The sequence below is a fragment of the Trichomycterus rosablanca genome, chromosome 3, assembly GCF_030014385.1.
Source record: "Trichomycterus rosablanca isolate fTriRos1 chromosome 3, fTriRos1.hap1, whole genome shotgun sequence".
In the NCBI taxonomy this organism is placed as follows: domain Eukaryota; kingdom Metazoa; phylum Chordata; class Actinopteri; order Siluriformes; family Trichomycteridae; genus Trichomycterus; species Trichomycterus rosablanca.
This window is the reverse complement of record NC_085990.1, coordinates 1398899-1458806: the sequence shown is the minus strand read 5'-3', so window position 1 is coordinate 1458806 and position 59908 is coordinate 1398899. Positions and strand designations below refer to the sequence as shown.

The 59908-nt window shown below is 41.3% G+C and overlaps 1 protein-coding gene across 1 annotated transcript; it reads right to left on the bottom strand.

The window, feature by feature from the left end:
• Positions 1-19836: 19836 nt before the first annotated feature.
• skap2 (src kinase associated phosphoprotein 2) lies at positions 19837-52355 on the bottom strand. The gene is made up of 13 exons (XM_062991667.1): positions 52276-52355; positions 48909-49014; positions 48798-48823; positions 47134-47232; positions 41790-41870; positions 40659-40742; positions 39560-39684; positions 39368-39431; positions 39171-39281; positions 38230-38304; positions 32408-32523; positions 21061-21163; positions 19837-20089 (listed from the first exon to the last, which is right to left on the bottom strand). The coding sequence occupies exons 1-12, from the start codon at positions 52313-52315 to the stop codon at positions 21071-21073; spliced, it is 1020 nt and encodes a 339-aa protein (XP_062847737.1). The 5' UTR covers positions 52316-52355; the 3' UTR covers positions 19837-20089; positions 21061-21070.
• Between the last annotated feature and the right edge of the window lie 7553 nt (positions 52356-59908).

Here is a 59908-nt window from a genome sequence, read left to right as displayed (position 1 = left end):
TGGCAGCTGATGCCCCAACTCGAATAGCTCCGGTATCATCCGTCATCCTGGGCTACTCTTGGCACCCTGACAAGCTAACCCCGCGGGCATACAGGACCATCACTCATTGGCTAAAAAGGCCCAGGTTTGTACACTTGATAGCCGCTATACAGTCAGATTGGTGGACAGCGTAAGAGTAAACAGGATCGTAGCCCGGTAAATAATCACCGCATGATGAGGCAGCCAAGGACGTGGACGTGATGTTTATAGCAGCTGGATAAACGTCTGTCATACTTACAGCGCTGATTTATCCTGGGAGGAACTTCAGCGCATGTGTCTTCTCCATAAACGCCAAGCTAATTCCAAGCTAGCTCCTGGGGTCTGTCTGAAAATCTAGTGAGCTGCCGTGCTGCCTCAGTAGAGAGGATTCTAATAGGGCATCAAACTCATAAGGCATATTATTTAGACGCTGTACTTATACAGCGCTAACACAGTTAGTCTCATGTTATTTAAACCGACTGGCTTCTGTTACTCAAGGTATTCCCCAAGGCTCAGGTCTTGCCCCCCTACCTTTTATCATCTATATTCTGCCCATCAGAATAAAATTATTTCCACCACTTGCACTGACTTCCTGTACCTGTAACTCTAAATGAATACTAGATGTCTATGATATTCCAGTCAGCCCTTCCATCACGGCCCGAGACCTTGGAGTCCTCCTTGACCCTGGTCTTACCTTTGTACCTTTGAACTACACATTAAATCCATGACCAAGTCAGTATATTTCAGTCTGCACAACATCACCCGACTCCCAAAGATGCTGAGATCCTGGTGTACACATTCATCACATCAAGGTTAGATCACTGCAGCTCCTTGTTTTATTTTCTACCTTCAAAATTCAGCAGCCAGACTCCTGGTCCTCACCAAGAGACCAGCACACATCACCACGTCCTTCACCATCTACACCGACTAAACATGCCCATTATAACATTCTGCAGCCAGACTCCACTGCTGCCACTGCTCTAGAGTCCAGTGGTGGCGTGCTTTACCCCATGCTCTTGGTGATGTAAGACTTGGATGCAGCTGCTCGGCCATGGAAACCCGTTCCATGAAGCTCTACACACTGTTCTTGAGCTAATCTGAAGGCCACATGAAGTTTGGAGGTCTGTAGCGATCGACTCTGCAGAAAGTTGGTGACCTCTGTGCACTATGTTCCTCAGCATCCGCTGACCCGCTGTGTCATTTTACGTGGTACAACTTGGTGTCTGAGTCGCTGTCGTTCCCAATCGCTTCCACTTTGTTATAATAGCACTGACAGTCGACTGTGGAATATTTAGTAGCGAGGAAATTTCACAACTGAACTTGTTGCACAGGTGGCATCACGGTACCACGCTGGAATTTACTGAGCGCCTGAGAGCGACCCGTTCTTTCACTAATGTGTGTAGAAGCAGTCTGCATGCCCAGGTGCTCGGTTTTATACACCTGTGGCCATGGAAGTGATTGGAACACCTGAATTCAATCATTTGGATGGGTGAGTGAATACTTTTGGCAATATCAAAAGTCAATTTCTGATATTAAATGTACTTAAGTATTGAAAGTAGAAGTAAATTTAGCTGATCCTATACCTTCAGAAAAACGAGGTCTTCACAGCATAAGAATTACAGAACAAATACTTTTACTCAAGTAGTTGAATTTTACTCTATCAAAGTAAATTTCTAGTAAGATTCTTGTACTTTTAAAGCAACAAGACTATCAAACATTTATTAATCCTGCCAAATAGTTAAAATAATAATCACTGTAGAAAATACCATTAATTATAAATCATGTCCAAGTGAATGCTTTTATCTGAACTTGCTGTTCTTAGCATTTCTTGGACGCATCTCCTTTCACTCTTCCTTCACTTCTGCCAAGTCAAACATGTCATTTAATAGATGCCCGTTTTAATTACGTCTCAGTATTATTAAATGAATTTATCACACATCCATAAGATTTATCGGTCGATGCCGTCTATCTACGAAAGCTTATATTTTAGGATCAAATTGCAATAAAAGAGCCAGAGATGGAGCCATCTTGGGCTGGGCACGGGGCATGGTGCAGATCCATTAACAGCATCATTTATTAGCATCGTAAAACTAAGGAGCAATATTTTGCCAAACAGCCCTTGGCACCCCAGTGTAGTTCTCTCGGTATCGGGCTGAATTTCCTGTGGGACACACCGCCCCGTGTCTGCATAGCAAGGTAAAAGTCTTGTACACACTATTAAACGGGTCAAACAGATTTTACACAAACGGTGTGAAGAATATTTAACCAGATTTAAGGAAATTACCCAGCCAGAGTCGTTAAACCATCTGGTACAGATACACTCACATTCAGTCGCCCTTTTCATGCATGTAATCAGCATTTTACCCTGTAGCATCACCTGAAGTTGCATTATTGATCCAAATTCCCAATATACATCGATACACATCAGTCCTGTTAGTAGAATTAACCCCATAATCTAAATCCTGACCAAATTCAGCTCACAGATCAGCGTGTTTAATCAGGATCTCCCGAAATCCCTGATACACAGGCAACCCGAGACCCCCGATCCATGATGGTCTCGTCCCTGCAGCACACACCTCGTGCTTTTAATGGAATATCGCCTTTGACTAATTATGGTAATTCATTACACCTCCAATTAGACTGTGGGATTTATGGCCAACTGGTACCATAAAGATCAGGATTTATAGGGGCTTTGAATGTCACCCAGAGGACAGCGGGCCAGCTTTTCATCATTCAGCCCCCCAGCCTCCAGCTCCGTGTATCCGTATATCATTACAGAGACACACATCACGACGACACCCTATCCTGCTCCGCTCAGCGCCAACCTGTCCCGACCTCTGCGCCCAGAATTATAGAACTCAATTATGGAATCTACACAAGCACGAGACCAGCTATCAGATTCTTCATCGAGCTCATGTAACCAAGATCAGGGTATCTACTTCTGTACAGGCGACTCGGGCTACTAACCAGGGTCCCCGCCCACTTTTCAGTAGGTCTTTTCCCACCCAGCAGACTTTAGTGGCCAGTTTTTTCTGCCGACTGTGCCCACTAAGGGGGCACCCAGCTGACCAGTGCCAGAGATGAGATGCTACAAGAAAGTTCTGCAACTAATATACACCGATCAGCCATAACATTAAAACCACCTCCTTGTTTCTACACTCACTGTCCATTTTATCAGCTCCACTTACCATATAGAAGCACATTGTAGTTCTACAATTACTGACTGTAGTCCATCTGTTTCTCTGCATGCTTTGTTAGCTCCTTTCACCCTGTTCTTTAATGGTCAGGACCCCCACAGGACCACCACAGAGCAGGTATTATTTAGGTGGTGGATGATTCTCAGCACTGCAGTGACACTGACATGGTGGTGGTGTGTTAGTGTGTGTTGTGCTGGTATAAGTGGATCAGACACAGCAGCGCTGATGGAGTTTTTAAACACCTCACTGTCACTGCTGGACTGAGAATCGTCCACCAACCAAAAATATCCAGCCAACAGCGCCCCGTGGGCAGCGTCCCCTGACCACTGATGAAGGTCTAGAAGATGACCGACTCAAACAGCAGCAATAGATGAGCGATCGTCTCTGACTTTACATCTACAAGGTGGACCGACCAGGTAGGAGTGTCTAATAGAGTGGACAGTGAGTGGACACGGTATTTAAACACTTCAGCAGCGCTGCTGTGTCTGATCCACTCATACCAGCACAACACACACTAACACAGCACCACCATGTCAGTGTCAGTGCAGTGCTGAGAATCATCCACCACTTAAATAATACCTGCTCTGTGGGGGTCCTGACTATTAAAGAACAGCATGAAAGGGGGTAACAAAGCATGCAGAGAAACAGATGGACTACAGGCAGTAATTGTAGAACTACAAAGTGCTTCTATAGGTGGTTTTAATGTTATGGCTGATCAGTGTATGTTCTATCAATTATTAAAATCAAGGGTTCACATACTTATTACATCATAAACTGTAAATCATGGCTAAATTAGACTAATAAACATATTTTTATAGTGATCACCTCTCTTACTGCAAATCTGTCAAACTGAATGATCTCCAGTCATTAAAAACAACATTATTTTACGAAAACTACAAAGAAAGTATAAAAACACCACATTTTAAAAATATATTTGTATTAATTTAAGAGACCCACTTAATTAAATGGAACTGGTTCACTGGTTTAGCCAGCTGAACAAAGCCAGACTTGATCGCACAAAAATGTAACTAATTAAATTCATCTCAACATGCATCTCATCACTGGTGGTCAGTACTGCACACGAGTCAAAGTGGAGGCTGAAATACAGATTGAGTAATTAAATACGACTACATTGTTTACAGAAACACTTTGAGAAGTACAGTACACTGGTCTGGAAATAGTTCCACTGAACCACTGTGGGTCATAACCTCCAAATTAAGGAAATTGGAAACAGCACTGAAACTAACGTGTGACAGCCCTGATACAAGGATTAGCAACAACTCATCCAGGAAGTTACACAACAGCAAAATAAATAGAGAATAACAATCTGAGGAAGTGTGAAAGTCCCGAACTTCAGTTCAATATGATCGACCGTGGGTGAAAATGTGAGTCATGAGGAGGTGACGGAGATTGATTGATTAGTTTTTAACGCCATACCGACACACTGGGGTCATTTATACGGCGGTATTCAAGTTGTTTTTGAGGTGACAGAGAAAAAAACACTGCTAACCATGAGAAGCATCAGCGCTCGTTTTCTGAATCAGGATGAGAACTTCTGGGGAATCAAGGAACCGAAAAAGTGGTCAAAAAAAGTACAGCATTGTATAGTACAAATATTACAGTGAAGCGTGGTGGTGGTAGAGTAACGGTGTTGTGATGTTTTGCTGCATCAAAACCTGACAAAACTAAACTTCAGAAGGATTTAGAAAAATTATTAAAGATTCAAGATGAACTTTATTGTCATTTCACTGTACACTAAGGTGCATAAATAAACTAAATTACAGTAGACCCTTGACTTACGAATGTAATTGGTTCTGAAGGGCTGTTCTTAAGTCAAAATGTTCGTTAGTTAAACCTATTTTTCCCATAAGAAATAATGTAAACAGAATTAATCCGTGTCAGACCTCCCAAACCCCCCTTACCCCTAACCTCTCTAATGTATTAAATGCTCTTTTATGTTATAAATACACGTATATTTTCCCTTAATCTTAAATTATAGAATAGACAGTCCTGTAATAAACAATAATAAACAATACACAGTACTACTGTACATAAAACACACACCACATTTCAGTACAGTACGTGTGCTGCACCACACACCATAATACATTTCCTTCTTTATATATAAAATGTATCTACCAGAAACAACAATAACTCTCATATTTCTCTATTATTTCCTTCTTTATTTCAGTAGTGTGTATTTTGTAGGTGTAATTGCACGAAAGAAAGAATACTTTACTGAGCCGAATTCCTTCTTCTCTCTCACTCACTGTCCCCTCTGTATGATACACAGTGACACCTACTGGCAGGAGTAATTATACAACAACAAATGTAATAGATTTGTTCATTTTCTCACCACTGCACTCTCTCGGCACCTTCTTTAAGGCCATTTTAATATTGAATTTACAAAATATAAAGAAAACACCGGAAAAAAACACCGTCCGCTGTCCGAATGTTCGCTCACGGCATATATATATATATATATATATATATATATATATATATATATATATAGAGAGAGAGAGAGAGAGAGAGAGAGAGAGAGAGAGACGGTCAGAGTCAACTTGTTCGTGACATCATGTGTTTTGCGAATTTCTGTTCATAATCCGAAATTTGTTCGTACGTTAAGTTGACAAAGATCGTTCGTAACCCAAAATGTTCGTATGGTAAACCGTTTGTAACTCAAGGGTCTACTGTGCGTGCATTGGGTTCATCCTAAAAACACCACAGATTAAAAATAGAGAGCATAAAATAGGTACATCAATAGTTACATATACAGTTGTACCTTGTTGTAACTCAACTCAAAATCTTTAAAACTCAACGCCCTTCGGCGAGAAATTTGTACCCTTAAACTAAACGTTTTCCTTAAACTCAACCTGTGTGCGGCTGCCGCTTTGTTCGGCGCTCGATTTGAACGGTAACACATCATCAGCAATCTGCATCAGTGTGGAATAAGCGTCAGATCCAGGGTTACAGCTCCACATGTATCTGTGTTTATCTGGATTATCCTCCCTGTTTCACTTTTAAACTTGTGTTACAGCTCCAGCTTCTGAGAAACTGTGAGAATCAGAATCAGCTTCTCCCAGAGTCTAAAACTCTTACTGTTAAAAAAAGCTTAATGTAACTTAATTTATTAAAAGAACGACATAGAAACGCTGAACCTCTCTTAATTATTTACTGCTTTTAAGTTCTCTCCACGATTAAGAAGTGTCAGGAAACAATAAAAAAGTAGAGCTAAAGTGCAGCTTTTATTGTATTTTTATTGATTTTTAACAGTTTTTAATTGTATTTGTGTGTTTATATTATATTTGTGTTATTTTTAGTGTTTAAGTGTCAAAAACAACCTCATTATTTTACATGAGACTAAAATATCTGCAGCTCCACGGGACCATGGACGCATTAACAGGTTTCCCAAACATCCTCATGGGACAAAATACCTTGAAACTCAACGTCTTTTAAACTCAACACCACTCCCAGAACCGACTGACGTCGAGTTTCAAGGTCCCACTGTATTAATATTAATCTGCGAGATGAAGCTTACACATAATTGGACCTGACTGAGTTGCGCAACAGGTTCAGTGATTTAAAATACAAAATCAATTAGTAATTTTAATCTGAATTATGTTTTTGACAGAGAGGCACGGTGGCGACTAAAAGCAAAAAGGGCTTGTGTTCTATTCCCGGCAAGGGTCCTTCGTGTGCGGAGTTTGCATGTTCTTCCCGTGTCTGTGTGGGTTTCCTCTGGGTGCTCCGGTTTCCTCCCACAGTCCAAAAACATGCAAGTGTGAGTGAGTGTGTTAATTTTGTGTTAATGAATCAGACCCATGCAACCCTGACCAGGATGAAGCGGTGCTAAAACAGACACTGAATGAACAAATGAATGTAAGGGCGGTGGTAGCTCAGCAATTAAGGTACCAGACTAGTAATTATGAGGGCCCCTGAGCAAGGCCCTTAACTCTTGCTTGAATTGTATTCAGTGAATATTGTAAGTCACTTTGGATAAAAGTATAAACGTAATGTATAAATGTACTGGTTTTGTTTAATGATCTAACTGGCGATCAGAGCACATTTCATGCATCTGTTCCATCACTGCAGGTCCTAAATCACTCCCACAATCCTTTGCTGTGATGTATTCCATCCATGTCTTCACACGCCAACGGCACACGGAGGATCCAACGTTCACCAGACGCTTGGCCAACTCGCTTTGACAAACAGCAGGCACGTAAACTCTGTTGGAGGCGTGGGACGAGCAATAGCTCACCGCCCTTGGAAGGGTCCACTGTTCCTCCAGTCCAGCTGTGCGCAGCAGAGCCCCGGGGAATCTAATGAGGGTTTTTTTAGGCCGAAATGGTGCAGAATGAAGCTGGGGAGAGTGCTTACTGGTGTAAGTTAGCTCCAGCATTTCAATCAGGCGCACGGCAGACCAGTCCATCTGCTGGCTTGTCCCTCCCAGGTCCTATAAAACATGACTGCAGGAACCAGAGCAGAGAGAGAGGGTACGAGGACAGCGCTGGCAACCCAAAGACAGCTTATATCAGTCATTCTACTGATCTATTTAAAGCAAACACTTTGTTTGTGTGGGAGGAGGAGTAATCGGTCGTGTCTGAGAGACTTAGAGACGCTTATAGTCCGTATTTAGCTCCATCTGATTTCCACCTTTTTGGTCACTCAAGGAAGCTTTAAGGGGAAGAAGATTTTCATGTGATGATGCTGTGAAAGCACAGAGAGCCGAGCCGGATCGGCTAATTTACTTTCCTTCTGTTGGTCACATTACAGACCTGCATCCAAACGTCCTTCCCTCCACCATCATCTTTACGGAGCACAAATAAAAAAGATGCCAGACCCCCTTGCTAAATGGCTAGCTTCTTGGGGAAACGATCGGCTGTTGTAGTTCACCCTGAACCGCTCCCGCCCGAATTGTACCCGGCGCACCTTTAAACGTGGTCTGCACGCCTCATAACGCCGCCTGTAAGAGGACGTTTCATTGGGCTCGCCTGTTAGACCCCTCGCTTAATAGCGCCGTTCTGTCCTTTGTTTTAGTCCCTAATGTATAGTGCTGCAGACTGTGGGGGGGGCACGGATGATTCCCTCTCATCCCCCACATCGTTTAGTCTCAAGGATCTGGATGAACATGTAGAAAGAATACTAATGAAACCTCGGCGCCCACTACAGGTGCTTTATGTCCACTCTTCGTCACGGCTTTCCTTTACGTCGCGGTTGTCTGATTGCTTTCCGTGACTCAGTTGACTAGGCGCATTTTGACAAGCAAAATTAGCTTCAGCATTAACTTGGAGTTTACTCAAGTTCCTTTTTTATCAATACCATGTTTTATTTTATGATCTGAAATCATTCACACAGCACTATTAGTTCCTGAGGTCAGGGGCAGAATTTCGGGATGGGGGGGGGGGTTCCTTGTTTCTACACTCACTGTCCATTTTATCAGCTCCACTTACCATATAGAAGCACCTTGTAGTTCTACAATTACTGACTGTAGTCCATCTGTTTCTCTGCATACTTTGTTAGCCCCCTTTCACCCTGTTCTTCAATGGTCAGGACCCCCACAGGACCCCCACAGAGCAGGTATTATTTAGGTGGTGGATCATTCTCAGCACTGCACTGACACTGACATGGTGCTGGTATGAGTGGATCAGACACAGCAGTGCTGCTGGAGTTTTTAAATACCGTGTCCACTCACTGTCCACTCTATTAGACACTCCTACCTAGTTGGTCCACCTTGTAGATGTAAAGTCAGAGACGATCGCTCATCTATTGCTGCTGTTTGAGTCGGTCATCTTCTAGACCTTCATCAGTGGTCACAGGACGCTGCCCACGGGGCGCTGTTGGATAGATATTTTTGGTGGACAATTCGTAGTCCAGCAGTGACAGTGATGTGTTTAAAAACTCCATCAGCGCTGCTGTGTCTGATCCACTCATACCAGCACAACACACACTAACACACCACCACCATGTCAGTGTCACTGCAGTGCTGAGAATCATCCACCACCTAAATAATACCTGCTCTGTGGTGGTCCTGTGGGGGTCCTGACCATTGAAGAACAGCATGAAAGGGGGCTAACAAAGCATGCAGAGAAACAGATGGACTACGGTCAGTAATTGTAGAACTACAAAGTGCTTCTATATGGTAAGTGGAGCTGATAAAATGAACAGTGAGTGTAGAAACAAGGAGGTGGTTTTAATGTTATGGTTGATTAGTGTATAATATACTGCAGTGAAAGAAGGATTACATTCAGCCCTTCATATGCCTCACAGAGGTTTAATCCACTGCCCACCATCACCCAGTAGGTGTGTCAGTGCTGGCTGACCTTCAGTAGCCACCTGCAAAGGTTCAACATGTTACTGGTTTAACATGTAAAACCTGCAGCCTATTTAAAACAACAGTACTTAAAGTAGCACATTTGGCACACCCTGCATTGAAGTGAATTTCATGCCCTTGCTTGACGTTCTGGGTTCGAGCCTAGCTTTCCTTTGACCGTATACAGTCAATCATGAGAAGCAAAACTTCAACTCATGTGATCAGTCGCTGAATCCTTACATGAAGGAGACGTAAACAAGTGTCTATTCCAGTCAGTTCTGCTCCTAATATTTACGCAATGCAGTGTTCTTGTTTTATATGATCCTTTGTTTGATTCTAAGTTTGATGCAAAGGTTACCACCTTGTCCAAACCATAATACCACCTTGCACCCCCTGTTTTATGTCTTGGTCCATGCCTCGGACCGATCGTCACACAATGAAATGCAAGAGATTAATGATCAACCATTATTTAGTGTTTTCTCATAATCCTGGAAGTTTCATTTGGTACTCTGGTCTTCTTTCAACTCCCAAACCCAAGCAGAAGCTAAACTGGTTATGGTAATTTGCTGTAGCCAAAGTAATTTAAAATAAGTTAAGAATAAGTAAATGGATGTGTTACTGCCTCACGGTTTCAAGTGTTTCCAGTGGATTTATTACTATTTTTTTAACAAAAGCCCTCAGAAAGGGGGCGACTGCTTTTTTTTATTACACTAAATATGTTTTGCCCGTGCCTTCGTGTTTTGCGCCAGACTTTAGAGGCAGCCGTCATAAATCAAAATGAATATTTCATAACTGTAAAAGATTAAGGAAACCTGTTAAGCCATACATAACGACAACAATCCGGAGTGGGTTGTAAAATCAGTAATGGAGTGTTCCAACGAACGGAACAAAGCTGTAAGGAAATCGTGTTAATCAGCGCAGAGACGGTCGATACTCAGCTGGCGAAGGAATTCGCTGGCAGAATGATAATGACTGCACTGTAAGAAAGATGGAATACTAACGCTGAGGCCAAATTAGGGACAAACAAAAGAGGAAAATCAGCTTTAATTACATGAGGAAATTGAAAGACTGAAGTGTGGAAAAACCTGCAATCGGTTGCTATTCATATACTGTAGTATATAGAGAGCATTCGTAAAGCAACAAGGTACATTTCATCTCATTAAAACTGATAATGCAAGCATCATAAAAACATCCCTAAAAAACTCCCAGCCAACTTAAACTCAGATATACTGAACATATATTTGATACTGGATACATAAAACAAACAAAACAGATTAGAAGCATCACATGTACTAACTGTATCAAACTGCACATGGAGCACAGATCATTTATTTATTGTCTGTTTTACCATAAATTCATCTGATTCAGGGTCATGATGGGTACATCGTGTCCCAAATAACTTTCAATATACTAATTAGTACATTGTTTAAACATTGGATAATTAAAGATGCTTGTGCTTAAAATGCCACATGCATCCACAACCCAAATAAAGAGTTGTTTACAAAAATTCAAACAGCAACTTGATTGTGAAACACGAGGATCCAAAAGATGTTGTAACAGAATGCCAGAAAGTCCCAAACCTCGGAGGTTATTAAAAAATTACCAAAGAAAACAGAAGTGCCGTGAATAAGCCGATAAAAACCATAGGTTTAATATATGTTTAAAGCCTGTGCTTTAAAACATGTTGCTTAAAACTTTAGCAAAGTTTGTTGCACGTCACATTAAGTAAGAAAAAACAGTCCCATGTACTTTGTTATGACTGCATGCAAAATGTACTGACCCTAATTATATTGGCACAGAGAAGTCATCAGCTTAAATTTGACTTAAATTTGTAAGCTGTTGGATGTATTTCCAATCATTTAATCACAGAAGTCATTAAAGTTCCAAGACTGCCATGACATGTTCCTTACAAGTGTAAATAACAAGTGATTTTAATTCACATTATTAATTTGACATAAACTAGCAATAAACCTGCTTTATTTTTGTTATTAGGATAAGCCTACACCCCCAGATCACTGGCAGCAGACAGGAAAACACTTCTGACAGCACGGATGAATATAACTGCAAATTATAACCATCAGTTTACTCTTAATCATACATAATGACAAAGTAAAAATGTGTTTTTAAGTCATTTGAAGATCTCTTATTTGCAAATGCGTTCAGATCTTTTATTCTTAATTAATCATTTGTAGAAGCTTTTTAGCTGCAGTTACAGCTGGAAATCTTCTTGGATGCATTTCAACAAGCATCACACACCTGAATTTGGGCAGTTTATTCTATTTTTCATGGCTTTTATATTTTATTAGATCATCCTCCTCAGGTGTTTTTACAGCTAATCAATAGTCTGTATAGATAATAGATATCTGCCACACAGTGTTGTTCTTGCTTTGTGGAAGGAAGGAAGTGTGAGATGAATAATAGGAAAAATTATGATCTTTTATGTATTTTTCCTCTAATGATATTCACCCCCGCAGGGTTTGAATTAGTGATTGAGTGCTTGTGTCACTTTAAGTGCTTGTGTTAACCGATAAAATGAAAACTTTGCTATATCTACTGAGTTATAGTGAATGAAAAACAAAATCTTTTGTTAAACGTCCTGTTAAATATCCTGTAATCTTAAATAAGCAATTAGACTTCGACAAAACCCGACCACGCTAATCATACTCTATGAAACGCTCCTAAATCTAGGTGAACGTGAACACACCCCGATTCCCCTCAGCAACACTGCTCACGTTAGAAGCTCATTTTCAGACTCTTTATTCCTTTTTTTAAAAGACTTTCTTCTAACTTTTCTTTAGAAATCTTTAAAATATCTGACAGCATACCGGCTCAGTCAATGAGACTCAAAGACTGAGCGCTGCGTTCTTGTAAATCAGGCTAATATAGCGCTAAGTACAGGTGTTGCTAATAATCATTGACGAGCGCGGTGCTTCATGGGAAATGTAGTTTTTCGAACAACGCAGCGCCATTCACAGCTTTGGGTCACGTTTTTGTTACAAGCAACAACTCCATTATTTCCTCAAAGTTACTACAGTATTTTCTGGCTGTTGGAAGTGGGGTTGTTGGCCTGTTTTAGTAGCTTCTGCCTCGTTACTGTGCCATACAAAGGTCTAATTTATGGAGTGATGCATGGAGATGGTTGTTGTCAAACAGGTTCTTTCATCTCTGCACAAGATTTTTGGCGCTCTTGTATCATAACAGCCAACTTTAGTAAAATCCATGGTTGTGACAAACTTCTATTTCAAAATTATTGAAGCCACTTTGGTCCTGGAAGACTCAAAACCTTAATGTTCCTGCCCTGATTAATGCCTTGCCAAAATCTGATTGTGGAAAAGCACTGACAGTTTATTGGACTTGATAGTTTGGTTTCTGCACTTATAGACCCAGGTGTAAGCCTTTCTAAACGATGTCCAATCATTTCATATAGCGCAAGTTGTATTTCAATTGATTATTAGACGCCTAAGCAAAGTTTAAAGGCGAATATGATCTGTTTTTCATTACGATTATGGGGGATTTAGGGTAGCTTGATGGATAAAAATGCCACTTATATTCAATCAAAATCAAATCCACAGCACAAAGTGTGAAAACATCAATGTACAGTCACCAATCTTATATCTACCTTTTTCCTTGTACTCTTACTGTTCCATATTATACAGTGTATCACAAAAGTGAGTACACCCCTCACATTTCTGCAAATATTTCATTATATCTTTTCATGGGACAACACTATAGACATGAAACTTGGATATAACTTAGAGTAGTCAGTGTACAGCTTGTATAGCAGTGTAGATTTACTGTCTTCTGAAAATAACTCAACACACAGCCATTCATGTCTAAATAGCTGGCAACATAAGTGAGTACACCCCACAGTGAACATGTCCAAATTGTGCCCAAATGTGTCGTTGTCCCTCCCTGGTGTCATGTGTCAAGAACCCAGGTGTAAATGGGGAGCAGGGCTGTTTAATTTGGTGTTTTGGGTACAATTCTCTCATACTGGCCACTGGATATTCAACATGGCACCTCATGGCAAAGAACTCTCTGAGGATGTGAGAAATAGAATTGTTGCTCTCCACAAAGATGGCCTGGGCTATAAGAAGATTGCTAACACCCTGAAACTGAGCTACAGCATGGTGGCCAAGGTCATACAGCGGTTTTCCAGGACAGGTTCCACTCGGAACAGGCTTCGCCAGGGTCGACCAAAGAAGTTGAGTCCACGTGTTCGGCATCATATCCAGAGGTTGGCTTTAAAAAATAGACACATGAGTACTGCCAGCATTGCTGCAGAGGTTGAAGACGTGGGAGGTCAGCCTGTCAGTGCTCAGACCATACGCCGCACACTGCATCAACTCGGTCTGCATGGTCGTCATCCCAGAAGGAAGCTGATGCACAAGAAAGCCAGCAAACAGTTTGCTGAAAACAAGCAGTCCAAGAACATGGATTACTGGAATGCCCTGTGGTCTGACGAGACCAAGATAAACTTGTTTGGCTCAGATGGTGTCCAGCATGTGTGGCGGCGCCCTGGTGAGAAGTACCAAGACAACTGTATCTTGCCTACAGTCAAGCATGGTGGTGGTAGCATCATGGTCTTGGGCTGCATGAGTGTTGCTGGCACTGGGGAGCTGCAGTTCAGTGAGGGAAACATGAATTTCAACATGTACTGTGACATTCTGAAACAGAGCATGATCCCCTCCCTTCAAAAACTGGGCCTCATGGCAGTTTTCCAACAGGATAACGACCCCAAAAACAACCTCCAAGATGACAACTGCCTTGCTGAGGAAGCTGAAGGTAAAGGTGATGGACTAAACCCAATTGAGCACCTGTGGCGCATCCTCAAGTGGAAGGTGGAGGAGTTCAAGGTGTCTAACATCCACCAGCTCCGTGATGTCATCATGGAGGAGTGGAAGAGGATTCCAGTAGCAACCTGTGCAGCTCTGGTGAATTCCATGCCCAGGAGGGTAAAGGCAGTGCTGGATAATAATGGTGGTCACACAAAATATTGACACTTTGGGCACAATTTGGACATGTTCACTGTGGGGTGTACTCACTTATGTTGCCAGCCATTTAGACATTAATGGCTGTGTGTTGAGTTATTTTCAGAAGACAGTAAATCTACACTGCTATACAAGTTGTACACTGACTACTCTAAGTTATATCCAAGTTTCATGTCTATAGTGTTGTCCCATGAAAAGATATAATGAAATATTTGCAGAAATGTGAGGGGTGTACTCACTATTGTGATACACTGTATTTACCTTCTCAAATGTATTGTGAATTCCACATTTCCCAATTATGCCGAGTACTTGAGCGGAGCATAGCATTCCTCACCTGCAGTGATTATTTATTTATTCCTGTTTTGAACATTTTTACTGGTTTAAAACACATTACTAGAATACAAATGCGTGCACCGAGAGTAGTGAATCCTCTGTGTCTGTGTCTGCATGCGGAATGTGAATTATGTTAAATATTCAGACATAAAAAACAATCATTTCAAAAGAGAAAGGTATAAATGTATATTTAATTAGGGTTGTTAAACTCTTTTGTTGGACTTTTTTTAATTCCACTTCAACCCGTGCTGGCTGTTTTATAACCTGGGCCTGTTTATTTATTCATTCACTCATCTGGTGGGTCCAGTCGCCAGTCCATCTTAGGGCAAACACATAGATGGCTGGATGAATGGATGGATTCAACTTTATTGTCATTGCTCAGTACAGGTACAAGGCAACTAAATGCAGTTAGCATCTACCAGAAGTGCAAAAAGTAGCATTGTGCAAGAAAAACAGAGAATATCAGTAATTATATATCTATGATTAATATGAATATACTGTATAGTTATAACTACAGTATAGCTATTTACATATATGTAATTATGTCTATATACATAGTACTATATACAGTGTATCACAAAAGTGAGTACACCCCTCACATTTCTGCAAATATTTCATTATATCTTTTCATTAGACAACACTATAGACATGAAACTTGGATATAACTTAGAGTAGTCAGTGTACAGCTTGTATAGCAGTGTAGATTTACTGTCTTCTGAAAATAACTCAACACACAGCCATTAATGTCTAAATAGCTGGCAACATAAGTGAGTACACCCCACAGTGAACATGTCCAAATTGTGCCCAAATGTGTCGTTGTCCCTCCCTGGTGTCATGTGTCAAGGTCCCAGGTGTAAATGGGGAGCAGGGCTGTTTAATTTGGTGTTTTGGGTACAATTCTCTCATACTGGCCACTGGATATTCAACATGGCACCTCATGGCATAGAACTCTCTGAGGATGTGAGAAATAGAATTGTTGCTCTCCACAAAGATGGCCTGGGCTATAAGAAGATTGCTAACACCCTGAAACTGAGCTACAGCATGGTGGCCAAGGTCATACAGCGGTTTTCCAGGACAGGTTCCACTCGGAACAGGCTTCGCCAGGGTCGACCAAAGAAGTTGAGTCCACGTGTTCGGCGTCATATCCAGAGGTTGGCTTTAAAAAATAGACACATGAGTGCTGCCAGCATTGCTGCAGAGTTTGAAGACGTGGGAGGTCAGCCTGTCAGTGCTCAGACCATACGCCGCACACTGCATCAACTCGGTCTGCATGGTCGTCATCCCAGAAGGAAGCTGACGCACAAGAAAGCCCGCAAACAGTTTGCTGAAGACAAGCAGTCCAAGAACATGGATTACTGGAATGCCCTGTGATCTGACGAGACCAAGATAAACTTGTTTGGCTCAGATGGTGTCCAGCATGTGTGGCGGCGCCCTGGTGAGAAGTACCAAGACAACTGTATCTTGCCTACAGTCAAGCATGGTGGTGGTAGCATCATGGTCTTGGGCTGCATGAGTGTTGCTGGCACTGGGGAGCTGCAGTTCATTGAGGGAAACATGAATTCCAACATGTACTGTGACATTCTGAAACAGAGCATGATCCCCTCCCTTCGAAAACTGGGCCTCATGGCAGTTTTCCAACAGGATAACGACCCCAAACACAACCTCCAAGATGACAACTGCCTTGCTGAGGAAGCTGAAGGTAAAGGTGATGGACTAAACCCAATTGTGCACCTGTGGCGCATCCTCAAGTGGAAGGTGGAGGAGTTCAAGGTGTCTAACATCCACCAGCTCCGTGATGTCATCATGGAGGAGTGGAAGAGGATTCCAGTAGCAACCTGTGCAGCTCTGGTGAATTCCATGCCCAGGAGGGTTAAGGCAGTGCTGGATAATAATGGTGGTCACACAAAATATTGACACTTTGGGCACAATTTGGACATGTTCACTGTGGGGTGTACTCACTTATGTTGCCAGCCATTTAGACATTAATGGCTGTGTGTTGAGTTATTTTCAGAAGACAGTAAATCTACACTGCTATACAAGTTGTACACTGACTACTCTAACTTATATCCAAGTTTTATTTCTATGGTGTTGTCCCATGAAAAGATATAATAAAATATTTGCAGAAATGTGAGGGGTGTACTCACTTTTGTGATACACTGTACATAATAGCAATAATAACAATAAGCATATGAATAAAAATGGGTATATATTATAATAATAATGGTAATAATAAGAAAGATTAGTTAGGTATATGTTATAATAATAACAGTAATAATAATAAAAGGTGTGTAAATAATAACTATACAACTGTAACTATAACTATATATGGATGGTGCTAAATATCTATAACTATACATATATATGTAAAACAGGTGTGTAAAGTACATGCGCGCACACACACACACACACTTATACCTAGGGCGATGTTAGTATCTCCAGGTAACCTGACTGCATGTCTTTGTACTGTTGGAGGAAACCGGAGCACCCAGAGGAACACACACAGAAAGGACCCAGACCACACCACCTGGGGCTCAAACCCAGGACCTTCTTGGCCACTGTGCCACCATGGGGCCTGTTCACAAACCTTTAAATAAGTCATGTGCTGCAAGCTATCACATCAGTAGCAACAGGCCCTACATGAATCCCAGAGTAATGCATGGTTCAAACTGATGCCACCCCGTGTTGTGAAGTTAGAACAAAACGTCTGACAAGAGTGTCTGAGTATTCATTTTTAAATATCTTAGGATTTGGGGATTTTGCCAAGTAATCTTGCACTTAAGCGATTAAAATCTGAACACAATTTTGTGGTCTAGAGTCACAAATAAGAAATGATAAAGCATACTACTACTAAATAATAACCTCTGGTTGTTGCTGGCTATTTCTATGGCTGTACTGTACATTTACTTCTTTACTTACCTACATTTTCTTGGATGTGAGAACATGACGACACCTCTGTCGTCATCCGTGCATTTTACTTCTGTTTTTTGGGATTTTATTGTTGTGATAGATTGCTGATTTTCTCATGGCATCATTTGATGATTGTGATCAATTTGTAAATATTAATACTAATAATGATCCCGCTTTTTCTTTGTTAGTTAACTCAGGATTTCTGTTTTTGTAAACAATTGTGAAAATACATTATATAAACCTTATATAAATCTTTGTCGTCTTGAGTTACTTGGGATTTTTATAGCATGGCCTAATAGCATGTGATGTATTTCATGTTGATGTTTGACTTACACACTCCGGAGCAATTTAAACAGGTCGGTAAACCGGCATGATTTGGGAGCTGAAAGGAATCCAGAGTCCATAGAGGAAACCAACAAGGATGCAGGATGGACATACAAACATCCACACAGACTGTGTACAGAGTTAAAGACCAAACCCAAATCTGTAGGACTCTGGTGCTGTGTTGTTTAGAACCCAAAATCTTAGATTTATTTTATTGATTTGTTTATTAGGATTTTATTGTCATGTTTTACACACTTTGGTTACAATAATGTAGGTAGTTACTGGTTACACAAGATTCATCATTTCACAAGTTTAATGTCAAACACAGTCATGGACAATCTCACTTGCACGTTTTTGGACTGTGGGAGGAAACCGGAGCTCCTGAAGGAAACCCACGCAGACACGGGGAGAACATGCAAACTCCACACAGAAAGGACCCAGATCGCTCGACTTGGTGATCGAACCCAGGGCCTTCTTGCTGTGAGGCGACAGTGCTACCCACCGTGCCGCCCAGAATATCTGAGATAATTACAAAAAGTAAAATTCAACTAGGTTTTTTAATGAATTGTTTCAGTGAGCAGCTTGTAGTTTTAATATATGGTGGTAAACCGTGATGGTCAGGGAGGGTTAATTGCTATGCTAGCACACACCGCAGTGTTATGTAATCAGCTGAATGAAAATGTCTTGGCTGTTTATTGTGTGCAGCCCGCAGGAGTTAATATGCTAATAGAAAGAATTCATTTAGGTGCATTCGGGAGAGCTAATGGTGTGGCTCATGTTTTTAATTAAGTTTTTCACTTCAGTGCCCAGGAGCTGTGTGTGTGGTGGGTGCGAGTGAACCATGAAGATACAATCCAATATGCCAAACATGAGATGATCAATCCTGCAGCTAAATAACTGCTTTTTGATTTGTTTGTATGTTTTGGCATTTAAAGGTCAGATTTTTTAGATCTTAGGTGTTCGTTTTTACCGCATAATGGAAACAGAACTGCAGAACAACCGAATCTTTTTAATAAAAAATTCATTTCATGCGTCAGAGACCTGAACGGTGCGACAAATAAATCACTTGCGCCACCTGGTGGCTGAACTTCAACAAACCTGCAAAAAAGGCCTAGAAACGCATTAAGATAAATATCACATTTTACCAGCAGACCAGGGTGTGTGGTGCCTAAAAATGGCATTATATTCACTCTGTGGGGGGCAAATGGACCAGTGACATCTCCATTACCTTCCAAGAATCAATACGGCAGCATAAAAGGTGTCTGATATGAACAAAATGGGGCGGCACAGTGGCTAAGTGGGTAGCACTTTCGCCTCACAGCAAGGATGTGGGTCGGTCCGGGTCCTTTCTGTGTGGAGTTTGCATGTTCTCCCTTTGTCCATGTGGGTGTACTCCAGGAGCTCCGGTTTCCTCCCACATGAGTGTGTTTCGATATAACCTTGTGAACTGATGAATCTTGGGGCCACGTTGCTGGTTCAAGTCCCACCACTGCCAGGTTGCTGCTGTTGGGCCCTTGAGCAAGGCCCTTAACCCTCAATTGCTCAAACTGTATACTGTAACTGTAATGTACGTCGCTTTGGATAAAGGCGTCTGCTAAACGCTAAAAATGTGTAAAACATGACGTTAAAATCCTAATAAACAAACAAAATGACATGACGGGTCCAATTTGTTCCAGCTTTTGTGTCTTATACAAAAAAAGGTGTATTTTATCTATCTGGCATTTAAAAAACCCAAATTTAAGCACACAAAAGAAAGATCTTTATTTTATATAACACTGTGCCATCTTCATAACGTATTACATTACTGTATCAAAATATTCATAACACAATTTAACTTAGACACATATCAATCTATATTATCTATATTTTCTAATACAGCAAAGCCTGCATGCATGTATCACGTCATCTATGAAGCGAGACGACGTTAAGCATCAGATTTGTCACGTCTGAGCTGTTCTGTAATCTGTTGTCCGTTTACTTTGCGCTCCGCAGAAATAACAGCACTCCTGTGTTAGAGGAAAACAACAACAGGATCAGTACAAGATGCATAAATACTAATGAGAAATGAATAAACAATTGACATTAGAAAGAGTAAAAAGCTAAAAGTGCAAGACAAAATGTAAAGAGTTAGCGTTTTGTGCCTTGTGATGAATTGCACACACACCACAATACTGGCCCAAATAAAGCAGTTATTAAAAACAAATGAATAAATAAATGAACATAATTTGTCTTTAATGAGTTTAAAATTTGTTTGCATAATACGGTTACTAAATACGACTCTTTTTTTTGGCCCTGAGGTGATGGGTTTAATCCTTGTATCTGTTTACATTTATTTTATTTATTCATTCTTATTCTAATTCCACCCTCATTCTGGCCGGGTTGAGCCGCACACTCGTCCGTGCCCCCCTCCAACATGCGTGTAGTTGCTGGCCAGTTCCCACACAGAGCCGTATCACGGACAGAGAGTCACGTTTTGCTCCGATTGCTCATGTCGGCACCATGACAGGTCCTAGAGATTAAATCTCCCCATCAGGTCCACCCTCCCTCAGACACGGCCAATTGTAGGACACCCAAACTGGTCAAGGATGGTTCAAACACTCCGTGGTGAGCTGGCATATAAGTGCCCACATTTTTGCTCACTTTTCGTGAGGAGTTTTGCTCAGATTTTTCCGTAAGTTTCCCAAAAACATACAGAGGATGAACTGGCAACAATAAATGAGTGAATGTGTGGGTTTGTCTCACCCTGCGTTAGACTGGCACCCTAACCGATCTGTGTTTCTGCCCTGAGCCTAGTGTTTCCTGGTGACAGTGGACTCACCTCAACCCTGACTGGGATAAACCAGTCAAAGAAAAATAATAAACACTTTTACTGGTGTAAAAATGTATTTAAATTGAATGTATTTTCTCATTGTATTATTTGTGCTTTAAAAAAAAGGCAGTGTTATGATGACATCTAACCCTCTTGTTATGTACTTACCTTAATGCCCTTACAGAATGTACATCTCTGTCAGGTAGTTTTTGGGTACAATGCCAATGGCACCCTTAATCTCTCCAACCCACCAGCCAAAAGTATCGTACTCCTGAAAAGAGAGGAAGAAATTACACGTTAAGCGTTTATTACTCCAAGATTGGGCGACACGGTGGTTCGGTGGGTAGCACTGTCGCCTCACAGCAAGAAGGTCCTGGGTTCGATCCCCAGGTGGGGCGGTCCGGGTCCTTTCTGTGTGGAGTTTGCATGTTCTCCCTGTGTATGCGTGGGTTTCCTCCGGGAGCTCCGGTTTCCTCCCACAGTACAAAGACGTGCAAGTGAGGTGAATTGGAGACACTAAATTGTCCATGACTGTGTTACTGATGAATCTTGTGTAAGCAGTAACTACCTGTCCTGTCATGAATGGAACCCTAACCCTGGAATCTGTTTACATTGACTTTACAGACTTGTTCTTTGGGGTTGCATAGACCAAAGACCAGAGCCCAAACAGAAGTGTATAACTTGGGGTGGGGAGGGGGGCACAACATCAGTATCAATATAATAATATTCTTTATCTGCAGTTTCCATAAAATTTGGAAATGTCATGAAGTATCGAGCTGATTGAAGAAGGTTCAGGATATTTTGTGAGCTCTTAAACAGCCTCGGAGGTCTCAGGGACCACAAACGGGACACGAGGGTTAACCGAAACAGAAGTGAAATAGCAGCAGATTCAAGGTAAGAGAAATGGAGGAATGAATTCAGGAGTCTCCCAGCAGACACTTGGGGGAGCTGGTTCCATTCAGTAAAGAGTAAAGCAGGTTGGTCAATGCAGTGAAAAACCACAGAACCAATTTCTATAAAAGTTGGGACACTTATTAAAAATGCAACAGAAAGTAAAAACTGTAATTTATTGGCTTGTTTTCACTGACAAGATTTTGAGTGTTACAGGCATCACACATTCGATTGTTTTATGAGGGTTCTTCAAAGTTTCAACACTTGTTTTTAATCACTTTTCTACATCGCCGCCTTCCGCTGCATTTTTCCAGCGTTGTACCAACTTTTTAATGCCATCAGCAAAAATGTTTTGGTTGAGCTTGTAGCTACTGATGAGCCGCTGCTTTCTTTTCAAATCTTCTTCCCCTTAAAGCGTCTCTCAGCTACCATAAGCGTCTCTCAGTCTCTCAGACACGACCGATTACTCCTCCACCACCATCACCGCTTATAAATAAAATATAAAAAGCCTAACGGGAGCAGCCGAAAGAGATCATTCATATTCATATCCATTATCAAAATTTACCAATCAGATATTTCTAATTTTAGGCTGTGGAAATGTGACACAGATCATCCATGTAAACGTAGGACACAAGTACAGTAGTAAAACTGCTGTTAGCACACGTTTGAATTTTTGCATAACTGGCTTGCACAGAGTCGGAATCTGATCAGTATTGTTTTTTATAAAACAACACCAGGCCGTTCAGGTGGCGCAGCGCTAAAGTACGCTAGCGCACCAGAGTTGGGGTTTCAAATCTCAGCTCTGCCTTCCGACTGGGCTGGGCGGCTGCATAAACAACGATCGGCTGTTGTTCAGGGTTAGGAGTAAAAAAAAAAGTCGGATCATAGGTCCTCATAACTGGTACAACTGCGGCCCCTGCTGGCTGACTGATGGCGCCTGCACAGGGCTGAGGAATAATGCTGATGGGGGTGTGGCCCTCCGTACACAGTGCCCGTCGGTGTATGAACTCGACTCGTGCAGGTGAAAAATGCAGTCTGTACTGACTGTGGAGGGTGAAGGGGTGAAGGGTCGAATCAGTATAGAGGACGCAATCAGGGTAAACGGACACGACTAGACTGGGGGAGAAAATTGGGGGGGAAAAGTGGGAAAAATTATTTAAAAAATAATAATAAATAAAACACCACCAAAGCTGTCAAGGTTATAAAGGTAATCAAAGGTTATAAAAATGAAAAAGGGAAATAAGAAACCCCTACATGAAACTATACTATGTACTTTTTAACCCTGAATGTATTCCTTCTTTTTTTTTAGCTTCTGTATTTTTCTATGGTTCTGTGGTTCTAGACGTTTATAGCCTAGTTTTATAAATATTAGATGCTTATCGCATTGCAGAAGCAGAATCTGTCGAAAACTTTCCCCGAATCCCAACATGCTGCTGGGTTACATCAACCAAAATATGCTTTACATACATTTTCCAAGATGCGTGTGCATGTTTGACATCCTAAAATGTGACCTGCTATTTACAGAATGTCCAGGACCAGGTTTGAAGTACAAAACTCGTCCTGCAGGTTAAAACTGGTCTGGCTGACGAACGTCTTTATCTAGCGCACTTCATCCAGCAGCAGACGATCCCTCATAGAGCCGGCTGACTTTTATGGCCCTCTTTTTCCCTGAAACGCCAGGCTTTGATCTCTGCGTTGCAGACCAGATACCCTCCATGCATGCATCCGTCCTGTTCTGCCGGCTCGCTGCGAGAGGCGACGTCCCTCCGCACGGAATTAACCCGGGGATGTGGTTTACATCACAGCCTCAGAGAAGTTCAAGCCAAACTTTTTTTTTTTCAGCGTTCTCCACTTGACCCGAAGGAACTTAAGTGATTCCGGGTGTGCACCAGGGGCAGATGTAAAATTTGTTTCCAGCTCTAAGTGCTTCCCTGCACATATCAGCCTATAAAACACCAGGCTACTTAATGCTGCTGCTGACAGCTCCGACAGATATGAACTGTAATGCCGGGACAGACGTGAGCCCGGAATATTATTCTAGTTCTGTGTTCTCTTTTATGAGCAGAAAACAGTGGGACAGAAGAAGTAATAAAGAATAGAAAAGCTAGCAAACCTCTACTAGAGTTGTGTACAGCAGGGCCGCCGCAAAAGAACATAAACAGTTAGTACGATTGAAAATGGCATCAACTGTTTATAGTTTCTGGAATAAATGTACAACACAGTGCACACCCACAGCAAACTTCAGGCCAGCTGTAAAGCATGGTGGAGAGTGCATCGTGGGTTTGGCTTGCCTTGCAGGGACTTGACCATTTGCTATATTTAATCAAAATAATAATAATAAATGTCATATAGTGGCAATTATTTTACAAAAGAATGGCCATAGCATTCACACTGAAGATCAATAGACGTCGGATGATCCAGGACCGTATTAAGTCGTGTCAGTTGCAGGACTTTAACTCAACTAAGATGCATCATGACCTAAAATGGGCGGCTGATGCAAAAAATAGTCAAACATTCCATTTAATAAATATGAAAAGTACGTTTTTGTCATTAAATCTATAAGAAAAACACCACAGACGACCGTATACAGAACCAGCCAGCTGTCCGGGCTGCGTGGCTCAGGAAGTGAACGTGCACCGTGTGAAGGGAACACTTCCTGCAGCCGTGCTTTGAAACAGCCACACCTCATTGACAGGGGGCTATCGCCAGGTGCCGCGGGTCGCCTCGCTGATCAAGGCTCGCTCTGCGTCAAAGGGTGTCGGTGCGTGCAGGAGGGGCCAGACTCCTAGATTAACGGGCATGTGTGAGAAGGAATACAGAAACAGGAAAAGACCTCACAGGCTGCAGAAGGTAATTCAACCCAAACCTTGCAGGTGCAGATATTTTTTGACCTGCATCTATAGAAAATAAATGCACTGACCGAAGCTGCTGCCAGAGTTTCTTGGAACATGTATGTGTCCATACCACATGATTTGCTTACTGCATATGGGTATGCGACTGCTGCATTGTGCTAAGTGATTTAGGTAAGGATGCAAACTAATTAGCTAATGCATGGGCTTTGCATGCATAAATAAATAAAATTATTAAATTATTAAGACCTTTCATACACAAGACTCTATTTGCAACCAAATTCTGAAAGCAATAGTTATGCTGATTGCTTATAATAATGTTCAGGCCTTATTTAATAATTTCACAAATACAAAAACAGTCTTTACAAATTCCTAATATCCCTAATACAGAGTAGCATATCATGCAGCATTGCTGGTCCTCAGACTCCCCAAACCTACTGTTTTTTATTTTAAAAGAGGTGTGTATGTGTGATTTTGTCTATCTGTCGCAGTGATTTAGGGCCCTGACACCTCCCCCTGGTCTGATGGTCAATACCCTTTGAGGAAGAGGATGGAGGGGGGGGGGGGGGGGGGGGGGGGGGGGGTTCTGCAGCTGCTGCATGGCCAAGTGGAAAGAGCCTGGCCACTAATAGCCCCACTAGTCTGCTCTCCAGACTGCACTGAATTGGCCATAAGCTGCAACTGGACACTAAAGCCAGACCAGTTTTATGGTCAGCACGGCTGGAGCTGAGGGGGAAGGGCCTTCAGTACAAAGGCCTAAAGCAACAAGACTTTTACAGACAGATACTAAAATAACAACTGTAGTGATGAACCGAAGCCAGCAAACACAATGCGCGCCTGATAAAAGATGAAAACGAGAAAGAAAAGAGAAGAATACGTTAGAATTATTTAAGCTGAAGTAGTAACGTAATATTTCTGGGTCATTAATAATAATAAAGAGTCAATTCATACAAGAAGAATTTTAAAATGAAATAAATTTTCGGTATATGTGTTTTTATATCTGTAAAACTAAATGTACTCAAATTTATTTCATAGCTTTCACATTTGATACATTTTAAATAGAATTATTTTGTATACATTTATAATAAGCATTATATATGGGTGGTGCGGTGGCACAGTGGTCTATTACGCTAGCTCACCACCACTGAGATTCGGGTTAGATCCGGTTCCCCTGATTGGCTACGTCTAAGGGGGTATGGCTGAAGCCCTGCAACGGATTGGCGACCAGTCTACAGTATTTCTGCCTCGCAGATCTGCCCACCAGGATAAAGCAGTTGATGGAAATGGAAGAAATTGACATAAATTTCACACAACCAGCAAAGCATGTGGTCATGCCACCAGACATGGTAGACTGATCCAGCCTAACCAAGACATGTCGGTCTCGTCACTGCACCACAAATGTGTCCAGTAGATTAAAAAAACACTCTTGGCACCCTTTAAAACTAAAATCTTTGTAGTTTGTGAACATCTGAATTAACACACGTTTACAGATTATTGGAATATTTTGTTTCATGATTCCAAATGTTTTAGATCTTTATAAACGCCTTTATTCTAAATTAGGATTCTGCTGGGTCCTGGAACAAACACAGTCAGGACAGAGCACCAAAATCTTACTAAACCATTTCCCAACACCTACGTGTTTACTTAGTAAAATGAAACCCACATGGGCACTGGGAAAACATGCCAAACTCCACAGACAATAACTGGAAATAGGGTTGGAAAGGCTGTATGGCACCCAAATCTACTGCTGCGCCACCATGTCACCTGGGTATAAAATCATATAAAGTTATATATTTAATATCATATTCATAGTTATTTAATATCAATATGTGGATGGTTGCTTCATCTTAAAAATTTAGATATTTCTACGCAGAATTACTGGATTAGAATTATCTAATTAAAAAGGGTATAAGTACTATATAAGGGTATAAGTACTATAAAACAAATTATAAAACGGCCATGTGTGTATTAAACTACTGAAAGGGAAAAGAATTAAGAAATAATAAATGTTATTTTACAGAAACACGTACACAGAGTACAAAACCTCTAGTCCTAAGAACTTAATGCTAGCATTATAAATGTGATTGATGTATTGCTATCACAATTAGCACCACTATAAAGTTCTTCCTTCTTTATTACCTATTTTAAATTTGCCAGATTGATTAAAAAGCTTTTTGCTAATTATTGTTATTGTGTTTATTTGTGTGTAAAACTGTGTAAAATGAACACAGAAGACCAAAAGCATCACGCTAACACTTTTTAGCATAAAGCTAAAACTTGTTTGCACTGTGATGGATTAGCGATCAGTCCGGGGAGTTTCCTGCATTTCGCGTAATAAATCAGACACACCGCGACCAGGAACAGGATAAAGTGGTGGGAAAACAGACATTTAATGAATAAATGAATGCATGAATATTTTAAATGTAAACGTAAATATATCCTATATATATATATATATATTTATATTCGATAAAGCGCCGTTTGACCACCAGGTGGCAGACTTGCCCTTAAATACGGACCAAAGGCTCCAGCTTATTCACTGCAGTTCTGTGAGCGGAGACATTGAACCACCATCAGTAATGCAGAGATGCTTCTGCATGGCTTCTAGAGCATTAAAAAAAAGAATATTAGGTACTAAAGTATTAGTATTTATTTATTAATGGCTTTCCCTACGCTTTCCCCTTAAATATTCATTCAGAAATCAGTACATTAGTCGTGATTGGTTTTAGGCTCCAAAAACTTAAAGGTCAGTGCAGGAACAATCATTTAGAGAACTAAATCACACATCACAAGAAGCCTATTTCTAGAAGCTGAAAAGCCAAAACGTATGATTAGAAATGAAAATGCTTCTATCCAACACTTTTAGCCAGGAGCACAGTCCATTAGACATGTTACATAAAACAACCGTTACTAAATTATTATAAATTATTATTATTATTAGTTGTAGTAGTAGTAGTGATACACTAGGGTGACGCAATAATTTACGCAATCTCACTAACGCTGGGAATCCCCAGCGGTGCTATCAGCCAGTCAGGCATCAACCTACAGACAAAATTGGCTATGTTTGAGGAGGTGATGGCTGAGGCCCCACAATAAATTGGCGTCCTTCCGGGCGTGTTACTGCACTGCAGTCAGTAATTCTGGGAAAACTGGACCCACCATAAATCAGCAGACAGAAGGAGAGCATACCTGCGTCTGGCCAATTAGGTTACATTACTTAGTGGAACTGACATCTTGCTTTATATTATATTAATATTCCTAGTCTTCCAACCAAACACAACTTCTGCGTCTAAACCCCTACAGATGAGTAAAGTTCATCCAATAGAGCAAAAAAAAAAAAAACCTTCAAAAGGTCACAAAACATGCCAGAACCAAAACAAAGCATCTAAAGAACTGCAGACATGTCTAACCTCTGCTGATGTCAGCTTTCGTGACTCCACAAAACGAAACCGACTAGGCAAAAATGGTATTTATGAGAGGGTAGCATAAAGGAAACCACTGCTAACTCCTGTTAGTCATGATCGATTTTAGAGGCAGGAGAGAACACCATCTTCCCACACCTTAAAAACGTCTAAAGGCAGAAAAAAATGACTGTCTTAAATCAAGCTGAAGGTTTTTCTAGGTTATTCCATTAGCCAGGTACGAACTTTCGAGCTGGCTCGTCATGGCTGGCCTACACATCCCATCCGACAGTTCGGGGAACTTATTCTCCAGCACACCTGGTGCAAATCTGGGGCTGAATTCATCGCTTCCTGAGAACACAGCCTGGCATTAAAGATACACACAGTTACAGCCGGTGAAGGAGCCACGCTGACGGACGGCGGATGGCGACCCTAACCAAACATGGCATGGAGGCTCCCGGCAGGACCGCTAAAGAACACACTCACGGAGGAGGAAAAAGAGTGGAGGTGGCAGGACGCTGCCAGGCCACAATGCTTCAGGCCAAAAGCACTAAAACGGTTTCCGGAGTGACAAGACTAATCCCATCACGGCACACTGAGAAAAGCTTTATCTCCGTTCAGCGCTCAGCAGCCCAGAATGCACTGCTGTCACTGACAGTACACATTGTTAAACCTTAATGAGTTAGCACGATGCAACACACTCGCCATCGATTCATTGCCACATCTTTAAAAAAGTAACGACCCCCTTTTTTCCAATTACAGACCTTCCATTCATGGCTGAGCAACAGAGGACCGCTTCTTTTCACCTGCACCAGGATCTGTATCACGCACCGATCTCCGTTATCTCCAGTCTCTGTGCAGCACCATCGATCAGCCAGCAGAGGTCATAACTGCAGCAATTATAAGGAATCCCTCAGTCCTCCCTCCCTCTCTCAGACGAGCCAATCGTTGTCTGTGTAGGCACCCAGCTGACTGTCAAGCTCAAGAGTTAGACACACGTCACTGGTAGGCTAGCATTTCCTGAGTGCCCCCTACAGTTAATGATTAGGATACAACACAATCTGTTTGGAAAACATACTCGCGCGTAAGTCGCACACACAGCGACTTCAGACTCGACTCGGACTCGTTTCAAATGACTCGGACTCGACTCGTGACTCGCATAAAAAGACGTGGACAACAAAAGTCAGCAACATTAGTTACGTGTGATAATTATATATATACAGTGTATCACAAAAGTGAGTACACCCCTCACATTTCTGCAGATATTTAAGTATATCTTTTCATGGGACAACACTGACAAAATGACACTTTGACACAATGAAAAGTAGTCTGTGTGCAGCTTATATAACAGTGTAAATTTATTCTTCCCTCAAAATAACTCAATATACAGCCATTAATGTCTAAACCACCGGCAACAAAAGTGAGTACACCCCTTAGTGAAAGTTCCTGAAGTGTCAATATTTTGTGTGGCCACCATTATTTCCCAGAACTGCCTTAACTCTCCTGGGCATGGAGTTTACCAGAGCTTCACAGGTTGCCACTGGAATGCTTTTCCACTCCTCCATGACGACATCACGGAGCTGGCGGATATTCGAGACTTTGCGCTCCTCCACCTTCCGCTTGAGGATGCCCCAAAGATGTTCTATTGGGTTTAGGTCTGGAGACATGCTTGGCCAGTCCATCACCTTTACCCTCAGCCTCTTCAATAAAGCAGTGGTCGTCTTAGAGGTGTGTTTGGGGTCATTATCATGCTTGATCACTGCCCTGCGACCCAGTTTCCGGAGGGAGGAGATCATGCTCTGCTTCAGTATTTCACAGTACATATTGGAGTTCATGTGTCCCTCAATGAAATGTAACTCCCCAACACCTGCTGCACTCATGCAGCCCCAGACCATGGCATTCCCACCACCATGCTTGACTGTAGGCATGACACACTTATCTTTGTACTCCTCACCTGATTGCCGCCACACATGCTTGAGACCATCTGAACCAAACAAATTAATCTTGGTCTCATCAGACCATAGGACATGGTTCCAGTAATCCATGTCCTTTGTTGACATGTCTTCAGCAAACTGTTTGCGGGCTTTCTTGTGTAGAGACTTCAGAAGAGGCTTCCTTCTGAGGTGACAGCCATGCAGACCAATTTGATGTAGTGTGCGGCGTATGGTCTGAGCACTGACAGGCTGACCCCCCACCTTTTCAATCTCTGCAGCAATGCTGACAGCACTCCTGCGCCTATCTTTCAAAGACAGCAGTTGGATGTGACGCTGAGCACGTGCACTCAGCTTCTTTGGACGACCAACGCGAGGTCTGTTCTGAGTGGACCCTGCTCTTTTAAAACGCTGGATGATCTTGGCCACTGTGCTGCATCTCAGTTTCAGGGTGTTGGCAATCTTCTTGTAGCCTTGGCCATCTTCATGTAGCGCAACAATTCGTCTTTTAAGATCCTCAGAGAGTTCTTTGCCATGAGGTGCCATGTTGGAACTTTCAGTGACCAGTATGAGAGAGTGTGAGAGCTGTACTACTAAATTGAACACACCTGCTCCCTATGCACACCTGAGACCTAGTAACACTAACAAATCACATGACATTTTGGAGGGAAAATGACAAGCAGTGCTCAATTTGGACATTTAGGGGTGTAGTCTCTTAGGGGTGTACTCACTTTTGTTGCCGGTGGTTTAGACATTAATGGCTGTATATTGAGTTATTTTGAGGGAAGAATAAATTTACACTGTTATATAAGCTGCACACAGACTACTTTTCATTGTGTCAAAGTGTCATTTTGTCAGTGTTGTCCCATGAAAAGATATACTTAAATATCTGCAGAAATGTGAGGGGTGTACTCACTTTTGTGATACACTGTATATATATATGATCCGACATCATTCTGATCGTGTCATTTTCTGCTCTCTAATAATAATAATAATAATAATAATAACGCTCTGGCCGTCTTAACCCACAACACACACAATGTGTAAATGTTCCAGCCAGCTTCCGGTGTAGTGATGAAGCAACGCTCCCTACTTAAAATGGTGGAATACCCTACGTAGTGCACTTCACAGGAACAACCGGGGTGATTGGAACGCTCCTACAGAATCGGTGCTAATGATTTTAAGAACCGCTTTCTGAACCAATCAGAGCTTCTGATTGTAATTGTTAGTAAGAAATGCTGTTATTTGCATTTATTCAGTTTGCGTCACACAGATGACGCGGTAATGAAACGCTCGATCGGCTTTCTAACCACTTCCTGTTTTACTTCACGACCGGGAAAAGTTTGGAGGTTTTTAATTATAAGCACATTTACAAAATAACGGATTCTATTCCTAATGGGACGCACGCTTATAAATGTAATAGCATCTGGAAGAACAGAAGCTAAGGTAAGCAGCGGTTATGATTGTTTTTGCTGTGTTTGGGATTTTGGCCGCTGTGCCGTAATTTGCAATGAAAACAAAACTTCAGTTTAAGCTTTTAAGTGGTACCTAGGAAAGTAAAGGCACGAAGTAAAACGGCTAAATACACTCGCTAATCTGTTGTTGTTTTTTATCTGAACTTACAGATTATTTCTACGCTACATTTCCAATATATGTTTTGTGTAGATTATATTTACTCGTGACTTGACTGACTCGTATTTTGTGACTCATGAACATCTCTGGCTCAGACCTGCAAAATAGAAATCTCTCTTATACAAAACCATGCCATGAATCACCACTACCTTAAAGTTTCTACAGAAACACTATGCTATGATCATCATGTCTGAAGAGGGGTTTAAAGCTTAATGACATAACACAGCTAACAACGATCCAAAACACAACAGCAGAATACAAGTTCTTACCTAAACGGCCAAAAATAAATGTAATTTAATATTTATAATGATTCATTTACTTTTCTTTTTGCTTAGTGATTAGTATTGAAATAAGTTTGAGTATAAATCTGGAAAATCATAATAAAAGACATTTAATGGTGGCAGTAGAGACCTGAAACTAGTAGTTCATACCTAGAAACCTGGTAGCGTCTTTAATTCGATGCCAATTGGCAAGAAAGGTAGGCTAACTATATTCCAACACAGCGATATGAACAATTACTGTGTGAACAATGAACAAAAAACTAATAGAACACCTTTAGATAGAAGTACTGCTTTTGATGCGGTGCAGCCCGTTATCAGTTGGATAACGATGTTCTGATGCTTCCAAACACAGATAAAGTTCATTTTGTTTTGTTTAATGATCTGTAATGATCCAGAGCAGCACATACACAACAACAACGTCAGTCCCAAACGGACGATTACCTTTACCGTTAAATATTGAAATCCAGACGTTCTGTTTTGTTCAGGACTGTGAGTTTTATTGTGTGCAGCTGTTTTGTGGTGTTTTATACCTTGCTGAGGATGTAGATGGCGTCTCCTCGTTTAAACGACAGCTCGTCGGATTGGTCTCCGTTGCAGTCCCACAAACCCTGGAAGAAGTTCTGGTAGTCTGTGATCTTATTCACAGCTGTAAAAATAAAATGTTTACACAATTAACTAACTAACTAACTAACCATGGCTTTTCATTAACCTGTATGTGATTCATGTAATCAGACAAGCAACTTATTTTCCTTCGGCATCATTTTTACACCTTCCTGACCCAACCCTCCTATTTCTCCCCGGGCTTGGGACCTGCACTGAGTGCACACTGACAAGTGAACTTCACAATATCTAGGCTGGAACATTATCCAATCATCTCCTTGCAGATGCACGACCAGCCGATATCAGCCAATAGGGCCGTTGTAGCCTAGCGGTCAGGTACTGAATTTTTAAGCAGATTGTGCCAGGTTGCCACTGTTGGGCCCTTGAGCAAGACCCTTAACCCTCAATTGCTTTGGATAAAGGCGGCTGCTAAATGCCAAAAATGTCAACACAAATGTAAAATGATAGCACCACTGAGCACTGCAGACAAACAAAAACTTGATTTTTAAATACTTTTAAATACTAATTTACAAAAATAGCTATTATTATTACTATTATTAATATTATTACTATGACTATTATTATTATTACTATTATTATTGCTATTACTACTATTATTATTATTATTATTATTACTACTCTTATTATTATTACTACTACTACTACTACTATTATTATTATTACTATTATTATTACTATTGCTATTATTATTATTTTTTTTACTATTATTATTACTATTATTATTATTATAACTATTATTAATACTATTACTATTATTATTACTATTATCACTATTATTATTATTATTACTATTATTGTCACTATTATTACTATTATTATTATTATTATTACTATTCTATTATTATTATTACTATTATTGTCACTATTATTACTATTATTATTATTATTATTATTACTATTATCACTATTATTATTATTATTACTATTAATACTATTACTATTATTATTATATTACTATTATTATAAATATTCTTAATATTATTATTACTATTATTATTATGCAAACACTTTACACATGACAGAACAGCATAACCCCAGCAAATGTTTGATTATTTAAGCTATTGCACTAATGCCAATAATTAACTAACAGTGGTGTCTTAATTGTCAGAACACAGTCATTTTACACATTCAACTCTTACATTAAATCTTTACATTGTTCATCTCAGGTTGTTTTATTCAAAATTACAAAATAAATACAGTACAGTAACTACTACTACCTCAGTTTCCATTTCTATTTAATTTACCACTAAATGACCAGCAGTGGGCAGCAGAGAGCACAACGCGCCCCTTCCCCAAAAACGTGTAGTAATGTTCTCCAAACCCACAGAGCTGAATTTGTTTACACAAACAGCACACCTAAACCAACATATACAGAACTGGGTTAGCTGGATCACGTGTGTAGGAGTAAAATTACTGATGCCCACAGGAATCACGGTCTAAAAATATTCCAGTGACCTGAAAACCCTTGATGAAAACGGGTGGGATACAGAGTGTAACGGAACCAATTAATCATAAAGCATCACAGAATTACATATTCGCTTAATTCTACATCTATTCAGTATCAAAATGTGAAAATACAGTCAGTATGAACTCAGTGATGTCCATCGAGACAGTGGTTCTCAACCAGGGGGCCACGGTCACTAGGGGGCCTCAGTGAGCCCAAAGGGGGGTCCGTACAATTGTATTGAGGGACAAAATATCAATACACTATTAGCATACAGAAGATCTGTTGTGATTTCATATAAATCTATTTTATACAACCCAGAGCCAAAGTTGGGACACAAACAGGGTTTTCTACCCAGACACAATTGCCAGAGGGGATTCCTCATAACTGCTGAAAGTACGACCTCTGCTGGCTGGTCGAGGCACTGCACAGAGACGGGAAATAACGGAGAGCAGTGCGTGGAGGAGAGATAGAACCAGGGTACTTGAATGCGACTAGTTTGGTAGAAAACAAGAACCTTTGTCTGAAGGAGAGATTATTCATAACTGCCGCAATTACGACCTCTGGTGGCTGATTAACAGTACTGCACAGAGACAGGGAATAATGGAGAGCAGTGCCTGGATCTCCATACACAATCTTTGTGTGAACCCAGGTGAAAAGAAGCGGTCAGTACTGCACACATGTCGGAGGGGGCGTGTGTAAGGTACGGCCCTCCTCGGTCAGGAGTAGAGGAGAGATAAAACCAGGGTAATTAGATACGAGTGCTAACAGCCAGCTGGGCGCCTATATGGACAATGATTGACGCGTCTGAAGGAGGGATTCTTCATAACTGCTGCAGTTATGACCTCTGGTGGCTGATCGATGGTACTGCACACAGACAGGGGATAATAGAGAGCAGTGCCTGGCTTTTTATACACAATCCCTGTGTGAACCCGCCTTGTGAAGGTGAAAAGAAGCGGTCGGTACTGCACACGTCGGAGGGGCCGTGTGTTAGTCAGAAGTGAAGGTCCGCTGCAGTTTTAAATGTTTGAAACAACCACACAGACGTCCCGCTGCCAGTGCTTATGACTCTGATTTAATGGTATTTCAACACGCTGCAGCAGATAAACCATTACCGCCAGAGCCAGTCACTGCGCCGTCCAGTGAAATGGTTTCCAGCTCCCGTCTTTGTTCCACCCACGCCGCGCCCGTCTCTGTGACTGGCCTCTTTTCCTAAGCATCTGTCAGGAGATCCTGCCTGAGCCGTGGCTCTTGTCAGCAGGACTTCCTGTGCTGTGAGCCGAGAGCAGAGGGCCGGGGAGGGCCGGCGCTCCGCTGGCAGCCTGTCCACTCCACTTCCTGCCAGGGTCTACCAAATCCTGTCTGTCGGCCAACATTCACCAGGGCGCTCGCTGGACCCGGGCAGGGGCACAAACCCCCCCCTTCCCATGAGCCACGTATTAACCAATCAAATGCTGGAAGTGCTAAATCCCGCCCTGTCCTCTCACAGCTATCCGGTCCGTATTTTTTCCTCGATCTGTAGATTCACTTCATGACCAAAAGTATGTGGACACCTATTCCAAAACAGACTCCTCTCTGCAGTCTCCACTTATATGATTCTGGAATGCATGTGAGAGATTTGAGCCTATTTAATCTTAACAGCATTCGTAAGGTCAGGCACTAATGCTGGACAGAAAGGCCTGGCTCACGATCAGCATTCCAATTCATCCCCTTCGTTGCAGAGCACTGAAGTTTATCCACACGTTTACATTTACATTTTTGTCATTTAGTGGACACTTTTATCCTAAGTGACAGTATGTTGTCCGAGCAATTGAGGGTTAAGGGCCTTGCTCAAGGGCCCAACACTGGCAACTTGGCAGTGTTGGGGATTGAACCAGCGACCTTTCGATTACTAGTCCTGTACTGGGCTGTAACCACTGGGCTACAACTGCGCCTATCCAAATGACTTACAATTATTACTGTATACAGTTCAAGCAATTGAGGGTTAAGGGCCTTGCTCAGGGGCCCAACACTGGCAACTTGGCAGTGTTGGGGCTTGAACCAGCGACCTTCCGATTACTAGTCCTGTACTTTAACCACTGGGCTACAACTGCGCCTATCCAAACGACTTACAATTATTACTGAATACAATTCAATACAGTGGAATACAGTGGTGGGGCTTAAACCAGCGACCTTTCGATTACTAGCCCAAAACTGCCCATGTTGGGTTCTGAAAGGATTTTTTACAAACTTAACTTGTTTACTTGTTTTTATCTCTAGTAAACAACCTTAGAGACACTGACCACAGAAAACACAGAAAGGATCTCTGGATGGGGGTCAGTCATTGGGACATCACACATTTGTTGTATTATTCATACAGTTGAGGCCAAAAGTTTACATACACCTAAGCATGTAGATTTTTGAACCCAATCTTCCACACATTTCACTAAATCAGGGGTCATTTTAAAACAACTGATTTAAAGCATTTAAGCTTTAAATAAAAACATTTTAAGGCTTAAATCCAGAATATTCTGAGTCCTGTTTAGCTTCAGCAATGACGTGATGTGTCTCCATCACATCAGAGTGGGAAGTAACCTCACACCCTCCACCTCTTTACATCACACACACACACACACACACAGAGTGGAAACCAGCAAAAGATATTCTGTACACATTGTGTCGCAATATAAAGGAACGTAATGACCTGCTAAAACGCCAGTAAAAGTAGAAAATATAAAGCCGCCCGTCACCGCGGCCCATAAAGCAAGAAAAATAATAGAAGCTAAAACGTGAGACGGAAGTAAAAGGCCCGCTGGGGTTACCTGAACTTATTAATAGACTATCAGTAATAAATTGTGGATAATTAGATTTGCTCTTTTAAGACATTAACTTGTTTTCTATTCAGTATTTTGCTAAATGAGCTTTTCACCGAAACTGCCGCGGTTAATGGGATTCAGGGTATGAAACATTTTCCCATTACGGCCGCGGGCTACGAACGTCGGCTTCACTTCCGCTCCATCACTTCACCTCTCTGAGCTACACATTCTTTTATCTGTCCATTCCATTATCTATTTACCCACATGTCCCGCTTCGTCCTTCAGTGCCATCAAGTCACCAAAATGCTTATTTTTTTACTGTCCTTTCAATTATAGTAAAGAAGACAAATTATACAAATAGTAAAATGGGGATTTTCCGATAACACACCAGCGCCGAGATTCTGAACTCCTCAGTTCGAAACTCGGCGTTGCCACCGGTCAGCTGGGCGCCATCTAGTGGGCGTAATCATCAGTGCCTGCAGCACACACGTCTCTGCTAGGGTGGGATGACCAGACTATGTGGGTGGGGTCTTCAAACGCTGTGTAAGGACCCTGATTAGCAAATAGAGAGGCGCCTGTGCAGAATGCATGGGTAAAAAGGGTTCCGCTAAGGGCTGCGCGCGGGTCAGAGGAGGCGTGAGCAGCAATATACCCTCCTCGACTGCAATCAGGGATCCACCAGCAGCGGAAGACAGATTGACTACGATAAATTGGGAGAAAATGCAGAAATAAAATAGAACAACAAATAGCAGAATGGCAGAAGTACAGCAGGCACGCAGGGTTAAGGGCCTTGCTCAAGGGCCCAACAGTGGCTCCATGCCAGTGCTGGGATTCGAAACAACAAAAGTTTTCATAGCTTTAAATGTATCTTAAATCTCATCACATTCATTTAGAGGGCAGTTGTCACAGTACTGTAAGTCCTTTTGGATTAAAGCGTCCGCTAAATGCAGAAAATGTAAAATATAAATATAAATTCACACTTAATATGCGAACATTTTTGTCCAAAATTTGCAAATCAGATGTTTTTCAAATTACTTTTAATTGATACAAAAGCTTTCTCTTTGTGAAGTCTACTAGTATGCTAGAATGGAGAATTTCAGCCACAAACTTCAAAGCTGCAGCTCTTGATTTTTTTAATCCTAGTCGAGCAGAAATCAAATTCCAGTTTTTGACATTTAGAGTCATTAATGTATTAAAAAATAAATAAAGGTTTGAGGTTGAAGGCTTTTCTGCCGGCACTGTATCTCCTCATTCACAATCCTAACCCCTCCACTGAGGCCATTTCTCCCCCCTCCACCGGCTCACATCCATTTACCCGTCCTTATTGGCTCTCCGGCTTTAATGAAGCAGTGAATTAAAAAGCCCAGAAGCGCAGGAGGGAAGGCAAAGGCCAGGGCGTATCTCTGCTGGTCATCGTACACAGTCAGCACCCGAGCGAAGATTTGTGGGGCATAAAGAGTACAGAGAGGACCGGTGGCCTCGGTGCAATTACCTGTCACTGGAGGTGCTGCAGGGGGTTTGCTGACTGGCTCCGGCGCGGCTTTATTAGAATGAGAAAGCTCTTCCTCTGAGACAAAAAAGGACAGATAATGAAACACGAGTTAAACACAGAGATCTAATAAAACACACTTATTTTCCTTCAAAGCTCCTCCTTCTGGGCAATGGGAATTTACTAAGGGGTTACTGGGGGTGGAAGCTGGGAATTCTTACTGATCGTACCCACTAACACAAAGTAAGTGCACTTCAGGGACGGGAGTAGACGGAATCAGCTGGATTTCTGCAAATATAATCAATAAATCAATAGTACGTTTAAACACACTGAGTAATCATTTACAACCCAGGATGGAACAAAATGTCCAAAGAATTTCCAAGGACCTCGCCACATAGAGCTTTTCCACCAAAAGAACTCTGGTTCTGGTTCTTGAACCGGTTCTGTTCAGGTTTCTTCGAACCTTGGTGTTTTGTAGAGAACCGACCCGAGTTTCCACCAGTTTTTGGGAACCAAGCACGTCATCAACGGTGGGCGTTACACAACAAAAGTAAAGAGTAACATGATGGTGGAGCGTGTAGATTAACTGTGGGGATTTGAACCGGTTCAAAATCAAGTTCGCGAACCAGAACGGAGCCGGATCCGCGTCGGTGGAAATGGAGTAACCGTGGATCATTCCAGCACATGTTTGATTTGGCACATTAAACCACGTTAAGCTTTATTTTAAACCAGAAGCGTTTTAGACTCTGGGAGAAGCTGATTCTGATTATCACCATTTCTCAGAAGCTGGAGCTGTAACACAAGTTTAAAAGTGAAACAGGGAGGAGAATCCAGATAAACACAGATACATGTGGAGCTGTAACACTGGATCTGAACCTTATTCCACACTAATGCAGATTGAGTTTTAATTAAAACTCTTTTAGGGTTGGATTAAAACTATAAACCTGGTAGCTCCTCGTAGATGTCTTCGTCGATGGGTGCAGGAACAGACGCGGTGCTCGCTGGCAGGCAGTCATCGTAGGTTTCCTCCTCTAACGGAATGATCCCGTCCATATCTGTGCATAAGTGTAAACGTTGGTTCATGATGCGGCAATAGCGTTTTACTAATAATAATTAATTAATACAAAAAATTAACTTCCACCTTTTATGACAAAGCTGATCTGCTCCACCCAATCCTCCGCTTCCTTCTGCGAGGCGGCACAGAACTACAGAGAGAGAAAGAAAATTTAAGAATTATTTACTATTTATAATAACATCCAACATACACAGGTGAGTTACAGTACATACACAGGTGAGTTACATACACAGGTGAGCAGCATCAGCAGAAGCGTACCTGATAAACCCGTCTGTCCGGAGCAGAGATCTCGAAGCAGCAGTCTTTTCTGGAGTCCTTGCGTAGCCCTGGGTTCATTCTCACGCTGTACCCGTCAATGTTAAAATCGCCCTTCTGCTGCTTATCTGACCGGTTTATTTTCCAGATACATGAAAAACATGCGAGAACGTTTAACTGTGGATGTACAAACACCTCCAGAACGTCCGTGTACGTTTTCTGGGACGCTGGATTAGAATAACAGGACGTGCCGCACCGCTTCGGCAAACCAGAAAAACATGTAGGTGCTGAACCATGCAGGGTTTGTGTAGTGAACGGTAACAGGCAGCACATGTACACCAAAAACTTTGGGGTAAAATATTCGGCCACAGTAGCACATTTTAAGGAGACAACAAGACGCTGTAATAGTCAAATCTCATCATCATGTACAGATGTTATTAGCGTTGCAGTTTTACAGATGTTAGTTCTGTTTAATGTAAATGATAAACCACCATCATACTACACAATGAATTATTGTAATTATCAGTTTTGTGCCGCTCACTGGACGCTTTCGAGTACTGAACACCACATCACACCCCCTCCAGGACCTGCTCGTCAGACCACGGAGCACTTTCAGTAACGGACTCCGTTTAGGAAGCCTATATGCACACTTATTAATATTTCTGCACATGAAACGTTCATAATAGTTTATTATATTACATCTTTTTATTCTATTTATACACTTTACATGGTATTGTACAGTAATACTTACTTACCCTAATACTTATGTTTTACTTTAACATACCCTGAGCTCCTGGAATTCCCTTTGGAGAATAGATAGTGATCTGTCTGTCTGTCTGTATGTCTGTCTGTCTGTCTGTCTGTCTGTCTGTCTATCTGTCTATCTATCTATCTATCTATCTATCTATCTATCTATCTATCTATCTATCTATCTATCCTTAGACACTGTGTAGAAACCTGGATCTCAGCAGTGATAAACTAGCATAACATCCTGCTGTGCCACCCAAGCACCACTGTGTATCATCAATACTAATAAGATAAAAAGAGAGACAAGGGAACACCAAAGTGCATCCAAATCCATTCGGGGTGAAACCCACCGTACCTTTCTCACCGCCGTAATAATAGAAGGTGTGATTGCTGAGGGCGCACCATCTCTTCTGCCACTCCGTACCAAAGAAGCTGTGATCTACCAGAGGGCAAAGGTTACCAGTTACAGCAGGTCAACAAAACACACAATCAGTGTAAAATCATGGAATTCTTTTAAAAATACAGTAAACTCACAACTAAAACAGCTAACATGCTAACATCATGTCAGGTGTCTTGAATCGACACTTGAAGTTACTATGCCAGTGTAAATGGCGGCTAAACTAGATGGCCGAAAGTATTTATTTATTTTTTAAAAATTGTTCTATTTTATTTTTGCATTTTCTCCCGATTTAGTGTAGTCAATTTGTCTTCCGCTGCTGGTGGATCCCTGATTGCAGGTGAGGTGGATATATTTCTGCTCACGCCTCCTCCGACCCGCGTGCAGCCCTTAGCGGAACCCTTTTTCACCCATGCTTTCTGCACAGGCGCCTCTATCTGCTAATCAGGGTCCTTACACAACGCTTGAAGACCCCGCCCACATAGTCCGGACATCCCACCCTAGCAGAACCGTGTCTGCTGCAGGCACTGCCAATTATGCCCACTAGAAGGTCCTGGGTTTGATCCCCAGGTGGGGCGGTTCGGGTCCTTTCTGTGTGAAGTTTGCATGTTCTCCCTGTGTCTGCGTTGGTTTCCTCCGGGTGCTCCGGTTTCCTCCCACAGTCCAAAGATGTGCAAGTGAGGTGAATTGGAGATACAAAATTGTCCATGACTGTGTTCGATATAACCTTGTGAACTGATGAATCTTGTGTAATGAGTAACTACCGTTCCTGTCATGAATGTAACCAAAAAAGTGTAAAACATGACGTTAAAATCTTAATAAACAAACAAACAAACAAACAAACATATTATGCCCGCTAGATGGCGCCCAGCCGACTGGTGGGAAAGCCGAGTTTCAAACCGATGCGTTCAGAATCTCGGCGCTGGTGTGCTAGCGGAATATCCGGCTGCGCCACCTGGGTTTGCCATTTATTTTTAACATAGACGTTTATGGGTTTGACGTGGAGGGGTTTGATGTTTGTTGGTGAAAGTTTGATATGAATGATTCCTGGTTATGTAAGAAGAAGTAGGTTCGAATAGCACGTCTCACCCTTTCTTCGTTTTTCCAGGTAGCCGCTCTTAAAGACGGACGGAAGATCCTGGGCTGCCACAAGAGGGGCCTGCTGGACTCCTAAAGAAAAACAAAGTACAGGATTTAAAACATGTTTATCTCCACTTTTCACTAGGGATGTAACGATGCACCACAAGACAGTTAAAAATCGATTCACATGTGTAACAATTCAAATCGGTTTACATGTATAATGAATCAATATTCACTTTAAACAGCAGGGGGCGCTGGCGCTATTCACCTCGCCTGTTTGACGTCACTACAGGGTTGCCAGGTTCGGAATTTTCCAGCCAAATTTATTTATTTTGTATTATTTATTTATTTTGTAGTATTTGTTTATTTTGTACTTATTTGTTTATTTATTTTGTATTATTTATTTAATTATTTATTTTGTAGTATTTATTTATTTATTTTGTAGTATTTATTTATTTATTTATTTTGTTGTATTATTTATTTTGTAGTATTTATTTATTTATTTTGTAGTATTTATATATTTATTTTGTAGTATTTATTTATTTTGTATTATTTATTTATTTATTTTGTATTATTTATTTATTTATTTTGTATTATTTATTTATTTATTTTGTAGTATTTATTTATTTAATGTGGGATTTGTTTTAAAATTTTATTTCAGTTTTTTTTTTTTTTTTTACACAATAAGGGAAATGTGCAGCATTCTTTTACATAGTTTGTACCTACCTCGAAAATAAAAGGACATTCATTATTTAGATAAATAAAAGATAAGTACAAATACAGGATTTTATTCATTTTTTAAGGAGAAATAATAAATAACAAAAGGAAACTTTGTCATAATTTGTCTTCAATTTCAGTTTGTTTAAAAAATCATGAAAAAAATCATATCATGAACCCAGTATCGTGAATCACATCTCATCATGGGTAGAGTGTATCGTTACATCCCTACTTTTCACACATTATCAGGCACCGAACCTTTAAAACAATCGAACACAAGCGCTGGTGCTGTTACGCCGCGTGTAGATCAGTGGGTAGAACAGAATGAAAATAAGGTTACTCAGTCGTGTACTTTGGTTTGTCTGATTTGGGTAGATGGGAATCGGGCTACTCTGTCTAAAATCCACACATCAGCAGGACGCACCGCGTACCCACCCCTCGTTTGCAATGCAAAACACAACAATCCACCTAAACCATTTGTTTAGATTCCACTATTTGCATGGCTCAATGAGTGCAGGAGCTCTGACGGGTAAATGACCTTCGTCCCTGTTGTTGACAAACAGATGAGAGGATACGAGAGAGTAAATAAAACGATTTAAGCGTTTTATATAAACACGCTATCAAACTAACAATGTTTTATATCAATATTCTGTTATATTTCTTTATTACCTTCAAACAAACTGTGAACAAAACGTTCATTGTTACTTTTGCGTGTTAGCTATTGTCAAACACACAGCTAAAAAAGCTAACATGCTAACAGAAGAATTGGCAGCTAAAATAGCTAAAACAGCTAACATAATAATAGTGGACTGACCAGCTAACACACAGCTATAACAGCTAACACAGCTAAAACAGCTAACGTGCTAACATTAGACTGGCCAGCTAAGACACAGCAAAAACCGCTAACACACAGCTAACACAGCACAGCAAAAAGAACTAACATTCTCACAGCTATAACAGCTAACACAGCTAAAACAGCTAACGTGATAACAGTAGACTGGCCAGCTAAAACACAGCTAAATCCACTAAGACACAGCTAATACACAGTTAAAACAGCTAAAACACAGCTAAAACACAACTAAATCCCCTAAGACACAGCTAACACACAGCTAAGACACAGTTAACACACAGCTAAAACAGCTAAGACACAGTTAATACTCAGCTAAAACAACTAAGACAGCTAAAACGCAGCTAAAACGCAGCTAAAACGCAGCTAAAACAGCTAGAAACAGCTAAAACATAGGACACAGCTAAGACACAGCTAAAACAGATAAGACACAGCTAAGACACAGTTAACACAGATAAGACACAGCTAACACACAGCTAAGACACAGTTAACACATAAGACACAGCTAACACACAGCTAAAACAGCTAAAACACAGCTAAAACACAACTAAATCCCCTAAGACACAGCTAACACACAGCTAAGACACAGTTAACACACAGCTAAAACAGCTAAGACACAGTTAATACTCAGCTAAAACAACTAAGACAGCTAAAACGCAGCTAAAACGCAGCTAAAACAGCTAGAAACAGCTAAAACATAGGACACAGCTAAGACACAGCTAAAACAGATAAGACACAGCTAACACACAGCTAAGACACAGTTAACACAGATAAGACACAGCTAACACACAGCTAAGACACAGTTAACACATAAGACACAGCTAACACACAGCTAAAACAGATAAGACACAGCTAACACACAGCTAAGACAGTTAACACAGCTAAGACACAGCTAAAACAACTAAGACACAGCTAAAACAACTAAGACACAGCTAAGACACAGCTAAAACAGATAAGACACAGCTTAAACAGCTAACACAGCTAACATCATGTCAAGTGTCTTGGACACTTGGGGTTACTGTGCCAGTGTAAATGGCAGCTACACTAAATGACCAAAATTATGTGGACAGCCGACAATGAGTCTGTTGGGATGAGTAAATGTGTGAACATAAATACATGTAGATACGACTAACGAGCAGTTAAGGGATTAGGGGCCTCGCTTAGGGACCCAACAGCAGCAGGTTGGCGCTGGTGCAGAGGTTCCAACACCAGGAGCAGCTGTGTGATCAGAGCCTGAGGACTAAAACGCTCTATAAAACACTCCGGTGCTCCGGGGCAATAAAACTCCAACACCAACACGCCCACGCAGCGTTCAGACGGGCATACAAGCATGCGTACCCAAAATACACACACACACACACACACACACACACACACACACACACACACACACACACTTATCTATCTGCATGCTTTCTACACCAGCCATGCGAGCACCCATGTGTGGATTATGTGATTAGAACTACACCATCGTTGAAAACCCTGCCGATAGGGATCTTTCAGCTGTGCCCAATAAAAGGAGGTCTGAAATGACATTGGCTGTGGGCGGCATTGTCTCAGGTCCGTGCCATAAAGCATCCGTGCCAGGACAAAAGAGGGCTCGGTGTCGCCCGCTAGTGCTTTCTAGTCCTTTCTGAGCCTGTTGCCGGGCTGCAGTGAGCATTCAAGCCATAACATTAAAACCACCTCCTTGTTTCTACACTCACTGTCCATTTTATCAGCTCCACTTTGTAGTTCTACAATTACTGACTGTAGTCCATCTGTTTCTCTGCATGCTTTGTTACCCCCTTTCATGCTGTTCTTCAATGGTCAGGACCCCCACAGGACCCCCACAGAGCAGGTATTATTTAGGTGGTGGATGATTCTCAGCACTGCAGTGACACTGACATGGTGGTGGTGTGTTAGTGTGTGTTGTGCTGGTATGAGTGGATCAGACACAGCAGCGCTGCTGGAGTTTTTAACCACCTCAGTGTCACTGCTGGACTGAGAATAGTCCACCAACCAAAAACATCCAGCCAACAGCGCCCCGTGGGCAGCGTCCTGTGACCACTGATGAAGGTCTAGAAGATGACCGACTCAAACAGCAGCAATAGATGAGCGATCGTCTCTGACTTTACATCTACAAGGTGGACCGACTAGGTAGGAGTGTCTAATAGAGTGGACAGTGAGTGGACACGGTGTTTAAAAACTCCAGCAGCGCTGCTGTGTCTGATCCACTCATACCAGCACAACACACACTAAAACACCACCACCATGTCAGTGTCACTGCAGTGCTGAGAATCATCCACCACCTAAATAATACCTGCTCTGTGGTGGTCCTGTGGGGGTCCTGACCATTAAAGAACAGGGAGAAGGTAAAAACATGCAGTAAAACAGGTGGACTACAGTCAGTAATTGTAGAACTACAAAGTGCTTCTATATGGTAAGTGGAGCTGATAAAATGGACAGTGAGTGTAGAAACAAGGAGGTGGTTTTAATGTTATGGCTGATCGGTGTATATGACTTCTGAACAAACTGAACAAACGATTAATTTCGGCTGCTCTCGTTTGAGGTCGTCACAGCGGATCGTTCGTCCGGATATCTGATTCGACACAGTTTTTACACCAAATGCCCTTCCTCATGCGACCCTCACTTTATCCGGACTTGGGTTTCAGTGTGCACTGATATATGTCCTCTTAACATATAGACTCATGTCACGCCATGTCACGTCATGCGCCTTTTGGAATTGTGAGCTCAGCCCTGAGATTTGAACCCCCGGCACGTCCAAATCAATCTTTAACACAATCTTTAATCAGAAGGGTTCGGGCCTCCATCACATCACATGTGGTGGGAAGCTTTCAGCTGTCAACTCGCACAACTGGACCCTGGAAAACCTACATTAACAAATATTTGGTACTGGTCACACACCGAGCCCCTCCTCCACACCCACACTGCAGCCGACCTCCGCTACTTGATATGTATATACACAAGTTTATATGTACAAGTTTGCTGTTCCCTGATAGGCCGGATGTATAGGAATACGGGTTTTATTATTTCATTTTTACACTTTCAGGATGTTTCAAAGTGGGCAGTTTGAGTGACACAGGGGCAGCTTTTGTATATGTGGAAGATTGCTGTTGACAAACACACACACACTACAATAACGTTGGTGTCGTTGGACACCCTATTCCAAAACCCTGGGCATTAATATGTTTTTGTACGGCAATGACAGCAAGGCTTTTCACAAGAGTTTGGATTGTGCCTGTGGGAATTTATGCCTATTTAGTCAAAAGAACACTCGTGAGGACAGGCAGCCATGTTCAAAATCGTAATCAAGGATCCAATTCATCCCAGTGGTTTCCAGTAGGGTTAAAAATCAGGGTTCTGTATCATTTCTACAAGCAACTTACAGTACCGTGACAGTATATTGTCTAAGCAATTGAAGGTTAAGGGTCTTCCTCAAGGACCCAACAGTGGCAACCTGGCAGAGGTGGGGCTTGAACCAGCGACCTTTCGATTAGTCCAGTTTCTTAACCGATAGGCTACAACTGTCTTGTTGCCTCCTGTCATTGATTTAATACAGCTGACAGAAATGGGTGTGTTTGATAATTAGGAGCGGTGACTTAATACTTTTGACTGAATAGGATAGCTTGTGCTGAATGTTTCCATCAGTGTCATTTGTGAGGTCACGTCCCAGCCTATTATCAGTTGTTAAATTAGAAACACCCCCCTCTAAATACAGGGAATTAAAGAGAGAGCAGTGTAAGTGTTTATTCATGTCGTTTTTCTCCTCACAACACCGACACCTACCATCATATGCCATCTCCTCGTCCCTGTCGGTGCGCTCGGAGTGCAGCGAACCGCCGTCGTTGCTGTCGGCCTCCTCGGGCTCATCGCACTCCTCATCTCCTGTATAACAGATTTATCATCATCAGTTCCTTAAACATGAAGCTTTACACCCCCCCCCCCCCCCCCCCCCCCCCCCAACCACCACCACCGCCCTTCTTTACCCAGCAGGGGAGAAATGGGGGAAGATGAGTGAAAGAAAGTCAGGATTTCTTTACTCGTATTACATGTGCAAGATGTAAACCTGAATATCTGACTACAAGCACGGCGCTACAGATTCTTCTCATAAACTTGCACTGCGCAAACTAGCAATCGACCGAGCACACGGACACACAGAAACGCATGGTTTTGCATAGATTTTGAATAGGTAAATTCAAAGTGGGATTCGCCAATGCACCTGTCACCCCAGATCCTTCACGCTTTTACAACTAAAATAATATTTGGGAAACTGTGCTATCCTGTTTAGGCAAATGCGTGCAAATTGAACAAGGCTTCAGGACCTGCAGCTTTGCGCACACTGTTAAAATCCTGTACCTGCCAAGAAACACATAAAAATCCTATTAAAATATAAACTACAGCGGTACCTTGTAACTCGACGTCTTCTAAATGTAATCAGTGTGTGACTCTGAGCTGAACCTGCATCAGTGTGGAATAAGCGTCAGATCCAGGGTTACAGCTCCACATGTATCTGTGTTTATCTGGATTCTCCTCCCTGTTTCACTTTTAAACTTGTGTTATAGCTCGAGCTTCTGAGAAATGGTGAGAATCAGAATCAGCTTCTCCCAGAGTCTAAAACGCTTCTGGTTCAAAATAAAGCTTAACGTGGTTTAATGTAGTAAAAGAAGGAGACAGGAGCACTAAACTTCTCTTCATTATTACTGCTCATAAGTTCCTCCACTAATCACATTCCTCACTCGCTGTTTTACTACAATAAGTCACGGTGAGTTTTGTGTACCGCCGTCACATTTCATAAGAAATAACGGCACAGCGGCGCAAAAGCGGTTTTGTCACTCCTGTTGTGAATGCGCCGGTGCTGAAGGGAATACAGTATTCCAACATCAAGCATCTCCACCATTAAGAAGCGTCAGGAAACAATAAAGAAGTGAAGCTAAAGTGCAGCTTTTATTGTATTTTTATTGATGTTTAACTGTTTTTAATTGTATTTCAGTGTGTTTATATTATATTTGTGTTATTTTCAGTGTTTAACCTCATTATTTTACATGAGACTAAAATATCTGCAGCTCTGCAGGACCATGGACGCATTAACAAGTTTCCCAGACATCCTTATGGGAAAAAATACCTCAAAACTCAACGCTTTCAAAACTTGACGCCACTCCCAGAACCGACTGACGTCCAGTTTCAAGGTACCACTGTATATACATTTCCAGTACTGACCCAGGCATGTAGGAACACGTAGGAACTAAACTTTCCTGAGCTCGGCCCAGTAAAAGCAAACGTGCAGCCACAACGTCAGCACTTATTAGTTCCCTCTATAAAGCTTAATGCGTTTAAAGTGCCAGGAAGAACCTTCAGCTCTGTGCTCATTTGACTTCTCTATTTATTTAACCTGCCCCCCCCCCGACAACCCGACAGCCCGACAGACACAAAGACAGAAACAGGATACTTACGTTTTTCCTTAAAGTCCTGAGGATAGCTGAGGAGAAAAAGGTGGAAAAAATGAAATGTAGTGACCACAGTGTTTACATATGTGTGTTGTATAGCAGGAGATTCTCTCCTACCTGGATTTGAGCTCCTTCACCCGTTTTATTAAAGCATCTTTTTTATCCTTGGCCTTTTTACTGAGATTCTCACCTTTCAGAATGTCTGTCAGAAAGGTTTCCAAGTCTAAAACAATACATAGTTAGCATTTATATAATAATAATAATAATAATAATAATAATAATAAATTCAACTTATATAGCGCATTTCATAGTACCCAAGGACGCTTTACATAGGAATCATAATCACAAACAAGATTAAACAGAAACAGAAGAAGACGAGTGAAAGTGCTGAGTAAACAAGAACGTTTTAAGAAGAGATTTAAACTCAGCGAGAGACAAAGAGAGACAAAGAGGGAGAGAAAGAGAGTTCCACAGCATAGGGGCAGCAACACTAAATGATCTACCACCCATGGAGGTCAACCTAAACCTTGGAGCAACCAGGAGACCAGCATCAGACGACCTTAACCTACGAGAAGGGACATAGCGGTGTAAAAGATCAGCCAGATCCAAGGGGGCCCGACCATGATGTGCCTTAAAAGTGAGCACTAGGATTTTATATTGAAGACGCTTATTGACTGGAAGCCAATGGAGTCGTTCTAATACCGGGGTGATATGCTCATGTTTTTTACACTGGGTCAGAACTCGGGCAGCAGCATTCTGAGCGATCTGCAGGGGTCGGAGAGATTTAGAGGGAAGCCCATAGAGGAGAGAATTGCAGTAGTCTAGTTTGGAAGTAAAAAAGGCATGTACCAGGGTCTCAGCAGCTTTAAAGAACAGAAACGGACGCAGTCGAGCTACATTTCGAAGCTGGAAGAAGGCAGACTTCACCAGTGAACCTATATGTGGCTCTAATGACAGGAGAGGGTCAAACAGAACCCCAAGATTACGGGCCTTGAAAGAAGACTTAACAGGGATACCAGCAATAGTGAGGGATGTGTTAGTGAAAGAAGAGACAACAGATTTAGAGCCAATATATTTTTTAATATTGCATGAATTGTGCTAGTAATAAGTTAACATGATCCCAAAGTTATAATTTTAAATGGTATCCTATTAAAATTGAATATCCATTAACACTCTAATAATAATCAATATTATCCATAAGTGCCTTACCCAAACTGTTACCACACAGCATATTATTCATTTTATAGAAGTGATCTTACACACCTTTTTATTATTATTATTTATTTATTAGGATTGTAACGTCATGTTTTACACTTTGGTTCCATTCATGACAGGACAGGTAGTTACTGCTTACACAAGATTCATCAGATCAAGTTTAATATTAAACTCAAAACAGTCATGGACAATTTTGTATCTCCTGATCACCTCACTTGCACGTCTTTGGACTGTGGGAGGAAACCGGAGCTCCCGAAGGAAACCCGCCAGTCACGAGGAGAACATGCAAGCTTCACACATAGGAGGACTGGGACCGCTTCACCTGGGGATTAAACCCAGGACCTTCTTGCTGTGAGGCGACAGAGCTACTCACTAAAGCACCATGCCGCACTCCTTTTAATAATGACTGTAGCTAAAACATCTGAACTCAATAAATGAGAAGGTGTCCACATTTTACGACTCTTCTTTGAACCTACATTTGTGTAGTACAATTCAATAAATGTATTTTTTATTTATTTATTTTAAACCAGTCCAAGCTACATGTCTAAGAAAGTGACAGGAGAATACAAGGCCAGATCCTCAGGACCCTGGAGCTGTGTGACACCCACACTAGCTGATAAGTCACAATGCCAGACAATCTTTAAAATGTATTTTATTATGTAAAAATGTTTATATGGTGCAATTTTATTAGGTTTTTTGTATCCACATTATTTATAAACGTTTACTGACTTTATTCTTACATCCCCAAGAAAATTCCAAAATATTAGCACTCCAGTCTCACCATATATTCACCTACATATGTTTATCTTATTTATGAGGTTAACTTAAGTTTGGGAGTCTAAGTCCTAATTCATATATATTGACCCATCATTCCCTTCCCTCCTTTCTGGCTGCCCAGCACATAGAAGGAACCACCCTGAACTCCAGCCCAATCCCTCCCTAACAGTCTCATAACCACTCCGTTCATTCATCACATACGAAGGTGTGGCCTGAATTTGTTAGATTAGATTAGATTCAACTTTATTGTCATTGTGCAGAGTAAACAAGTACAAGGCCAACGAAATGCAGGAGCATCTAACCAGAAGTGCAAGATAGAGATGATTTACATATAATACAGTTAAAGTGCAGAAGTGACCAGATAGTGAAACATATAAGAATATTAAAGTATTAAGCAGGTGATGTTGATATTAAACAGATAATATTTATGATTGTACAGTGTATAGACTAATATGTATTTACAGAGTAATGAAGGTGACTAAAGTGGCTACATGAATGGGTAATGAATGAGAATAAATAAAGTGAAGAATATAAGTATAGCAGATATATACAGTATATACATTATTGTTGTGCTGGTGTAAGTAGTGCAATAGTGCCATGTGCACATTTGCAAAATACTGATGATACATTTGTAAAAACTTTAACTTCTTGATTGCTCAGAAATATACATGATTATGTACAGCTTGCTTGATTGTGGACAGTGTCGCCCATGTTCCAGCAGCTTCTGATTCCTGGCACACCCGACCATAACAACAATTCAACAAATTTCTCAGGATAAAGGGGCTGTTTGGGTTTTCTTATTGAGTTTGGTAATGGACCACTGTTTAATGTACTTTAAAGGGGGCAGTCAAATTAGCCCTATTTATATGGACACATACTAGCCACCAGCTGTGGTCAGTTATAATCACTATCAAAGCTAGGAGGCCAGGAAACGAGTTAATGACATAATAGAACTGTTTATATCACCAATTTAATAAAGTTATTTAATGCAAATTTGTGTGTTTCAAAAACCCACAAAAACTTTAAGTAATTTTAAAGTCAAATACTAAGAATGAGCTATTTCATTTTTATTAAAGCACACATTCCAATCATTCAGTTCCTGAAATAGAGCAATTATAGAAATTATTAATAATTATTCATAATCAGTCTGATACTGAACACATATAATATAAAGTTAATACTGATGTCAATACATTATAATGTTTATGTATCATTTAAACGTTTATTTAATTATTTCCTTTCCTTTTAATTAATATTATACGTACAAACAATAACAAAATAAGCAAAAAACGTTGTAATTTTAGGTATTTTAGAACTAGTTAGTACTTTATCACTTCTCTTAACTTCACCAACTTCCTCATTTCTGCCAAAAAAAACTCTCACTTAAAAAACAAGCCAGAAAAATCAGTGGTATTAATTTCTTTAACATCAGAGGATCAGAAACACCACGCATGTGCAGTTTTAGTGTTTATTTATTGCGACAGCGTGCTACCTGAGATGAGCAGAGTTAAATCCTCCGGGATGGACTTCATTCCGACTCTCTGCGCTCCTTCCAATCGGTCAGCGTTCGTTTTATTTTCCCACCCGTTTTAGTAAGAACCCACCTTCCGAGCTATCATTGGCTGATGGTGAATTTTTAGCGCGAATGTACTGGCTGCTCGACTAGCGTATCGGGTGTGTTTTTGAAGTATTGGCCAATCATTCGCCAGGTAGGCGAGACTTTCCGGAATACGGGTGACGGTATGATTTTTACGCCTTCGGCCGCAGTAGCCTTCGAAACGCGGAAGTTTTACAGTGGTCTGTGTGGGGGACGCGGAAGTTACCGCTCTCATGAGCTAAAAACGAAGAGGAAACAGAACAAACTGGCCTGATTTTGTGTTCAGGACCCCCAATGATGCTCGTGTTTCATTCATCTAGTGATACACAAGTGATTTAACACCTGAGGCAGTAGCCAGTTCATACACAAGCATGTAGGAACCAGGACGTACAGGGTACATAGATCTATCTGTCTGTCTATGTATCTGTCTGCCTGTCTATCTGTATGTCTGTCTACCTACCTACCTATCTATGTATATCTATCTATGTCTATATATCTGTCTGTCTGCCTGTCTCTATCTATCTATCTTTCTGTCTGTCTGTCTGTCTAGCTATCTATATATCTGTCTGTCTGTCTGTGCAGAAGTTTACATTTATATTTTCAGCATTTAGCCGACCCTTTTATCCAAAGCAAATTACAGTAGTGTGACAGTATACAGTCTAAGCAATTAAGGGTTAAGGGCCTCGTTCAAGGGCCCAACAGTGCCAACCTGGCAGTGATGGGGCTTGACCCAGCGACCTTTTGATTACTAGTCCTGTACCTTAACCACTAGGCTATGACTGCCCAGTTCCTCAATAATGTGGCAACTTTGAATGAATGAAATACACGACATTTAATTTGACGTGTTCGTAAGCCAAGTGTTTGGTCAGCTTCCAAAGGAGGACAAAGGCGTGTCTGTCCAGGCATTGCGCCGGTCTGTGGACAGGCAGATGAAAAAACGGTCCGTCTGTCCTAAAACCGGACGTACGGACACCCTAGGATGGGTCCCTTCACATAACTAAATGAGCTTTACTGAGAACGTCTGTTGTTCTTCCTATTTTGTTCTTTAATATAGCAAAGTTGAAGCAGGAAAGGAACAAAGAATGGAACCCAGGCTCTTCTTGCTGTAAGGCAACAATTTATTTTATTTTTGTTAATTATTTTTATTATTATCTAATTTGGTTGTATTCATCAGCATTACATGCTGTTTTATGCCCAAACTAAAGTAATGACATTATTGAGTCTGTATCAAGTCAGTGGAGAACTCGGCTCCCAAAAATCAGTGTGGCAGCATCAACTCAGATTGACCGGTCTGTCATGTAGACATGTTTTAAGTCCATATGATTTTGATTTGCTGTAAGTCGTACCATGTTTGAACTGGAGAAGTTATAAAAGAGATGACAACACTGACAGACCAGTCCGCTGAATCCAGCTGTAGAAGGGAACCCAGACCAGTCTCGATACAGTTATTGTATAATTATCTCATAAACATATGTGCACCACATAGAGTGGAACTAATTAATGTCTGTACAGACGATGTCTAACATTGCTCTGTCTGACAAGTTTCACTTGCCACATGCTGACATTTTGCAGACTTTCTTTGCAAGCAGTCACAGAATAAACTGAATAAGAAGCACAAACCAGCAGAAAAAGAGGGAAGACAAATAATTATAGGTGCTTTTTTATTTCTTGTTATTTCTCATTGTGGGTACATTGCATAAACATACAGGCATACCGTGTCCACTTACTGTCCACTCCTACCTAGTTGGTCCACCTTGTAGATGTAAAGTCCGAGACGATCGCTCATCTACTGCTGCTGTTTGAGTCGGTCATCTTCTAGACCTTCATCAGTGGTCACAGGATGCTGCCCACGGGGCGCTGTTGGCTGGATATATTTGGTTGGTGGACTCTGATCCACTGACTCATGTCAGTGTCACTGCAGTGCTGAGAATGATCCACCACCTAAATAATACCTGCTCTGTGGTGGTCCGGTGGGGGTCCTGACCATTAAAGAACAGGGAGAAGGTAGGCCAAAAAAGCATGCAGAGAAACAGATGGACTACAGTCTACAGTAATTGTAAAACTACAAAGTGCTTCTATATGGTTTCAGGGATTTGACATGAAAACACACAGCTGCCCAACTTGATCTGTCTTTGATTTTCTCTCTTGCTGGTCCTGCACTTTTTCAGAGAGATTACTGAAGTGTACCCATCAAACCCATCATTCTTTGTCCTTCTATCCATTCCAAAAAACAGAGGAATTAAAATGATTGATTTTGTTTACAAACAGACATTTAATAAGAAACAAACATCATAAATCAATCAGTTTTCATTTATCATTGAAAAGTCTGTCCATTTTATTAATATGAATTTGAACTGCAGGCTCATCGGACCATCTTACACCAAATCTGACATCTTTCAAAACTAAAACATCAGATTTAAAGAAGTACTATTATTTACTGAAGGTTGGCGATCTCTCTACTTTAACTCCGCCGCTCAGCAGTGCTTGAACCTCGGTTGACCTGGCCACAACTCCATCCAGCACAGAGGGGGGAGAGAAGAGATGGATTGACCTGTGACCTTTAAAAGAAGAGGGCAGCACATTCGTATCTCATCTCCTCTCAGACGTCCCTGTTTGATCTGGACTCACCTCAGTTCACACGTCTCTGCTTCTGGCTCCAACCTACAGGGAAGGAATGTCTGTCTGTAGATGCATTAGAGTCAATCAGCATAAACAGCAAAATAATCATTTTTTAATACCTGATTTATTATTATAAACATACAGACCTTATATGCACCACAAGCTTGTATCATTTGATCGGCACTTATTGTATCAAAATAACTAAGTATATTGTTAAAATACTATTAATTAGGTCTTCATTCTAATTAGGGCAGTTGTAACCTTGCAGTTAGGGTTCTAGACTAGTAATCATAAGGTTCAAACCCTACCACTGCAAGGTTGCCACTGTTGGACCCTTGAGCAAGGCCCTTAACCATCAATTACTTAAAATATATATGCATACTGTAAGTTACTTTGGATAAAAGTGTCCGCAAAAGCCAAAAATGTAAATGTACCATTACAGGGCTTAATACACTCACAATTAGGGATGTAACACCTACTATCCAGCTAGTGGCATGTTTGATGATGAAGGGCACATTTAAAGGGCACAAATCATCTTACATTTACGGCATTTAGCAGATGATTTTTATCCAAAGTGACTTACAATTAAAGGTGAATACAATATTAAACAACTGTAGATTAGATTGATTGATTGATTGATTACTTTATTGATCCTTGAAAGGAATTCAACAGGAGTCCAACAGTGGCAACCTTCTGATTACTAGTCCAGTACATTAACTACTGAGCTACCACTGGACTACACGTTCACTTTGCGTTACGCTTCACCTGTACCGATACAACCCTCCACCGCTGACTGAGGAGCTTTGCAACTGACACACGCCCCCTCTAACACGTGGGCAACATGCCATATGCATCTTATCACCTACACTTTGACGAGTGCAGTGCAGCTCAGCACTGTGTACGGAGAGACACAACCTAACAGCACTCTTTTCTCATCTCTGTGCAGGCGCCATCAATCAGCCAGCAGAGAGAGACCCTATCCGGCTTAATCCACCCATATCTGAACAACAGGCCAATCGTTGTTCATGTGGCCACTCAGCCTTAGCCGGTAGGCAGAGCTGAGATTCGATACGATGTATTCGAGATCCCAACTCTGGTTCCAGCGTGTGTTTTTACTGCTGCGCGACCTGAGCGGCTCCGACTGCCTCTTTTCACCTGCACAAGGCGAATTCATCTGCGGATCAGACTTGTGCACGGAGAGCCACACCCTGATCAGCATTATTCCCCAACCTTGTGCAGCCACCATCAATCAGCCAGCAGAGGTCGCAATCGCACCAGCAACCAGGAACCCTGGTCCGGCTTTCCCATCCCTGAACAACAGCCAATCGTTGTTCATGTGGCCTCCCAGCCCAGCCGGATGGCAGAGCTGAGACTCGATACGATGTATTCGAAATCCCAGCTCTGGTGTGCTAGCGTATTTGACCCTATTTCAAAATGTAGCACCCTACTGCTTCTTAAGCTTCTTACTGTTGCACTGACACTGAGACAAATCCTATCTGAGCATCCCTCAAGACGATTCAACCAGTTGTGTCTGTTAAGCATCAGGCCAGGCTGGTAGCAGGGCAGTGGTAGCTCACCAGTTAAGGTACTGGACTAGAAATCATAAGTAATCACAAGTTGCCACTGTTGGACCCCTGAGCAAGGCTCTTAACCCTCAACTGCTTGTATTGTATTTAGTCATAACTGTAAGTTGCTTTGGATAAACCGTGTCTGCTAAATGCTGCAAACTCCACTTGTTGGTACCTGTAGCAGTGCTTGCCATTGTTAGCTGTCTGTTACCGTCATAAAATCACAAAGAATTAAATTATATTTGACGTGTTTTGCTTATTGCTTATTTTGAATACATTTTTAAAGATTCATTGATGTAAACCGAGGTTCCGTTATAATTCTACTTGTTTTTAGCTGTGACAAACATCTAGACTGTTTTTATATTTTATGCTAATGTTATAATATTGTAGTTTTGTGGTTTATTGGCACTATAAGCTGTGCAATCATTTCTGAATTTCCGGGTGTTGTAATACTGATATGAACACTTGTAACACTTGTAATGACTTGTAAGTTATTTCTGAGGCCCGTTTGTTATTATAGTATGACAGGAGGATGTCGGGTTGGTTTCAATTGGCATATTTATGAGTGTTTATAGATCCTGTTTTTTTAATGCTGGCATGATGTGTTTGTAGAACTCATTATTTTATTCATTTCTAAGGTACTGAAAACAAATCTACCTGTTATATTATATTATTGTCCTTTGTCAGGTTATAATTCTATAGTTTATATCCTTCCCACTTTTGCCCATGTTCATTTTTCAATACGTTTCAATACGTTTACTCCGGTGTATTTAGACGTGTTTTATTAGGATGTTTTAAAGCATTGTATGCCAGCTATTGTTGGAATCTATTGGACCATCAAATAATATTTTAACTCTAATGTTTAATCTTAATCCTTTAGTATAGCATGAAGTAAACGAACATGACAAGTGCAGACATGAAGCACTTTACCCCTACATGACTAGTGTGAATAATGAATGATTCCTTTTGGCTGCTACCGTTTGGCACAGTTGGTTTTCTATGCTCGATGCCCTTCCTGACACAATTCTCCTATTTATCCGGGCTTGGGACCAGCACTAAAGGTGCACTGTTATGTGTCCCCACAATGATTAAGTTCATGTAACACCATGCACTTCTGTTTTTATAAGCCAAACCTTGAAAACTTAGGCAGTAGTGTTTCCAGCAGCGTGGCTCATGAATTTTTATATTAAATTTCTCATCTCTCATGTTCTTAACCGCTTATCCAATCAGGGTCCTGATTGGAGCCTATCTCAGCTTTTCAATGGGCGCAAGGCACACAGTAACACCCTGGACGGGGCGCCAGTCCATCTCAGGGCAGACACACATACACACACACTCTACACACACACATTCACCTATGGGGCAATTCAATTAAATTTCTATTTAATTAAATAAACATCATGTGTTGCATCATGTAATGCCAATGCTCGTGGACCTGGAATAGAGCCTCACCTCTGGTCACCTTCTGTGAGACGTTTCGTGTGTTTGTGTGTTTGTGTGTTTGTGTGTTTGTTTTCATGTTGCCCTGTGATAGATTGGTACCCTGTCCGGGTCGTATTTCTTCCATGTGACAAGTGTTTCTGGTGATAGTGACCCACTGGACATCAACCAGTAGTGTTAGTAAAAATCTGTGTATGTCTTAAACATAAACAAGAGGCGCTCAGGTAAAATATGCTAGCACACCAGAGCTGGCATTTCGAACTTTGTCTACATGAACAACGATTGGCTGTTGTTCATACAGGATGGGAAAAGCCGGATAGGGACTCCTCATAACTGAGCGAATTACAGGGTGATCAGGGTGTGGCTCTCCGTACACAAAGCTGATTCGAATATGAACTCATGTCGTGCATGGGAAAAGAAGCAGTCGGCTACTGCACACGTGTCAGAGGGGGCGTGTGTCAGTCTCGCTCTCCTCAATCAGGGCGAGGATGGGCATCAGTTGAGAGGTAACATAATGCAACTGGGTAATTGGATGCACTAAAGTTGGGAGAATACGGGAAGAAAATGCATTAAAAAAACAAGCACATAAGAGGTGTCACAATTTTTGTAGGGCCTGAAGGTTTTGCATGTTTAATGGATTCTTTCAGAACATCACAGGAATCGTTCTCACCTTTTTTGTTCAGGCGTAGATAGAGGAACCTTAGAGTAGCTTCTAAAACCCTGAGGCCAAACACATGACGCTCTGCTCTCACCACTGTAATCTGCTCCGCCTGGAGGGTACAGTGGACCTCTGTAGTCAAAACTCAGGGCTGGATATGAAGGCACTTCCACCCTTCGGCCATCGAAGGATTAGGCTGCTCAGGTGTTGTTTTAAAATAGCTTAGAATTAGCTTACATGGAACCTTCACTCTTTCTTTTGATGTTTAGTTTTTACAGAAAAACTAAAGAAAAGATAAAAGAAGGTTTGAATTTCCAGGTAATGAGAGATTGATCGCATTTAAAGGATATTTCGTTAGTCCTCAGTGCAGGCTCAGAAATCCTTTAATTTACTCCCAAAGAAAAAGAAAACAACTTTTTTTAGGGTTAGTGCTTCGAGCGTACCCCCCTAACTGTCTGATTTTCTTAATGACACCTCACATAGAGGGTGCTGTCGAATTTGGCCTCAGCACCGCGGGGTACACACAGCTGCAAGCCTCGTTCTTTTAACTCAACCCAAGGATGACTTGGTTGGATGTGTGAATTATAATCCTATTTCTAAAAGTATAACATTTTTAAAATGCTGTAAAAAGAAAAAATTAGCTTTTTTGATTCTCTTGAACCATTATAAAGTCATGTTTTGGTTGAGCAGCTTAATTGCATTTTTACTCGTTTTGAATTGTGGTGAAACACAGAAAAATAAGAGTGAATAATTAATCAAATATTCAAGTTACACAATTTAAAACATTCCACAATAAGCAGGTGAACTGGAAACAGGTGAGGGTTTGATGATTGGATCTAAAATGAGGATCCACCAAAGGCTCCTCCGTCTTTGCAACCATAGATGGGTCATGTCTCACCACTCACTACAGTGCCAAACTTCTCAATGTACGTTTCCAAATAACTAAGATCTTTCACCATCTACTGTACAAATTATTATGAAAAGATTCTGCAAATAATATGAGAAGATTCAATCTCCGTCCATGTAAGGGCAGTGATAGCTCAGTGGTTAAGGTCCTGGACTAGTAATCAAAAGGTTGCCAGTTCAAGCCTTACCACCACCAAGTTGCCACTGTTGGGCCCCTGAGCAAGGCTCTTAACCCTCAATTGCTCAAAATTGCGTTCAGTCGTAATTGTAAAGTCGCTTTGGATAAAAGCGTCTGCTAAATGCCGAAAATGTAAATGTAAATGTAAAAGTGAAACAG

Excerpts from the sequence above, each read along its gene's own strand:
- skap2 (XM_062991667.1), bottom strand. The coding sequence starts at position 52,315 with ATGAAGTCCATCCCGGAGGATTTAACTCTGCTCATCTCAG. Across the intron at positions 39,432-39,559 it reads CGGACAGACGGGTTTATCAG|TTCTGTGCCGCCTCGCAGAA; the intron begins GTACGCTTCTGC and ends CTCTCTCTGTAG. Across the intron at positions 38,305-39,170 it reads CATCTACGAGGAGCTACCAG|AGGAAGAGCTTTCTCATTCT; the intron begins GTTTATAGTTTT and ends TTTTTGTCTCAG.